The sequence below is a fragment of the Pteronotus mesoamericanus genome, unplaced genomic scaffold (assembly GCF_021234165.1).
Source record: "Pteronotus mesoamericanus isolate MK-2021 breed Mesoamerican mustached bat unplaced genomic scaffold, CSHL_Meso_final contig_69, whole genome shotgun sequence".
Lineage (NCBI taxonomy): Eukaryota > Metazoa > Chordata > Mammalia > Chiroptera > Mormoopidae > Pteronotus > Pteronotus mesoamericanus.
This window is the reverse complement of record NW_026555237.1, coordinates 847,770-919,858: the sequence shown is the minus strand read 5'-3', so window position 1 is coordinate 919,858 and position 72,089 is coordinate 847,770. Positions and strand designations below refer to the sequence as shown.

Here is a 72,089-nt window from a genome sequence, read left to right as displayed (position 1 = left end):
TTTACACTAACTTTTAATGTTTTTATGCTGTTAATTAGCATGCTTTTACTCCCACTCAAAGAATACCCTTTAATATTTCTTGTTAGGCAAGTCTAGAGGTAATTAATTCTCTTAGCTTGTGTTTGTTTTTATCCCATCTTCATTGCTGAAGAACAGCTTTGTTGGACATAGTATTTTTGGTTGACACATTTTTTTTTCAATACTTTAAAAATTTTACCCCACTTTCTCCTTGACAGAAAGGTATATGTTGAAAAATCTGTCTATAGTCTTATGAGCACTCTTTTGTATGTAACGTCTTTCTTTTCTCTTGTGTTTCTTTCAAAATTCTTTGTCTTTGACTTTTGACAATTTAATTATAATGTTTCTCAGTGTAACCCTTTTTGGGTTCAATTTATTTGGGGCCTTTGGGGTGTTTTGACCTCAAGGAATAGATGTTCATTTCCCTCCTTGGTTTGGAAAATTTTCAACCATTTTTGCTTTTACTATACTTTCTGTCCCTTTTTCTTTCTCTTCTTCTGGAATTCTGATATGAAAATATTTTCTTTTTCCCTTGTGCCTCGTAAGCCTCATAAGTTTCCATCACTCTTTTTCTTTTTTGCTTCCCTCACTAGATAACTTCTATTATTCTATCCTCCACACCGCTCATTTTTTCTGCTGCATGATAAAGTCTACTTTTGTAAATTTCTGTTGAACTCATCAGTTAAAATATTGTATTTTTCAACTCTAGGATTTCTGAATTTTGAATTTTTTTTCCCATTGCTTGGTCAAACTTCTCATTTTGTTCATGCATTATTGTCTGTGTGTTCTTGTGGTTCATTAAACTTTGTAAAGAGAATTTTCTGAATTCTTTGTCTGACAACAGATTTTTATTTCTTCATTAGAGGACAGCAGGACAGGTCAAGGGCCTGCATGGGTCACTTTGATAACCTGAATCAGACGAGAGTACAGTGAATTCCCTAGTCAGATGAAGTCAGCAATTTTGCTCTGCAGATGGTAGAAGCCATAGGTTGTGCTCTTTTTTAAACTGCCACCGTAAGCATTGCTACTGGATGTTGAATAGGCTTGATATTGTATCCGGCAATAAGGGGGCTAGGAATTAGTTTCCCTGCCTAGACACAGCTTTAAAACTAGTGAAGCACTTTGTTGCCTTAACTCAAGTTTCCTTGGCCAACCAAATCCACTGGCTTTGCTCCACAAATTATTGGCTCTGCCTGCCCTTTGCTCAGCTAGACTGCCACAGGACTGTGCAGCTTCCAGGAATTTTTGCCAGCACTTCTGTCAGGTGGGGCCAGGAGCCACAGTGGGTGGAGCTATGTCTCAGTTCCTTTGCCTGGGCATAAACGTGAGGAATCACTCGAGGAAACTCTCAATTTTCCAACAGACTCTTTGATTGGGATGTGCTAGAAGCTACTCTTCAGCCTCAGATATTAATTAATTCCCTCTGCCTATGTGTAGCAGAACTCTCTGTGCCTTGTACTGACTTTCCTCCAAGGGTGATCAGCCCTGCCTGCCCAACTCTTGGGACCAAGCATTGCTGAGCTACAATGTTTACAGGTATTCGTGCCAGCCCATCTGGTCAGATGTGGCAGGGAGATACTGTCTACAGTGGGTAAGACTGTGACTTGCTTGGGCATGGGCAATCCAGGCTCTAGAGTCAGAAAAACCCCTTGTTTGAGGATCCAAATAAGGCAGGTCTGTACCCTGTGGAGTTCTCTGGCCAGAGTGTGCCAACATGGTTCTGCAGATTAGTGAAGCTACTGATTGAGATTACTGCTTGGACACTGCAGATATGAACTCTGACTGCCAAGATCTCTGTGCGGGTTGTTGCAAGCTCTTACCCTCTTTCCTATTACAGTCAGGCTCCAGCAGTTGAGCTCTGAAGATTCCCCTGCTATCCCTGTGGGCTCCCACAAAGTGACCCACAATACTGGGGAAAGATGCTGATTGTCTCCCTTCAGTTTTCTTTTTCCACTGGAGAAACTGTAAACTCAGGGGAAATCTATGTGGTGCCACACTGGCCTGGAGGAGAAGCAATGTGGTCAATGTGTAGCAGCTTCTCTTACTCTTCTAATGCTGACTATCTTGGTTACTGTGGTGTGTGGCAGGGGAGGGGTGTTGCTTCAGCCCCATCCCCATTTTCTGGGGACAACCTATGTAACTATTTTGGTGATGTCACTTTCCATTTAATGTTTTCATAAATGTAATTGTAACAACCAAATTTAAAGCATCTAAATTGCCTTTCTTATTACTTTCATTAATATTTATTTACTCCAATTATTGTTGAATTATAGCATTTATTTAGCATACCCATCAATTAAAAAACAATAGAAATCATTAAGTGCAGTAGACAAATCTATTCAAGGCATAAATTTAGAGCAAGAGTAGAAGAAAATTCTGAAATATCAAGAGAATTTTATTTGTTGAAATAGTGGAATTGTGGAGTGTTTTAGTTTGTATAAATTTTACAATGTAGCATTTGTAATACATAATTTTAACTCTATATTATAAAATCTTATAAATACATATGAAAGTAGATACTAATATAATGAACAATGGTATGTCTATTACTTAGATTCAGCAGTTTTTAATATTTTTCACATGCTTACTTTATCCTTTTTTTATTGTAGTATCTTAAAACACATCCCTGAATTTCACAACTTTTAATGTCACCATTTTTATGTCATATCACCCATACATATTTCTTAAAAATAAGAGTTGTCTTACATAATCACAATGTATCATACCATCAAAAAAGTAATACTTTCTTAATATAATCTAGATGTCTGTCCATATCAAAATCTTCTCCAATTGACTCATAAATCTCTTTTTATATTTGGTTTGTTCAAGTCAGAATTCAAATGTTCCCCTCATTGCAATTGATAATTATATCTCTTAAATCCTTTCTTCTCTTCAGGTTTTCTTTTCAAGATTTTTGCTTGTAAAAATCATTTCAGTGGGCCTGCAGAATAACACACATTCTGGATTTTTCTGGTGCCTTATTGTGGCATCATTTAAATTGTTCTCTATCCCTTGATTTTTTTTTTTTATTAACACAAAGTAAGATCTAAACATTTGATTAGATTCTGCTTTAATTTTTGCATAAACCTTTTACAGGTGGTGTTTTGCACTTCACAATGCATCACATCAAGAAGTACATGTCTAGTTGAAAGATTTTCAATGATGGTAAGAATATAAGTTCAGATGAGATCAGTCCAATCCTCTGTTGTATAGCTCTCCATCAAACTTTACCCTAAAGGTTTATAGAATAATCAGTTATTTCAACAGAGGTTGCTAAATAATAATTTTCTACCATTATCATTTCTTCTATAATTCTTCCATAAAGAAGAATTTCACTTAATCAAATACATCGAGTTAGATGCTTTGCCAAACAATTTGTACAGAAAAGACAGAAAATTTTTTTTTCCTTCTAATTACTAGTTTCCAAAATAAGAAATTAGAGTTCTGGTCACTTCCAATGATTACCAAACAGGATTTTCTTTCTTTCTTTCTTCCTTTTCTTTTTTAAAATAGCTTGTTCACTTTTAAAAAATATTTGTTTTTTTCTCCTCTTAAAAATGATGAACTCATAAAATGTTTATAAATTCAGTGTATTTGAATCAATTGTAGTCATCCTTCCTCTTGATGCTCAAATTGTCCCATCTTGGACAGTTTTTCAAGATACATCCTCTGTCTTTTTTATATAATCCAATTAACCTTTGGTCGTTTCCTTGGTTTCTGGCATACACACACACACACATGATCTCAATACATTTTGTACATTTTTTATTTTGGGTTTGGGATCAATAATTTTCCAAGCACCAAATTGGTGGGGAATTTCTAGTAGGACACGCAAAACCTATGGGTGAACACTAGGGGTGTTTATTGCCCCTAAGTTATTAATGTTTTTAAGTTTTTTTATTGTGTAGAACTAGGAACTATGTGCTTTTTAAAACTGTGGTAAAATACAGATAACAGTTACCACCTTAGCCATTTTATAATCCTCACCTGAAGATATGTTTCTTATTGATTTTAGAAAGAGAGGGAGGGAGAGAGACAGAGAGATTGAATCAGTTGCCTCACACACACACCCCAACAAGAGATGGAACCTGTAACCTAGGGATATGCCCTAACTGGGAATTGAACCCACAACCTTTTGGTGCATGGGATGGTGCTCCAACTGAGTCATCCAGCCAGGGCACCATCATAGCTATTTTTAAGTGTACAGTTCAATAATATTAACTATATTCACACTGTTGTACCACCAACCTGTAGAACACTTTTCATAATGCAAATCTGAAATTCTATGCCCATTTATTGTTACAACTCCCCACTCTCCTGGCCCCTTAGCTCCTGGGAACTGCACTTCCACTTTCTGTATCTATGAATTTGACCATTCTATGTAACTCACATGAGTAGAATCATATAATATTTGTCTTTTTTTGTGACTGGTTTATTTCACTTGGCAAAATGTCTTCAGGTTGATCCATGTTGTAACATGTCAGAGTTTTCATTTTAAGATGAAATAATATTACTACTATATGTATATATCATATTTTCTTTATCTAATCATCCACCAATGGACACTTGGATTATTTCCACCATTTGGTTATTGTAAGTAATACTGCTATGAGCATGGTTATACAAATATCTTTTGGAGACCCAGTTTTCAATATACACAGAAGTAGAAATATGTATTATATGGTAATTCTATTATCAATTTTTTGAGGAACCACCATGTAAATGACTGTACCATTTTACAATTCTATAAATAGCTACAGTTTTCAGTTTTTGTACATCTTCAATATTTGTGGGCATAAGGTGGTATCCTACTGTGAGTTTGATTTGCATTTCCCTAATGATTAGTGACATTGAGCAATTTCTCATATGCTTGTTGGCTATTTGTATATATCTTATTGGAAAAAATTTCTTTTCAAGTCTTTGCTTATTTTCTAAATTTGGGCTGTTTGTTCTTTTGTTATTGAGTTGTAGAAATTTTTTATACAGTCTGGATATTACCTCCATATCAGTATATTATTTGCAAATATTTTTTCCCATCCCACAGTTTGGTTTTCCACTCTGTCGATTGTGTCCATTGATGCACACAAGTTTATATATTGATGAAACCCAATTTGTCTGTTTTTACTTTTGTTGACTGTGATTTTGTTATCATATCCTTAAAATCCTTGCAAATCCAATGCTGTGAAAATTATTCCCTATGTTTTGTTCCAAGAGTTTTATAATTTACTGTCTTATAATTAGGTCCTAGATCCATTTTAATTTTTTATATGGTGTAAAGTGAAGATTCAGCTTTATTCTTTTGCTTGTAGGTAACCCAATTTTCCAATAGTATATGTTAAAGAGATTGCTCTTTTGCTATTGAATAGCCTTGCCATCCCTGTCAAAAATCCTCTGACCATGTAGGTAAGGATTTATGGGCTCTCTAATCTATTCCATTGCTCTATGTATCTGTTTTAACGATAACAGTTTTACAATACATTTTAAAATCTCAAAGAGTGAGCTAATTTTATTCTTCTTACTTCAAGTTTGTTTTTTTTCTATTCAGAGTCCCTTGAGATTCAATATAAATTTCAGGATGAACTTTTCTATATCTGCAAAAAAAATGTTGAGATTTTAATATGGATTGCATTAATCAGTAGAAAACCTTGGATAATGTTATGTCTTAACAATATAAATCTTCCAATATAAAGTTTTAAAATTCATGAACATGTCATTGTTTTCCATTTATCTGAGTCAGTTTAAATTTCTTTTTGCAATGTTTTGTAGTTTTCAGCGTACAAGCCTTTCATCTCTTGGTTAAATTTATTACTAAATATTTTATTCTTTATAATGCTATTACAAATAAAATTGAATTTCTTAATTTCCTTTTTGGATTGTTCATTATTAGTGTATAGAAATGTAACAATTTTTGTGTATTCTTTTGTGTCCTACAAATTGCTGAATTTGTCAGTCCTGTGTGTGTGTGTGTGTGTGTATGTGTGGGTGTGTGGGTGTGTGTGTGTGTGCGCATGAGCGAGAGAGAGAGAGAGAGAGAGAAATCTAGGGTTTTCTACAAACAAGATCAGGTCCTCTACAAACAGACTTAATTTTATGTCTCTTTTTCCAATTTGAATGTCTTTGATTTCTTTTTCTTGATTAATTGCTCTAAGGCTTGCAGTACTATGTTGAATAGAAGTGGTAAAAATGGACATCCTTCTCTTATTTGTGATCTTGGAGGAAATGTGATTAGTTTTTTGCTATTGAGCATGATGTTAGTTGTGTGCTTTTCACATATGGACTTTATCATTTTGAGATATTCTTATTCTATGCCTATGTTAATTGAGTGCTTTACCATAAATTAAATGAAATGTTTTAAGAGCAAGATTAAGAATAAAAGATTCACTGAACAATTACTTTCTAATATCTTGTTTTATTTTTATTTTTTTATTACAGTGGCATTCAATATTATTTTATATCAGCTTCAGAAGTACAGCACAGTGGTTATATAATCATATAATTTATAAAGTGAGCCCCTTGATCATCCTATTACTTTGGCACCATACATAGTATTACAATACTATTGACTATAACCCCTATGCTCTACTGTATATTCCTAAGGCTGTTTTGCAACTGTCAATTTTTTCTTCTTAATCCCTTTATCTTTTTCACCCAGCCTCCCCCTCACCTCTCCTATCTGGTAACCTTCATTTTGTTCTTTGCATGTATGAGTCTGTTTCTGTTTTGTTTGTTTATTTTGGTTTTTAGATTCCACCTACAAGTGAAATCAGATGGTATTTGTCTCTGATTAACTTATTTCACTTAGCATGATACCCTGTAGATCAATGCACATTTTCAAAAATGCTAAGATTCCATTCCCTGTTATAACCAAGTAATATTCCATTCCCTATATATGCCGTATCTTCTTTATTGAATTATCTATTGATGGGTACTTGGGTTACTTTCATATCTTGGCTGTTGTAAATAATGCTGCAATGAACATAGGCATGCTTGTATGTTTTCGAATTAGTGTTTTGAATTTATTTAAATATACATCCAGAAGCAGAATTGCTGGGTCATACGGTAGTTCTATTTTCAATTGTTTAAGGATCCTCCATATTATTTGTCATAGCAGCTGTACTGATTTGCAATCCCACAAACAATGCACAAAGGTTTTCTTTCCTCCACATTATTGCCACACATGTTTGTTGATTTATTTAAGAAATACAATCTGACAGATGTAAAGTGATATTTCCTTGTGGTTTTAATATGCATTGTTCTGGCAATTAGTGATGTTGAATATCTTTTCATATATCTATTGGCCATCTCTATGTTCACTTTGAAGAAAAGTTCATTCAAGTCCTCTGCCCATTTTTAATTAGACTGTTTATTTGGTGGTAAGATATATTAGTTCTTATAAATTTTGGACATTAAGCCCACATTGGAATGTATCACTGATGAATGTCCTCCTCTAAAGTAGTCATTTCTTCATTTTGTTGATGATTTTATTTGCTGTCCAAAATCTTTTAATTTAATTTAGTCTCATTTGTTTCTTTTTTCCTTTGGTTACCCTTGCATGAGGAACTATATCAGAACAAATATTAGGAAGAAAAATGGAAGAGAGCTTATTGGCTATGTTTTTTCTAGGATTTTTATTTTTTGTGACTTACATTTAAACCTTTAATCCATTTTGTCTTTTTTCTTGTGTATGGTGTAAGTTGGTGGTCTAGTTTCATTTTTATGCATTTGTCTGTACAATTTTTCCAACACCATTCGTTAAATAAACTATCTTTATACCATTGTATGCTCTTGTCTCCTTTGTCATATATTAATTGGACATATTGGCACAAGTCTATTTTTGAGCTTTGTATTCTGTTCCATTGATCTATGTGTCTGTTTTTATGCCAGTACAGTGCTGTTTTGATAACTATAGCCTTGTAGTATAGTTTGATATCAGGTAGTGTGATACTTCCACTTTTGTTTTTCTTTCTCAAGATCTTTGTGGCTCTTTGGGTTCTTTTGTGCTTCAATATAAATTTAGGATTCTTTGTTCAAGTTTTATGAAAAATGTCATTGGCATTGATAAAGATTGCATTGAATCTATAGACATTTTAACAATGTTATTACTTTCTATATTTTCATTTATTTGTATCTTCTTCAATTTCTTTTTCCAAGTTCAGGTCTTTCACTTACCTGGTTAAATTTATAACTATATAACTAATTTATGAATATTTCTTTTGTATCTTGCTACTTTACTGAGTTCATTTATCAGTTCTACTAGTTTATTGGTGGAATCCTAGGGTTCTTTATATATAGTAATCATGTCATCTGCAAATAAAGACAGTTTTATTTCTCCATTTCCACTCTGGATGCCTTTTATTACTTCTTGTAGTGTGATTGCTAAAACTTCCAAAACTATCTTGAAAAGATAGTTTTAATAAAAGTAGTGAAAGTGGACAACCTTGTCTTGTCTTCTCATTTTATGTAAAACACTTTTAGCTTCTCTCTACTGAGTATGATGTTGTCATATGTGGCCTTTATTATGCTGAAGTATGTTCCCTTTATTGTCACTTTGCTGAGAGTTTTTATTATATATTGGTACTGGATTTTGGCTAATGTTTTTCTGCATCTATTGATTGTATGATACTTATCCTTCATTGTGTTTATGTGATATAACATGTTAAATGATTTGCAGATATTGAACCAATCTTGCATCTCAATAATATATTCCATTTTATCATGGTATATGATCTTTTTAATGTATTGCTGAATTCAGTTTGCTAATATTTTGTTGAGGATTTTGGCATCTATGTTAATCAGAAATATTGACCTATAATTTACTTTTTTTTTTTTTTTTTGGTAATGTCTTTGTCTACCTTTGGATAATGGTGGCCTTATCCAATGAGCTTGGGATTCTTTTCTCCTCTTGAATTTCTTTTGAAGTTTGAAGAGAGGTGTTAATTCTTTGAATTTTCAAAGAAGTCACCTACGATGCCATCCAGTCCAGACTTTTGTTTGTTGAGAGTTTTTTGATTACTGTTTTTATTTTCTTGGTTCAGATTCTCTATTTCTTCTTGTTGCAGTCTTTGAAGATTGCTTGTTTATAGGAATTTATACATTTCCTCCATATGATTCAATTTGTTGGCATATAATTGTTTATAGTATTTTTATAACCTTCGTATTTCTGTGGTGTGTGTTGTAATTTCTTTCATTTCTAATTTTATTCATTTGAGTCTTCTCTCACTCTCTCTCCCCCCACCCTTTCTCTCTCTCTGAATCAGGTTAAAAATTTATCAATCTTGTTATTTTTCAAAGAACCAGCTCTTGGTTTCTTTAATCTTTTGTATTTTTTAGAACTCTATGTCATTAATTTCCACTCTGGTCTTTATTATTGCATTCCTTTTATTCACTTTGGGCTTTTTTTTCTTTTCTTTTCTTTTTCTATTTCCTTTAGGTGTAAGGTTAGATAGTTTATTTTAAATTTTTCCTTTTCTTGGTAGGTCTGTGTAGCTATGATTTCTGTTTCAGGATCACTTTTGTTGTGTCCATAGATTTTGTGTTATTGTGTTCTCATTTTCATTTGTCTCCAGGTATTTATTGATGTCTTCTTTGATCAAATAGTTAATCCATTAATTGTTCAGTAACATATTTTTTAGCATCTATGTGCTTGTGTGTTTTTCAGTTTACTTTCTTGTAATTCATTTCTTGTTACATACCATTATAGTCAGAGAAGAAGCTTGGTATGATTTCAATCTTCTTAAATATATTGAGACTTGTTTTGTGGCCTAATTCCTGGTTTATCCTGGAAAATGTTCTACATGCACTTGTATATTCCACTGCTTTGGTAAAATGCTCTAAAAATATCAGTTAAATTCATCTGGTTTAATGTGTTATTTAAGGCCACTCTTCTCTTGATTTTCTGTCTGGAAGGTCAATCATTTGATGTCAATTGGGTATTAAAGTTTCCTAATATGACTGTATTACTATTGATCTCTTCTTCTCTGTCTATCCATGTTTGCTTTGCATATTTACATGCCCCTATGTTGGGTGTTTACAAGGGTTATAGCCTCTTGTTGGATTGATCCCTTCATCATTATGTAATGTCTTTTGTCACTTATTATAGTCTTTGTTTGAAAGTCTATTTTGTCATACATAAGTATTGTTACCTCAGCTTTTTAAAAATTTCCACTTGCAAAAATACATTTTTCCATCCCTTTAATTTCAGTCTGTGTGTGTCTTTTGATCTGAAGTAGGTCTCTTGTAGACAGCATATATATGGGTCTTGTTTTCTTATCTATTCAGCTACCATATGTCTTTTTACTGAAGAATCTATTTACCTTTAAAGTGATTATTATTTGTATTTATGTTCTTTTTTCCTCCTCCTCTTCTTTTTTTAAAATCCTCACCTGAAGATATGTTTATTGATTTGAGAGAGAGAGGAAAGGGGAGAGAGATAGAGATGGAGAAAGAGGGCGGGGGGAGGGGGAGAGAGAGAGAGAGAGAGAGAGAGAGAGAAACACCAATTGGTTGCCTCTCGCAGGTGCCCTGACTGGGGATCTAAACTGCAATCTAGTTATGCGCCCTGACTTGGGATCAAACCAGCAAACTTTGGTGTACAGGAAGATTCTTCAACCAACTGAGCCATCTGTCCAGTGCTCTCCTTCTCTTCTTAAAGGAAACATTTAAAATTTAGGGCAATATTGCTTTGGTGTTGCTGAACTCTATTAGCTTTTTTGAGGGTGGAAGCTCTTTATCTGTCCTTCAATTTTAAATTATAGTCTTGCTGAATAGGATAGTCTTGGTTGCAGATTCTTGCTTCTCATCACTTTGCATATTTTGTGCCAAGCAGTCCTCGCCTAAAATTTTCTGTTGAGAAACCAGCTAACAGTCTTATGGGAGGTCCCTTGTAGGCAGCTAACTCTCTTTCTTACTGCTTTTAAGATTCTCTCATTGTCTTTAATCTTTGCAATTTTAAGCATGATGTGTCTTGGTGAGGGTCTTTTGGGATTCATCTTCTTTGGGATTCCTCTGTGCTTCCTGCACTTGTGTGTCTTTTTACTACACCAGATTAGGGAAGCTGTCAGTCATTATTTCTTCAAATAGGTCCTCAATCTCTTTCCCTCTCTCTTCACCTTCTGGTTCCCCTATAATGCAAATGATTTAAATCTGATGTTGTTTCAAAGGTCTTTTAAACTATCTTCGTTTTATTTATTTATTTATTTATTTATTTGTTTGTTTGTTTATTTACTGTTCTGATTGGGTGTTTTCAGCCTCCTTATCTTCCAAATTGCTGGTTTGATCCTTTGCTTCATCTAATCTGCTATTGTTTCCTTCTAGTGCATTGTGTATTTGTTCTTGTATTCTTATTTATGACTGGTTCTTTTTTATGTTATATCTTCTTTTTATACTTACTATGCCTTTTTAAAAATGTTTTAATTGTTATTCTATTACAGTTGTCCCAATCCCCCCCCCTTTGCCCTCCTCCACACATCCCACCCTCTGCTCCCACAGTCAGTTCTCACAATCTTGTCCATGTCCATTCATATATGTTCTTTGCCTAGTCCCTTCCCCTTCTTTCCACCATTATCCCCCTCCCTGCTCCTCTGGTCATTTGCAGTCATTTCCATGTTTCCATGCCTGTGGTTCTATTTTGTTCATTAGTTTATTTTGTTCATTAGATTCCTCTTATAGGTGAGATCATGTGGTGTTTTTCTTTCACCAACTGGCTTATTTCACTTAGCATAATATTCTCCAGTTCCTTCCATGCTATCGCAAAAGGGGGGAGGGGTTTCTTCTTTTTTCCTGCTGCACAGTATTCCATTGCATAAATGTACCACAGCTTTTTGATCCACTCACGTACTGATGGGCACTTAGGCTGTTTCTAGCACTTGTCTTTTGTAAACAGTGCTGCTATGAACATAGGGGTGCATAGGTTCTTTTGAATTGGTGATTCAGGATTCTTAGATTATATTCCCAGCACTGAATTGCTGGGTCAAAAGACAGCTCCGCTTTTTAGTTTTTTGAGAAAATTCCATATTGTTTTCCACAGTGGCTGCACCAGTCTGCATTCCCACAAACAGTAGGATTCCCTTTTCTTCACATCCTCACTAGTACTTGTTGTTTGTTGATTTATTAATGATGATCATTATGACAGGTGTGAGGTCATATCTCATTGGGGTTTTAATTTGCATCTCTCTAATGGCTAGTGATATTGAGCATCATTTCATAAGTCTATGGGTCATCTGTATGTCCTCCTTGGAGAGTATCTATTCAGATCCTTTGCCCACTTTTTAACTTGGATTGTTTGTCTTCCTGGTGTTGAGTGATACATTGGACAAGGGTTTGATCTCCAAAATAAATAAAGAACCTACACTTACTATCTCTTTTGAAGTTCTCACTGAGTTCATTCATTCTTCCCAGAAGTTCCTTGTAACCAGCGTTTTAAATTCTATGTCTGGTATATTACTTGCCTCCATTTCATTTAGTTCTTTTTTGGGAGATTTCTCCTTTTCTTTCATTTGGGACATGTTTCTTTGTCTCTCCATTTTGGCTCCTTCTCTGCTTCTACATATTAGATCTGCTACTTCTCCCAGTCTTAGAAGGATGGCCTTATGTAATAAGTGTCTAGTGGGGCCCGGTGGCACCAATCCTCTGACTGACTTAGCTGTGTGCTCCAAGAATATCCCAAATGTTATTTATTTGTGCCCTCCAATTGTAGCTGAGCCTTGATTGCTATTGGCATATCAGTGGGTGGCAGTGACCCTCAGGTTGTCTTGCTGTAAGGATTGGCAACCAAAGCATACGAGCTGCTCTGCAAGGCCTGATCTCAGGGTGGGATTTGCTCCTGTAGGTTCAGGTGCCAGCCAAGCCCTTCCTTTGGTTGTGCTGCTTGTGGAGCTAACTGGGTGGTATTCTGTTGTGGTCTGAAGCTGGCCACCAGGTATACTGGTCAGGGACCTCTTGAAATGGATTTTGGTGCAGGTTATTATCAGACAATGCCTGCGACCAACCTGGGGCTTCCTGTTAGGAGTTATATAGTGATCCAAGGTCAGTAGCTGATTTTGCTGTGCTTGTGGGAAGGGAGGAGCCAATCTTGGTACCTAGGTTAGCTGCTATCAGAACTGAACCTTGGGCAGGTCATTAAATGATCCATGGCTCCAAAAACCTGCCATTATCTGCTGGTTACCCATAAGGCTCAGCAGCTGAAAGAGCCTTGGGCAGTATGCAAGCTGTATGAGAGAGAGTTCTCAGGAAGTCACCAAGATGGAGCAAACGGTATTCACTAGGTTAATACAGATTCAGATCTGGTACCAGTTCTGGGGCTGAGGTCACTCAGCAAGAGTCTTAGGGTACACTGAGGCCAGGTGCCACTCACTTTGGGGCCTATAGAACTTTGTGGTAGGGTGTGGTCTCAGGGAGTCATCATGGTAATGCTGATTGACATTTGGTCATGGTTGTGGGGGAGACTCAATACAAGGATGATGGTAGCCATCCTTCTAGCCCTCACTTTGAAGCCATGCAACTTAGTATCTCCTTGTATGTCTCTGCTACCCCTGAGCTTGATAAAATTCCTTGAGAGTGTTTTTTTTGTTTGTTTTTTAAGAAAGACTGAAATGTATGTTCATGATGATTATTGCTAACAGAACCTCAAGCTATGCACAAGTTGGGTAAGGAGATGTCAGGGTGGAACTAGTAGAGTTCATCAGGCTAAGCCAGATTCAAATTTGGCCAGGGGGATGGAGGACTCAACACTGCGACAATGGCGGCCATCCTTCCAGTTTTCACCCTGAAGCCACACAACTTAGTTTCTCTCTGTATGCCTCTGGCACCCCCTTTAGCTTGACTGAAATTCCTGGAGTTTTTTTTAAGAAATACTGCAATGCAGGCCTGGGTTTTTGGTGATGAGGGAGCCTTGGGCTGTGTATGAGTTGGATATGGTGGGGGTGTGAGGTAGTTGTCTGCAGGGGGCCACATTGAGTGGTATTGGGGACTGTAGTCCTGTGCAAGCTGGGGCCTGGGAGAGGCTCCATAAGACTTTGCCAGAGCGCTGGTAATGAATTTGATCAGCAGGACTCAATAATAGCTCAGAGGGCCCTCAGGGGAAATCAGGCCCAGAAGTAAATTATACTCCTTGAAGCATGCTTTGTTTCTCCCTCAAACTCTGTTAATATTACATCAGATAACCAGCTCAAGGCTGAGAAGGAAATTTACAAAATTCCTGGACCCTGACCCAAATCCCATCTGGTGCCATAATCTTTACTCATCTGGACCCAAGCAATTTGGTGTGTTCCTGCCATTGTCTTCTTTAAACATTATCTACTCTCTGTAAACGTAAGATACTGATGTAATTAGATTATCTATACCTTCCTGCTACTCACCCCCCCCCCCTTGTAACCCTCTCAATAAAAGCCATTGAGCATAGGGGCTCAGGGTATTCTCCTTGAAAGAGAATTGCCTTCCCCTTTCCTTGACAGGCAAAGAGTGTCTGGAACAACTCTCTTCGATCTGCAGCGAATTTGGAGACTTCATGGGCTGGAGTCTCCCCTCTAGTTGTCAGGGTGGAGCTAGTGGGGCTCACAAGCCTATTGTAGATTCAGATTTGGGGGTAGGCCGCAACCCATGAAAGTTATCATGATCGGCCACATGGAAAGACAGCTCAACACAGGAAAAATGGTGGCCACCCCTCTATCCCTTGCCCTGAAGCCACATAACTGTTTTTTTTTCTCCTGTATGTTTCTGTTGTCCTTCAGCCACTGTCTTTCCCTGCACCAGAGCCCAAGGTGAGTGTCTGTGAACAAGTGTTTGTATGCTGGCCCTTTAAGAGGATGCCTTAGCTTCCAGCAGCCTTTAGTCTCACCTGAATGGATAGAATCCCTCAGATTTTTGCAGCTAGGTGTTATGTGGACACATCTTCCAAACACTGCTATTGATGGCTGGGGAACCTGGCATGGGGCTGAAACCCTTCACTTCTAAGGGAGGACCTCTGAACTGAGATATCTTTCTGGATTCTCAACTACACACACGGATGTGGGACTAGTTCGTTTCATATCTGAGGGATACCTGGTCCCAGAGTTTTTCCGGTAGTGGATGAAGAAATGAGTCATCCCAGACACAGTCTGTCTGGCAGGAAAGGGGGTGACAATTCCCTCTAGTGGAGAATGTGCTGAACCCTTTCCTGAAATGTCTTTTATTGGAATCTGTAAATGCAGGGGTATACAGCGTGCATGCAAAGCTTATCAATCAATGCCTAAAAGGTTATATTCACAGAAAACAGATATGAGTCATGTATAACAATCGAAGGGACACAGAGATTTGCCTCAGGTCAGGGTCTGTTAGACATGCTGACAACAGATGATCATTAAGGCATGGCTCCTAAATTCAGGAATTCACTCCTTCTGTTTGGAGCTTAAACATCTGGTTTATATTAACAGAGCTATACAAAGCAAAGGAAGCTTCAAAGGGAACAATGCATTCTTCAGGCCTGATTTCCTGTGGGAACCCTTGGTGTTAGCATCGGATCATGCCTGCCTCCTGCATTCCCAGCATTGCGGTCAAGACTTAACTTCTTTCAAGGCCTTGCTTATGCAGGACTACAGTTTCTAATACCATACAAAGTGGTCCCCAACACATATCTCCAACCCTCTTACTAATCTCAACATGGCTTCTTCTATGAAGAAGTCCTTAGTTATAGGATTTCTGATCAGCTAGTCTTCAGAGTGTTATCAAGGTTGATTGTTCTATAATTAATTGTAAGTTTGATGTGGTCATGGGAGGAGGTGAATGCAGTGTCCATCTACTCAACTATCTTGACCAGATCCCTCCTCTAAGATTTTAGTTTAGTGTTACTTTGTAATCCTCACAAGATATCGAAATAACCATCATAACTGTTATCAAAATAATAGTGAACAAGTAATTATTAATCAATTCAATAACTATTTCTCTGCTTTTTACAAGTGAGCTGAGCTAGGCAAACAAAGCAGCTACTCCCATAGAATTTGCCTTTTAGTGAAGGAAAATAAGAAATAATCAAAGGAAAAATTATAGAGGAAAATATCAGAGAGTGATTGGTACCATGGAGTGAATTTAAATATGGCAATGTGATACAGAGTGTTTGAGGGAATATTATAGGTTGACAGTAGGGAAGACTTCCTAAAGAGTTGATAATTAAACTGAGATCTGACTGACAAGAAGGAGGTAGACATGTGAAGATTTCAGGCAGAGGGAATGACAAGGACAAAACCCCCAAGTTAGGAACATACCTGATAAAGTAATGGAATAGAGAGAAGGTCAATGTGGCTAAAGTATATATACTATGTGGCATTATAAAGTCTCAGAAATTAAAACAACATGACACCAGCATAGAAATAATCAAGTAGATTAATGAAATAAAATGAGCATTCTAGAAACCAATGTATATATCTAACAATGTAATATCTAATTAAGTTGAAATTTCAAATCAATGGGGAAAATAAGGCTTATTCAACAAATATAGTGCATGGACCACTATTACTTAAAATAATACAAATATAGAGCCCTATTTCACACATTATACAAAAAATATTCCTGTGATTTAAAAATCAATATGTAAAATCTAAGGAGTTTTAGGAGAAAATACAAACTACTATTTTTCTTATCCAGAAGTAAAATATTCAAACCCAGACGCTATAAAGTAAAATATTGACAATATGACTATATTAAACATTTAAGACTATACAGTAATATACATCTAAAAAAAGTTAAAGGACAAGTAATAGAATAGGAAAGTATTTGCAACACATCTAAGAAAGGATTAATAGTTTTTTTTAAGGAAAAAATTCTACAAACATTTAATAAAAAAATGGATAAAGAATACCAACAAGTCATTTAAAGCTTTTAAAAAAATAATAGAAATAGGCAAGAAATATACAAAAACAGGTTTAGTTTGAACAAATAATCAAGTAATTAAAATAACACATCACTGTCACCATCAGATTAGTAAGTATTAGAAATATTGGTAATATCAAGTATTGGTGACTGTGAAAGGAAGTGGGTATTCATAGGCTCTTTTTCTTCATCTTCTTAAAGCAGTTCCTTTAGCATTTCTTGCAATGCTTGTTCAGTGGAGTTATATTCTTTTAGCTGTCTTTTGTCTGGGAAACTCCTTATTTTGCCTCCCATTTTAATTGAGAGCCTCGCTGGGTAGGCTGGGTAGGTCTTGGTTGCAGGCCATTGCTTTTCACTACTTGGAATATTTCTTGCCATTCTCTTCTGGCTTCTAGTGTTTCTGTTGAGAAGTCAGCTGCTTGCCATACCTGAGTTCCCTTATATGTTACTACCTCTTTTTCCCTTACTGCCTTTAGGATTCTCTGTTTGTCTTTGATATTTGCCATTTTAATTAGGATGTGTCTTGGAGTGGCCCTCATTGAGTTCCCCTTGATTGGGACCCTGTGTGGTTCCTGCACTTGTGTGACTTTTTCTCTCCTCCAATTAGGGAAGTTTTCCATCATTACTTTTTTGAAAAGGTTCTCCATCCCTTGCTCCTCTTCTTCTCCTTCTGGTATCTCGATTATATGGATATTATTACATTTCGGCTTGTCCTGCATTTCCCTAAGCACCTCTTCATTCTTTTTTACTTTTTTTTTCATTTTCTTGCTCTTTCTGGGAGCTTTTTTCTACTTTATCCTCCAGCTCACTGATTTGATCCTCTGCTTCATCTAGCATGTTTTGATCCCTTCTACTGTGTTCTTCAATTCAGAAATTGTATTCTTCATTTCCTCTTTTCTCTTATTGATAGTTTCTATGTCCTTTTTCATGTTGATATAGTTTGCAGTAAGTTCATCATAATTTCCCTGTAGTTTTTTGTAATTCTCTCTGAGCTCACTGAGCTTCCTTAGAACCATTGTTTTGAACTCAGTATCTGATAGTTTACTTGCCTCTATTTCACTTAGTTCTCTTTCTGGGGATTCCTCCTTTCCCTTCGACTGAGGGGTGATTTTTTTGTTTTTCCATTATTTGTGAGACTCTTCTTTTTTGCTTCTGCTTCTTAAGTTGATCTGTCTTGATTTCCTGACTTTGTGGTGTGAACTTCTATGGTAGGAGAGCACTGTTTTTTCTTTCTGGATCTGCCTCTGATGATGTCAGATGTTGACCCTGTCTGACCTTAGGCAGTCTGTTTGAGACTTCCAGGAATGTACTGTCTGTGGCTGTCTCCTTCAGCTGTTAATTCCAGTGAGGTCATTTTTGTTCATGTACATGCATTCCAGTCCACTCCCCTTTGCTGCCAGGTTACATTGTTGTTGCACAAATGATTCTCGCTCTACTAACAATGGATGAACTTTTTCCAGACAGTCCTCATATATCAAATGTCTTTCCATGTCACTGCATTCCTGTCTAATTCATTCTTTATTTTTTTCTTCAACACACCAAATGCCTATACTAGCTTTATTAAAGGGCCCATGTCACAATGTCAACATTAAAACACAAAAAGTGCCATCAATTTAATAATAGCTCATTGTAAAAAAAAAAAAAGTTGGTTATTCTATTCCATGGACATGTTAGAGCTTATTTAATCAATTTAGCTTTTTTCTGAATATCATCTGGTTGGGATCATACAGGATGTAACCTTTTTAGACTGGCTTCTTTCACTTAGTAATATGCATTAAGTTTCTTCCACTTATTTTCATGGCTTGATAGCTTATTTCTCATTAGCACTGAATAATATTCCACTTTCTGGGTATATCAGAGTTTATCTATCCAATCACCTTCTGAAGGAAATTTGGTGATTTCTAAGTTTTGGCAATTATGTATAAAGCTACTATAAACATTTGTGTGCAGGTTTTTGTGCTGACATATGTTTCCTTTGGGTAGCTACAAAGGAGGGTAATACGGTAAAAGTGTGTTTAGTTTTTTAAGATACTGCTGTACTGTTTACTGAAATAGCTGGACCATTTTGTATTCCTACCAGCAGTTAATAAGAGTTCCTGTTGCTCCAAATCCTCACCATCATTTGGTGTTGTCAGTGTTCTGGATTTTGGCTATTCTTAAAGTGTGTAGTGATATCTCACTTTTGCTTTAATTTGAAATCCTCTAATAACATATGATATGGAGCTTCTTTTCATATGCTTATTTGCCTTCTGTATATTCCCTTTGGTGAAGTATCTGCTAAGGTTTTGTTTGTTTGTTTGTTTGTTTGTTTGTTTAAATCAGGTTGTTTGCTTTCTTAAGTTTTAGGAGTTTTTTGTACATTTTGGATATAGTCCTTTATCAGATATATCTCTTGCAAATATTTTCTCTCTACTGGTGAAGTTTTAATTGACATTTAATTTTCATAGGCAATATTCTGACTGTAAGAGAAAACAGTTTAGTTGATATTTTAGCAGTTTTAAATAGGGAGTTCTTGTGATCATAGGGTAAAAAGACTAATGACATCAGTCAACAACAATGAAGAAATCCTAAAGTAGCAGAGCCACAGGCCTTGTTCTTCTCAATGCTATATGGAAAATATTCTTAGGATTATCATTAAATATATTCACAATTGCTCTCAATCTAATTATATTTTCCAACAGTTTTTAAACAGGGTGATTTTTAGATGTGATTTGAAGGCATTTATGTCTGAGTATGTGAATTGGAAATATAAAATAAAAAGCTCTAGTTTTCTTCTGAAGTTTATTTTACCTTAAAAAGTAAACACAAACAGCACACTCTTCAGTTGTGTGGTTTGATCACAAAAGATTTACTTTTTCTGTTCTACTGCCTACAGTTTAATAACACTGCAGTGAAAATCTCATTATAACAAAATATTTGGAAGTTTATCTGATGTTTAAAAAATTGTGATAAAACTAATTAATATAGACCTCAAAATTCCAGAGCAACAATAACAAAAACTTTGTGTACACTTGTGTTCTATAAATAAAAGTGTATGGTGATGGAAAGCGACTTGACTTGCGGTGGTGGGCATACAATGCAATATACACAATGCAAGATTATGTATCATAGAATTGTACACTTGAAAACTACATAACTTTATTAACCAATGTCAGCCAAATAAGTTTAATTAAAAAATAAAATAGCGACTCTTAATGCTTTAGGGTTAATCCCATTAAAACCAGAAATAGCTGCCAAAACACAGATCTCTGTGTATAAATGAAAGTTTGTCTACAATTTTAGGGTGTCCATGGACTCATGGTTTCCCTTGCATAGGTACACAGCAAAAACTCTATCTTAAATGATATGTTATGGGGGTTAATTTGAAGAAGGAAAATGCTCTTACTTACCAAACATATCTGTTAACCAACCTAGCTTTTCCACTCCCTAGTGAATCTGGTCTAAAATCAATTTTCCCCTAATTCAAATTGCTAATTTTTTTTTCAGCATACTAAATAGTTAAATGAGTAAACAAATAATGTTGTTTTATAGTCACTAGCCATAACCCATTGGTAGCACCATCATTTCCTGTACTGAATGACCCTGGTTTCTAAAAATAATTCCACTGCTATTCAACTGCTTATATTTAGCATATTCTTCATTCTTATTTGGGAAGGCACATTCCCTTCTCTAGCTGAAGAAACTCAGTGTCTGAAAAGAGCTGCCTAAAAAAACTGTTCCTCTGGGCTCTTAAGAATGTACAGCATCTGAATGCTGGCAGGGAGTGCTCACACTACATGGACTGGACAGGAGAGATAGGAGCTGCTATATATGGAGAACAGATACCAGAACCAGTTCAGGAAGGCTTACTCATATGACCCATATTCAAAGTCATAATCTTGCAACTACTAACTATTTAGAAAAGGAAAAGACTGAAAGGCTAGCCTAAGCTACAAGAGACACCCTGCATATCAGTCCAGATTATTCTGATATTTTCCACTTTACTTTTAAAAAGCAAAGGAAAAATGCACTCACTGAAGCCTCAGGAAAGGATAGTCAAATTCACTGAAACATCCTGTACATACAGAGTTGGTGGTTGCCTTGTAGTAAACAGAATTTTTCATGGGTCCTCTGGTGATTAAAACAGGGTATTGAAAAGTGTTGACTAAATCAGAGCTCCTGAGCCAAAAATTAAAAGTTGCAAAATAAATAAACTTCCAGTTTTTCTACATTAGAATTATTTGCATGTTATTTATGTATTTGGAGACAGAAGAAGGAGGAACTGGAAGGATTGATTGTCTTACCCTTTCTTGTTCTTCAAAAATGTCAATAATTCCCTAGGCTGCTTTTCTTTCTTTTTTCTTTTTTTTTCTACCAAGGCACAAAGATTCACATTTAATAGAGGGGTTTTAGTTTCTTAAAAAAAAGAATGGGGATATTTATGACTCAGAAGCACTTCCATATCAGTAGAAGACCTTACCAGAGACTCCTCCCATCCCCATCCACTCATCTTTTCCTTTTTTAATAATGTTTAAAGGAGCTATGTTCTAAATAGCTAGAGGTGACAATTGAGAAAAATACTTCTCGTCATTCTGTATAAACAGTTCTTGGAAAAGTAGCTAAAAACTCATCTAGCCATTGTCAATCAGTTTGCTCTGGAAGCCATTATGTACCTTTACAATGTTATGTAAAACCAAATCTTGTTAGTCAGCCAGGCTATTTTCAAGATTTTCCCTAATTAATTCTCCTAGTAAGGAATTTTCTTCATATAGGAACTGTTTAATTCAGCACACTAACGCTTACACAGTTCTTTTCCTTATCAATGTTTAAAGTAGTCTTAAACTATAAACCTGGAACCTGATTTGCAGTGTGTCCCTGTGCATCCCCTTTGAATTTCTACAATGACTCTCCTTATTCTTCATTTTCTGTAGTCTCTTATTTATAGGATGGCCATATAATCTATCATCCAATAACAGGATGTACTTTTGAGAATTAAAAGAAGTGCTATTAATAATTATGCTTGGAAAACAGACAAAACTGGGGCTATCTTGGGGATAGTGGGACACAAAGTCACCCTGTTTATTTAAAAATGATCTGGTATGGATTGCGCCAAAGGCCAACACCAAGAAAAATTTGGTCTTGGGAATACACTTCTATTCTCACAATGCAGGTATTCATCCTTTGTTCTAATGCCATGGGGTCTTGTCTCTCATGATTACTACACTTAAAATGATTTATAAATCCATACACACTAAAATATTTGCCCACACAAGTTTAAACTGGTTAGGGTTGTTTCCATTCTCAAAAACTGAAGTCTTCAAGTTATCATGGGATGATCTGTGGCTAATTGAATGAAGTAATATTTGAAAGGCTAAGTGCCAAGAGGGGTAAAAATACAAGAGAAAGACAGCTCTCCACTCCTGAAGCCAACACTGACTCGCTCTCACTCTCAATCCTATATCCCAGTCATGAGATTAAATACAACCTGCTAAATTCTAAAGGTCAGTGATCAAACTGTGACCACACTGTTCAAAAAAGAAAATCAGGTTTCCAGAGAAAACTTTAGCCATTTTGTACCTGAGTAAATATTAGTAGCGCCTTTCATTTATGTAAGACTATCCTTTAATTATAAATAGAAATAGGATTTAAATACTTACTGAAATGAACCTGGGCATCCAACAAAGTCTTTGCTGGCGAGCAACTTTGAAATTTTACTTTGGAAAAGAGTAGGTGAATAAAGATAGATTTTGAAAAGCACATAGTGATATGGTGCCTAACCTAATGGAAAGGCCAGCTTTTACATATGACATTATGACTTATGAAACAGCAGAAGAAACTTTATAATTGGGAGACAGTGTAAGTAAAATATGATTTTCTTAAATTCAAGATACTAACAAATGTTCTATTACGGTACGATTTAGCAATGAGACTTGCACTTTCCATACTTACCGGAAAAAAAGAAAGAAGAAAGGGATTTCTTCTTTGGCTTGATAAAACCCAGTTATTCAGAATATGCTACGGACAAGCTGAAAGAGTGAGCTGCCACCTGGTGAGCTGCAGCACCCTCTGGGAGCAGAGCTCAAATTATGAAATGTGTGAGACCGAAAAGTAGTGGTTCACTACCGGGAGTTTAGAAGCTGGGATGCTCATTTGGCTGCCACTCTCCAACAGGAGAAAATAAAGTAGTCCCACCTGTGGAACATCTGCACATTGCTCATTAGCAAAATCAAGACTGTTGGTTAAATAATCTTTGAAGACCTCCGAGAAATGAGCTTGATTTTTGCTGCTTCCTTCATGGACGACCAAGCTTAAGAGGCTAAATAATGTTTTATCCTTTCTCAGACTGTTCATAAATTTTACAGTTAGCTAACTGTCCATAGATTAATATTTTTATGAAATCACAAGTGGAGTCATATTCCTGACCAATCACTGCTTTTCTTAGGGAATATTATTTCTTTAATGTCTCTTTTCCCAAAAGCTCATGACTTCTGTACATAAATTGCTACTTACACTTCAGTTTAGCCTAATGTTCTGGCCTGGTCCCAGAAGAGCAAAAGGACCCATTTATTTATTTATCAAATTTTGGCTAAGCCCGTATTATGGGTCCTGGAATAGTGTTGGACTCTGGAATTAAAAAGATGATAAAACTGTCCTTGAACTAATTTTGTTTAGGGTTGTGAAAATGTAAACTTCATAATGTTCTTGTGGCAAAGATTGCCTCCTCAAATCACATACAGAGAAGAAAATTCTGGGAAATGTAGTACAAATCAACCACGGATCAGTTGTACTTTATTTTTTGAACTGGTTTCCTATGCTGACACCAGGTCAACCCTGATAAGTTTTTAACAGTGGTATAGCCAATACCTTTAAATTCAAGAAAGTCAAGGTCTAATGGCAACTTTACCTTTGGGATATTAATACAGAAAAATTATTTAGCCTCTTAAGCTTGGTCGTCCATGAAGGAAGCAGCAAAAATCAAGCTCATTTCTCGGAGGTCTTCAAAGATTATTTAACCAACAGTCTTGATTTTGCTAATGAGCAATGTGCAGATGTTCCACAGGTGGGACTACTTTATTTTCTCCTGTTGGAGAGTGGCAGCCAAATGAGCATCCCAGCTTCTAAACTCCCGGTAGTGAACCACTACTTTTCGGTCTCACACATTTCATAATTTGAGCTCTGCTCCCAGAGGGTGCTGCAGCTCACCAGGTGGCAGCTCACTCTTTCAGCTTGTCCGTAGCATATTCTGAATGACTGGGTTTCAGTATGATATTGGTTGGTAGAGGTTCCACTCTTATGAAAATATGCCCATCATTCTCATAATGAATGTTACCCTTCTCTTTTAAATGTTCCATTTCCACCTACTTAAAAAAATGAGGATAAATGGATCTGTAAAGGATGAAAGTTTTCCTTCTCAACGCTGTTTCCCCTAAATGGGCTGCCAAGTTAACAAGAGCCAACTCCCCAGCTCGGTAGTTTAAGAGAAACTAATTGTTTCTCTAAAACTTTCCTCATCTCCATCTTACCTGGTACCGACCCCTTCCCAGGTCTTCACCTTTCTCATAGACACAAGACAAGAAAACTTATCATTCCAGAAAAAAAAAAAAAAAAAAAATATTGGTATTAGCTAATTCCCTTCCAAAAGGAAAACTTTTGGGGGCTCAGGAGCACTGCCGGGTAGCGGACTATCTCGAAGTGCCCGGGACTGAAGGGGCTCACGGGACAGTCCTGGGCAAAAGAGAAGGTTTGTTAGACAGAAAGGTGGCTCTGGGGCAGCAGAACCTAAGACAGCCGGGAAAGCAGAGTCCAGCCTCCTCCCCTGCGACGGCAGTAAGGCCGGCCGGAGCCTCGCTGCAGAAGAGGTAACGCAGGCACAGCGCTATCCTCGGCACAGTCACGGCCCCACCCTATCTCCCGACCAGGCCAGCTCCTTTGTCCCGGCCTCGGACTTCCTGCTTCTTCCCCTCCCGCCTCCTCCAGCCTGGGGCGCGGCTGACGCTGCCGGGGAGGAATGCGTTTCCGGACGGAGCGGGCTGCTGCAAAGGCCAGAGGGGAGGGCGGGGCGTGCGGATGAGGTAGGGCCGCGGGGGTCGTTTCTTGCCTGGTGGCGGCTCCGGGCCTCGAGTCCCCGCCTTCCGCCCCCGAGAAGGAGGAGCTGTCGCCCGCCGCGCCCGAGACTGGGAGGCCGCCCCTGCCCGCGGGAGAGGCCAAGCGGGAGCCGCGGAGCAGCAGGCCCGACCCTAACGCGCGCAGTCGGACGGTGCCCAGAGAAGGTAGGGGCCCGCGGTGGGGGCGAGGGTGACGAGGTCCTCGGGCTCCGGAGTGCCAGAGCTCGGCAGGGACCTTTGCGCGGAACTGAGGAACGAATGGTTGCCCGGGCGGGAGCGGAAGTGCGGCCCGCCGACGTCCTCTCGGAGCTTCCCCGCCGCCCCTGCTTCGTTGGTGCCGGCCGCCCGAGGGCGCAAAACCGGCCTGGCCACGGCCAGAGGGAACGGGAGGATTGCTGGCCTGGGCGCTGTCACTTAGGGGCTTGCGAGTTGCTTGCGGAATACCAGGATGCCACATCGGCCGCTCAGACATCCTCCACTCAGCGATCGTCGCCGGACGCGTGGCCCGGGATCCAGTGGATGGGGATCCCCAGGCCGAGCGCATTCCTCCGGCCGACAGGGCGCATGCGGTTGAGGAAGCGAGTGGAGGCCGCTTCGCGACCCGCTCGGTTGCTGGGACTTTGGACCGGCCCTGACCGCGTCTTTGCTCCGGTTTGCGGCCCGCTGCTCTTCCTTCGCGCAGCGTTGAGCTCGGTGATTAACTTCCACGATAAGGGAATTGTACATCCTTCCACCGTCCGGAGTCGTGGCAGCCCTCAGCTTGCGGCGGGGAAGTGTGGGCTGGCCCCCGCCGGCGGTGGACGCCCAGAGGGTGCGGATCATGGGTGCACGGCTTTCAGGGTCTCTGAATACGTTGGAAAGCCGCACTGCAGCGCCAGTGGCCAGCGCTGGGCACCGCTCTGGGTCTCCGCAAGATTTAATACCCGACATAGCCCTGATCCCGTTTACTACGTGTGGTTTCTTAGGTTTCATAATGTACAATCGGTGTTTTAAACAGTACCATTATTTAATGCCTAAGCAATTTTTATTATATCAAATTTTTGCTTTTGAGCCAAAACCTATAGCACTGGTTAGTGCAATGACTGGACAAATAACACTCTTTCGGCTTCTGTTTCCTCATCTCTAAAAAAGGAACAAGAATACCTACACTAATAAAAGTGACAATGAATTATTATTATAGTGACAGTTGTTATTACAATAATGTAATAGACACATATAACACGTCTTAGCTTTGTACACTTTATATGTAGTATATCATTTAATCCAGGGACCTATATAATGAGGTAGGTACTCTTATCTCCATTTTACAGATGAAGAAACTGAGGCACAGGGAGCATAAGTAATTTGCATGTGGTCATCCTGCTAGTAAGTGGAGAAACCATAGGGTCTAGCTCCAGAGCCCATGTTTGAGTCACAGGTTACCTTCAATAACTACAGTGTGGTTATGAAAATCAAATGTAAAACACTTGTAGTAGATGCCCAGAAGTTTACTCCCTTTTATTCCTTCTTTGTGTATCAAAAAGATTTTTAAAACTTTCAGAATGTAATTGATAAACTCATTGATAAGTTTTCTTTGAGTCTGCATTTCACATAGATATTTAGGTGCATAGAATCGCTGAATTGTTTTTGACAGTTTTGATGGCAGAGAAATACATGCTAAATGAATTTTGATTGGGCATCTTTCTTAAACTACATACAACCATTATTGTTACTTTGTTCAGTCGACCACTTTTAGGAATGATTAAGGAATTTTAGTAGGAAGTTACCTAGTTTACATATGTGGACTAGAGGGAACAAGGCTCATCTAAAAGTCCCACTATAATGTTCATATTTTCAAATAATTTTGGTTCATCAATATTAAATGAGTGACTGAAAATGATGAATTGTTAAAGAGAAACAGATGCAACAGCAGTATTTTTGTTGCAGGCATTTGAGGAGAAAGCCATTTTACTTATCCTAAAATTCAGTATGAAATGGAAGGTGTTATTAGAGTGCTAGTTTAAAAGATGGGATATGGCTAATACTTTACTTTTGTAAATAGCAGACAAACTCTTAAGTCATATATGTTGACTTCACAGATCTGAAGTTTTAAGTTTTTATAATGTTGATTTTTTTTCTTTAATGTTGATTCTTTCTAAAAGAATCTTAAGTTCTATACTGATTGTTTTCTATTCTCTCTCAACTGTCTTTGCATGAAAAGTATAGAATCAACAATATTGAAAATCACTGAATTTAGTAATTTTAACAAGCTTTCTTCTCAATTTTTTGGTCACTAATTAAAATCTGCCCCAATTTACCATCACTGAATGGATATGTATTTCTATATTGGTGTCAATAAATTCCTAACTCTAGGAGTGACTCTGGGGGTGGACATCTGGTTACTTTATAATAATATGATTATTAATCAAAAGTTTAACAAGGCTGGTTTTCATGAAATGCCTGCCACTTAATGTCTTTATTGTTTGGTTTCTTGCCAAATAAATTGTGACAGCATGGGGGAGTAGTATTAAGTATTCCGTCCAAAGAAAAGGGTTTTGGGTTTTTTGGTTTTTTTTTTAATATTTGGTCTTAACTCCACTGCTACAGTGATTAAATGAAACATCTAACTGCTAAAAATTTCAGCGCTTTGAGATCTGGAAATTTAAATTTCTGAATGTGTAACAAGTTGAACTTATCTGAGAAGATTCACATGGGCTGTTGGGAAGTTAGGATGTGTCAGGTTGTGGGTAAAATCCTAGAGGATTATTATAATGTGCAAATATATAAATATATCTTGTTGCATTAGTAGATCCATTCTGATTTTGGTTATGTATTACGGAATTTTTGTCTTCGGTGGTGTTGAAGAGGTGGGAGTCGGGATAAGGAAGATGTGTCGACTGGGGTAAAGGTAGGGAAGAGTACAGTAGTCTAAAGCATCCTGAAATAGTAGCAGTATCTGTAGGTGTAGAAAACTGAAAAAAAAAAAAATTACAGTATGTGCAACCCTGGGTTCTGTAAAACCCAGAACATTAGCAGCTATAGACTATTTCAGTAGGTAAGTGAAAAAAAGTGGTATCTCTTTCAGGAGCTGTGTGCAAAAGGAGCCACACAATACTTGGTTAATTTCTCATCTTTTTAAAGATGGCTAATTCTAAGACTTTTACAAAGTTAAGTTCTATTAATAAAATAATACAGGTGGGTTTTTAGATGTCACCTACCTTTAAAATTTATTTTTTGTTTGTGGCTTTAGAAGATAAGGTTAACTATATATAGCAATATGACAGAGCATGTGTTGATCATCTCATCATGAAATATCTGTGTGAGTGAAAAAGGAACTGCTTCAAATAACCATACACACACACACTTATTTATTTCTTACTGTAGAACCAGTGCCATTATACAGTTTCCAAAATGTAGATTCTTGAACCCCAGGGATGTGTAAAATGACTCACTTGGAGTGTAGGAAGAACATTTTTATTACGATTTATGATATACTACATTGCTGTAGACATACATGTATTTTAATTAATAAGTTAATATGCATATATTTTGGGTGAATAGATACTCAAAATTTTTTAAATAATAAAGATAAGTGACCAAAAAGCTTTTGGACATTAGTATGTATAGGAGATGATTTAGGTGGGGGTACAAGAACTACTGTATATAGGAGGGAGATTTGATAAAACTTGGCATCTGAGTTAAGAGGTGAGAGAAATCCAAGTGACACAGGGTTCTGGTTGGATGGTGCCCTTCACTGGGGTAGGCAGTATGACCACAAGGGTATGGTGCTGGTTGACTAGGGGAGGGGAAATGATGAATTTATAATGCTTAGGGTTGTTTTTTTTTTTAAGGTGAATATGGGACATACAGAGGTAGAGATGCCTAGAGTGCAGAATGGGAGCTCAAAAAAAGAAAAAGAAGTCTGGTTGGGGTAATTAGATTTGGGAATTCTTAGTCTGTAAGTGATAGGTGAAGCAATAGATAGGCTGCAGATGAAAATACCAAAGAGGGTGAATGAAAAGGGGCCAAGGAGAACCTGGGAACACTTAGCAGTCAAGGTCTGAGTAGATGCAAAGGTGTCTAGAAAAGCACTTCCGATCCCCAGTTTCTAATTCCTTTGTGTGACAGTTTAGAGTGACTTGGGTATTTGTGGATTTTGCCTTTCATTGTTATGTATGAGGTAAAGACATACGTAGTAGTCTTTTGAGACAAGTAGAGAAGCAGTTGGATGCAGTAAAGGTTTCTTGATTGGGAGGTGGGACACCTGGGTTTCAGTGCAATGTTCTAAGGCTTTGCTTTCTGCATATATGCCAGAAAGTAGTGGTCTCTACTTTCCCTCATTCTGTGATTTGAATGGAGGCTGCTGCTTGGCCTGAGCAATGAAGAATGCAGCTCTTCTCTTTCTCCCAGAAACAGCCGTTTTCGTGCATCATCACCAGAGAGTGGGGAAAATTTGCCAAATGCTGACCAGCCAAATCTATCACTGTTAGTTCTTTGTTAGGATGTCATTCTTTTGTACATTATGTTTTAATCTATCTGTATATTGAATGCCATTTACCTGAAATGGTGCGCTTGAGTTGGTGTAGTGCAAGTTCACATGAACTTTGCTGTTGAATATATTGTGGAGCTTGGAGGAGCTGTATTCAATCTGGGGGAACAGCAAGTACCAAAAAATATTTTACACAATGTCCCATGCAAGTAATATTCTCTAATAGGCTTTGAGAAAAAAGATCAGCACTGGAATAAGTGGTTTTGGAAGGCTTAGTAGAGGAGCTTGTAATGGTATAAGCAAAGGTATGGGTGGCATATGGGTCACATATTCAAAAGACAGTTTAGTTATAAGGCAGAATCCAGTCTGATTTAGCAAATACTGTTTGACTGCCCTAAAATTGAAGACGTGGATTCTTGCCTTCCAGGTGTAGCCTGGTGAGGTCCACAGGAAAAAACACAACTAGTTACAATAGAAATTTTATAATATAATTTAAAACAACACTTTATTATGGTGCATCACTAAAGGTTTGTCGTATATTGTGCTGGGCACTACGAAGATATTTTGGGACCACAAAGAAATGAGTAGTTAATTCTGCTTAAATTGTGGTTGGTGAAGAGATGAAGAGCCAATGAACGCCAAAACAAACAAACAAAGAAGCCAGAAAGGTAGAATAGTTTTTAATTTTTTTGTAGGGAATGTCGTTTCAGTGGAGTGATGAGGAAAAGTATTTGCATGAAGTTGTTGAGAATGTACTATTTGAAGTATACATGTCACATGTCAGTGTTTATGTTTATTGAATGAGTTTGTAAATAATTTAGCTTTCATATTCTGTGCAATTAGGAATAGTAACTTATTAGCTCTCCAATATTTTGTAGTTTATGTATGACTTATTTCATATGATTTTAGTGCTTCCTTAAAAGGGGTGGTGGCGGGTCATCTATGCTTATTTGAGGAGGAGGAGGAGGTTGTAGTTTGAAAAAGTACATTTAATGTTATGTTGTATTAGGAAAACACAACAAAGAACACAGTAGGGGATGGATTTGAGCTTATTAAAGAAACATGGGTTTTAAAAGACTGAGAATCATTTATTAAGTAGTCACTCAGATTCTTATGTTTAGAAGCCTATGACCAGTGAACAAGTTGGAAACTCAGAAAAAAATTCAGTGATCAGGTGAAGTGTGATGTGTATTTCACTACACAGATGTTTGTTGCTAAGAGTTTTCACGTTCATGGTCATATTTTATCCTTATAACAATTCTGAGGTAGATATTATTCCCAGCTTAGTGCTGAGTAAAATGAGAAAATGATTTCCCCCTGTGTCTGTGTTTTGTTAAGTTTTAAAACATTTGTTATACATTTGAATCATACCCAGCACTGCTTGTTCTACTCCCCTGAAGGGCAGAGAGATGTGACAAATGATAGAGTCAACACTTACTAAAATTTTGATCAAGTAAGAATTTTGGACTGGTCTACCTAAAGGGTAGATGAAATTATGCAATTTGGGAACATAGTTTACAATTCTCCTTAATTGAAATTATGTGGAAGAAATCTTGCTTTCAAGTGCTTACAGATCCCACTAATCAGGAAGGATAATTTTTCTTTTTCTTTTTTTTTTGCTAGCTCCATTCACAATTATTTTTGTAAACTTGCCTCAGAGTAAAATTTTCCAATCAAAATGGTTACTAACCTTTTCTTTTCCCCTCAAGGGAAAGGCAGCATTTATAGACGCAGCAAGTGTGAAGAAGGAACAGCTCACTAGGCTGGTTTGAAGAGTATCAGTTCCTTGGTAATGTGACTTTTGAGTGAAAGAGGGACTGGGAAGAATTGCGTTTAGGCAACTTTTCATGCTCATGTGGGATCAACCCTTCATAAAATGGCTTATAGCTTTTTTTCAAATGTTTATTTTTCTTCTTGTATTTCCACAGTCTGTCCTTCTGCAGCCTTGGAGTTTATTTTGCGCCCCTTCACCAATTTTTTTAATTTAATTTTTTTTCCTTAGATAAGACGCCTTTTTCTGGGACTGGTGGCTGTTATACCAGTTGTCTACTTATTAAATCACCATTTATAGTATCAAAATTTATCTAATTGGTTTGTATTATTTTGAATTTCCTGTCACTCTTCTTAAACTGCTCTTCCTGTCATGTTGATTGTGTTCCTTGTGTTTATAAATTCTAACAGGATTTCAACGTCAATTTCCTTCTCTTTACAACTTTTCCCCCCCTAGTTTTGTGGTCTTACTGGTTTTGAACACTGTAAGATCTACTTGAGATTTTCTAGATTCCTTGATGAGCATATAAATTCATAAAGATTTTCTCCTATTTTCAGAGAAGATTCCTCACTTTCTTTCACTTTTTGTCCTGTTGAAATTTTTCCTAGTTAAGTTACATGCCCTTCATCCCCCTACTTTCAGTTTACTTGTCTTGGGGGCTTTTTATTTGCCAGTATGCAGTATGTCCATTCTTTATCTTTCCTTTGCACTTGTGGACTGGGTGGTGGGTGGTGATGGTTGATCTTCCATGTGTTCATATTCCTGGAGGAGGTGGGTATTTTGTCTTCAGTCTGTTACTTTATAATTTTCTTAAAGTATGTGTAGTCCTGTTATGAGCTGTTCTCAGGTTTTCACATTGTTTTGGGAAACTATATCTTTAGAGCTGCCAAACCCTTGTTGTTGTAGCTCATTAGTCTCAGGCAGATCTTACCGCTGGGTAAGAAGGGAGGAGTTTGCTCAAAAAGCCTTTTTTCTTGTGGGTAGTAATAGGGAATTTTACTAAGTTTTCTAGTTCAGGGCACTGTTCTATTTATCTTCAGTGGGGGCAGAAGTACTTAAAATGAGAGTGTTAGTTGCATCTTTGCCTTGAAATATTTAGCCTCTTCTCTTTCGTGTTCGCTATTTTTTCCTTTCATCTTTCATCCTTTCTGGTAGGTTTTTGTTAATTATTAATTTTAAGTTATCGTTTGGGCTGTAAACACCACACCACATACCATTTCCTGCCAGACAAAGGGGAAAAACAAGTTTGAGTTTTAATTGTCCTTCCTATAAGGGGAAACATGCTCTTGCCCTGGATGAATTCACCTCCAGTTCTCATCCTCACATTTGATGGTGTGGATAGAGATCAGTGAGAATTTTCAGGGATTACATTTATGCTCTCCCATCCAATTGCTTTCTGTGTGGGGTGAAGTGGGATGAAAGCAGACCCATCAGACCATCAGATGACTGCAATGTGGAACAGACACCGGGCCCGAACCACCCAGCTACAATGCTCCTAGACTCCTGTCTCAGAAATTACACGATATAATACATGTTGTTTTAAGCTGTTAAGTTCTGGAAGAGTTTATTATGTAACAGAATTTGTTATGTAACAGAAGATAAATAGAACTGAGCATTTTCCACAAAGTAAGAGAAATGAACAATTGCACCTGAAAATGATAGCTGAGCCACAGATTACTGCCAGGAGTGCCACTGGCTACCTTTGCTCTTGCTAAGGGAGTTCCTGTTATACTCTAGCTCAGAATTGGATGCAGAAGGGTCAGTAGCAACAGAGCTTCCCAAACAACTTTTCTCCTTAGAAACCTACTTATATTGAAAGCATGGGCATTTGAATCAAGCCTGGGTTCATATCCCACCTCTGTTACATACAGGGTGGTGCAAAAGTGGGTTTACAGTTGTGATTATGCGAAACACAGAGTTTATTCTTGTATTATTTTTATATTTTTTCCAATACAAACAACTGTAAATCTACTTTACCCATCCCTGTATGTCTGGCACATGGTGGACATGCAATAAATATTTGTTGACTTGAATTTAATTAGTAGTATTGAATAAAAATGTGCCCTTGTCAAAGACTTTAAAGGCAGAAATCTTTCATAGATGACTCCTTTTTGTACTAGTTGGTTTTTGAGCACCTTATTTGAAAACTTTAAACAAATGTAACTCACCACATTTTTCTAAAATAATTTCCCCTGCAGTGTAATTGTTTAATTTCCACAAATGTAGTACATATAAAGTTTTTAAAGATTTTTATCTGTAAATGTTAAAGAAAATGCCAAATGAGTTATTAGTGACATTATTAAACATATTAGTAAATAATAAGTGTGTATTTAAAGTTTGAACAGTACATAAAATGATACCGAACCTTGATGAATAAAGATGAGTTTACAGTACAGATTAAAACAATTAGTTACAATTTTTGATAGTAGGATCAAGTGCATATACTTGTGGCTATTAATCACTGAAATTAGATTACTTGGGGGAGATGTTTTAAGATTATTTATTGTTAATGGAATGTATTCTGACTCCTTAGATAAAATTGAATATAGGAAAATACAACATTTGGGTGAAGTGCTCTTGTATGAATGAGACGTAAAACCTGTAGGTGTACTCATGAGATTTAATCATTAAAATGACTTTTTTTGGCCTCCATTTGGTCTAAAAGCCTAACAAATAAATTCATAAAACATTATAAGTCCTTTTCATTTCTGTGGCCTGAGTCAGTTTTGACATTAGAAGGATGTTCTTTTAAAATAGTGACCAAGTAGGTCTTCAAAAAATTACAGTTTAATGAAGCACAAGGTCAGGTCACCACAGCTTTTGGATTCAGATGGTCTGGTTTCAATTTCACTGGTGGAACTATGGAGAAATTATTTAACCTTTGGTTTGGTTCCTCATCTGTAAAACAAAGGTAATGGCACTGCAACCTCACTGGGAGGAAATACTTAGCTGTTATTTAGTGTTAGTATTATAGTCATTTGAAGGTGCTGAAATAAAAGGGATGTTACTTTTTGTTACAAAACTCAGCATGTTGTGTTATTCTCATCTGTGCCTGGTGTATGCCTAGTCTGGCCCTCTAATGAACAGATAGGTCTTCCTATTTTAGTAGTCCCTGAGTGCAATCAAATAGTGCTCAGCATTCTGATTCAAATTCCTACTAGTAAGATTTTTTTTTAGGGCAGTTTTCTTATTATTTTTAGCCTCTTCTATGTTTGCTTCCCCATGAGAGAAGAAGCCTCAAATCATTTTTTTAATTTTTTTTTTTGTATTAGGTATGCTATCACCACCCTGATCTTTTTTAAAGGTGGTCTGTGATATTAACATTTAGAAATACCTGTATTTTGTCTAACTTAGTTATATGAAACACTAAGGTTTTGCTGCTTTTATTATTTTTACATACAAGTTATTAGGAATCTAATTGTCAGAAAACACATTAAATAGAATAATCCTACCTAGATGTGCATCCTAAAATAAGTATTTATATTTGTTAATATAATAATATCTAATTAATATGATTAGCATCTGATTAAACCTTGTTCCTATGTACTATAATAAGGCTGTGATGTATCAGAATAAGTACTATATGAGTGGCAATAATAATCAGTGTTATTGCTTGCAGTTGTGTTGTTTCTAATCCGTATACTTACTCTGTCTTCCATACTTCATATCTTATGTCTCCCTTAAGATAGATCAATCCAAAATTCTCTGGTTATAACTATGATTGAAAAGAAGACAAACATTCAAACAAAATACTTCTTTATTCAGTTAAGTTGTAGAGCTCCAACTATAATGTGTGTCTATAGTGATAACAAGTAGTACGTACGCAGTGCTTACAATATGCCAGAAATTATTTTCAGTTTATCAACTTAAACTTCACATAACCCTTATAACGTAAGGATTGTTGTCTACAGAGGAAGCTGAGGCACAAATTAAATATCTTGCCAGTATCACCTACCTAGTTAGCGTCTGATCAGAGATTTTAATTCAGGCATCTAGCTCCACAGTGTACACCAGCAATATTCAACCTTTTCCATCTCATGGCACACATAAACTAATTACTGAAATTCTGAGGCACACCAAAAAGAATATCTTTTGTAGATCTGTCAAAAAAAAGGTATAATTTTGGTTCATTCATACAGACAACTGTTGTTATTTCGCTGTTGCCACTTTTTTATTTGACAATCTAAGGTAAAAGAGGTCATTGCCCGTAAGTAGTCAGTTATTGCATGTTTTATAAATTCTTGTGACATACTCGTTGAAAATCTCTGGTCTACAGTCTTAACTCTGTGCCATGAATTGTCACACAATGGTGGGCACAATACATAGTTTGCTCTTGGTTGGTTGGTTGTTTTGACACCTCAGAAGATCTCCTGTTACCTTTCTCTATAGTTTCTTCATTTATTTAATGTTAAGATACTGGTTCTAGATAAAGGGGACATGAAGAAATAAATGGCTTCTAGATGACAATTCATAAGGCAAGTCAACTCTACACATCTATAATACATGGGTAAGAATTACATATGTCTTAAATACTAAATCTTTTAAGCAAAGATTGTTTCTATTTAATATATGTATATATGTCTATATGTGAATCACCTGGTTTAAGCTAGCTCCCCAGTTCTTATCATTAGGGGGACTTAAGAGTTCATGCAGGTGATATTTCTCATACTCTTGTCTAGCAGTTTTATTGACCCAGTCAACTCTAGTGACCTCTGAGTACTGTACTAGAAACCTCTTCTGTTCTCCCATCCTCTTGGCCTCCTCTCTGATTCCAGCCTCTGCTGCTGCAAATACTTCTGTGAGTCACTGCTGGCTGGCTGCATCTTGCCTCATGTGCCTCCATTCTTCCATCCCCTGGAGCCTCTCTAGCAAGTTCCCTTGCCTGCCGCCTTCCACAGCAGCCTTCTGGGCAAATGCACTGTACTTCTTGGAAGTGTCTGGGAAGTAATGTCCCTTGGGACTGATTTACCAGTGGGGACTGGAGTTGATAAATACGCTTCCACACATTGACCCTCCTGTGGAAAGACTTTTTATACACTTCTCAAAACTTCCTAGCAAGATCAAGCCCCCAGGCACCCAGTACAGTAAATTAGGTATCTTGGAGTTTGCTTTTTCTCTTTTCTTTGTTCACTCTCTTCACTCACTACCTGTTTCCTTGGGGTCATCTTCTGAATATACTGCTTGCCTGGACCCCTGCTCTTGTCTCAGGCTTTGCTTTGTGGAAGAACCCTGGCTCAAACAAGTACCCATCACTTTAGCCTCGCTTAAACCTTACCAAAACTGCCTGTCTGTAACAATTTAAACCCTCTGACTTACTTCCCTGCTGATTCCCCCGTGTCAACACATGAGCCCTTTTCTCTCTCCTGCCTACCCAACGTGGTCTCTATTCCTTTCACTTTGTTATCTTCGTTGTTAACTTTTGTCAGCTCCACTTCTAGGTGCATTTCCACCTCTCTGCACCTGCTCTATAAACCAATGGGTTAATTCAGTGATTGCAAATGGGCATCTGAGAACCCACGGGAGGTAGTCTCAGTGGTTTGAGCATTTCTACAAAATTTTTAAAAATAATTTTATTCCTTTGTGCTAATAATTTGTAATAGTAATCAATCAACATCTGGATTATACGAGTAATTATTATTCTAGTATTCACTTGTACGTGTAAATTAGTTTTGATTCATAGTGCACGAGGTCTGTCCAGAAAGTATCTAGCCATGCATATGAAAAATTGAGACATTTATTGAAGAAGATACAAGAAACACTGGACATAGGACAGTGATGCCTCAGTCCCTTTCAAAGTAGGCACCTTGGGACCTCACACAGTTTTTCCAGTCACCATCAGCTGCCCTGTCATATATGCCTGAACTTCATCGACGGTATGAAATCTCTTCCCTTTCTAAGATGATTTTAGTTTTGGGAAAAGCCTGAAGTTGCAGGGCACCAAGTCAGGGCTGTAGAGAGGCTGAGTCACCTGGGTGATCTGATGTTTCACCAAAAAACTCTGCACAAGATGTGATGTATGATCAGGTGTGTTGTGATGAAGCTGCCAATCACCTGTTGCCCATAGCTGTACCCATTTTTCACATATTGCATCTCTCAACCACTGAAGAACATTGAGGTAGTACTCCTAATTAATTGTCTGACCTGGAGGGGTGTACTGGTGGGTAGACAACATCTTCCCAATCAAAAATCACAGTTAACATGGTTTTGATCTTGCAATTCACAGTCCATGTTTCTAAAATGAAGTTATCAGTTTGTCCCTTCACTTCATTCTTCTTTGTCTTTATTTAAAAGGGATGATTCCTTTTTTTGTCTTACCCTTATCTAATAACCATAGATCCTGTTGTTGCTCCATTCTAGTCACTCATTTGTTTTCTTGTCCATTGCTACTGTCTGAATTTAGACGTTAATCACCTCTTCTTACTTGAATCTTGGCACTAAATTTTGTACTTGTCTTATGGCTCCTCTTGTGCCATTCATCCTCTACCTCATCCTTTACATCACTAATTTTTGGCATGTATATGTTGTCACTATCCTGCCTCAATTTTTTCAGTTTCCCTGCTATATATGGAATAGAATCTAAATTCTTGTAGCCTCTTATAGAGGCTCTGAAGGCTCTCTGTCACCCATCTCCTCCTGTTTGTTCCTCTCAGTTTCTGTTATTTCCCATTTAGAAACAGTTAAGAACTTTAAGGTTTTATTTGGCCTTTATGTATTTTAAGATTTTAACATAATTGATACTTACTGTAGAAAATTACAGGGATAAAACAATCATTCATCTCACCAACAAATAACATATAAATATGTTTTTTCTAGCTTTTTTCCTCTGCAGACAGAAAGAATGAGACAATTCCAATGCAGGGGGGGGGGGTGCAGGTGGGTGGTCACCCAAACATTATGTTTAGAAATAAGATTAAAAGGAAGTAATTGTAATTCTTCTCAGGATTCCATGGCTTTGCATGTGCAAACCTTTTGCCTGGAATGTTTTTCTCCACTTGCCAACCCATTTCCTGTATGTCTGTAATTCTTGGTGAAACATTGCTGTCCCCGTGAAGCCTCTTAACTTGCCCAGGCAAATTGTGGGTCCTCAGTGTGCTTTATTCTTATCTTCATTACAGAAACTATCGTATCATGTTGTAGTTATTTGAATTTTTGTCTTTGAACTGAAAATTCTTGAGATAGTGACCTTTGTATCTCCAGAAAGGACATAAAACCTGACATATTGTCTGAGAAAGAACTTGGAGAGAAAACAGAGGTCCAGGGGAATAAAGTATTTGAAGAAAGAATGATGAAATGTATTAAATGTTGTCTTGTGTAAATTTTGTGGGCAGTTTTGCTTTATCTCCCCAAGTGCAGTCAAGAATTTTTATTGTAGGCAGTCAAGAATTTTTTAATGAATGAATGCAGAGAATAAGGTAAGGCCTAGAAAAACTGCAAGAGCAGTTTTACATACATGATAGCATGTGGGCACCAATTGAAGTAGGTTGAGGAGGGAGTAGGGGGTCATGAAATGGAGACCAATGTAGACAACCATTTCTAGACCTTTGATTATGAAGTGGAGACAAAAGATAGTATTAGGACAATACCTGAAGGCATCTCTCCCTGTTGGCCCCTTATATAAACTATCCTATGTGGAATGTTATTGGTAGGAAACTCTTTAGGGCACCTTTTCACAGTGTAGGAATCCCTGGGAGTACAGTACAGGCCTCAGATCCCAAGATGGTGGGTTTTAGGCCTGGGATGGACACCCAGGTTAATCTGATGCAAATGTTCCCTATCACACTTGGAGAAGTGCTGCCTTAGGAAGTTTGAAACACACATGCAGAAGTAACTGGTATCTTTAAAGACCGTCAGGATTGGATAGGGCGGCTCTTGAGTCTACTCTGTCACTTCCAGTTCACTACCCAGCTCTGTTCTGCTCACTTCTGGTGGCTACTTCTAACTGTGCTCTCTTCTAAACCTTGTTCTCATAGCTCTTCCTTACTCTTAATTGTTATCTTCTATCATCTTTTGTGGCTTCTGTTTCCCTAACGGAATGCCTAGCTTTTTCCATCATCATCAGCCAGAGTCCATGCCTCTGTTCTCACTAGTGTGCTGACCAATCCTGGGAGAGCAGACATCTGTCCTTGAGCTGTTCTGCTGTTGCCCTGGCTGTCTCAGCTGTTCTTCACCGCTGAAGCCCTGATTGGCCCGCTTCTGGGTTTGGAGCCCTTCCAGAGGCCTGAGGGTTTCAGAAGGCTGATCTTTGCCTTGTTAAGGTTTATAGGACAGTGGCGTTGAAAGTAATATTTTAAAACTACATAACCTAAAAGTGTTAGAAAACATGTTCTGTTACCTAAGAACTTTATCATAGTGGTGATTCTCTGAATTGTGTAATACTTCAAGAGATTTCTCAAGGTAGTCTAGAGGTCCTTGAAATAGCCTGAGATGTCTCCCTATGAAACGCGTATCAGTCCAGATATGGCCGCTGTGCAGAAACTGCCCTTGAGCTCCATTTGTCACAGCCTTGCATTTCCTCTGTAATCTTAATGTTCCAGGTCCTTTCTGTCACAGCTCTGGAATTGATAACAGTATTTTAGGTGCTTAGAATTATGGTCTGCATGGATTTATTACACATTACACCTTTTAGACAGGCCTTAAAGGGTGAACTGTTCAGCATCTCCCACTCTGTGACAGCTTTTTTGGTCTTTTTGGACATAGTCACAGTGGTACATAAGCAACACTGTAAGCTCCTGGCATTACAGAACTTGGTTGGTCTGAGCAGAGTTGCAAAGTGGTTGATTCTGCACACTGTTATTATTGCTTTTCTTTGGAAGCTAGCAGAGAAAAGGTGAGCACAGCCTTTGACACAGAGGAAATGAAGTATCCAGGTGCTCTGACACAATGGAAGCACTGTCTGGAAGCTGTAGGAATGACATCCTGGAATGGAAGCTTTGAAGATGAGGGTTTTTAAAAGACATGCTTTTGCTAAATGAAGGAAATTTACCAAGTAAAAAATTCCACACAGTTACCCTCCCATGATTGTTTTTAAAACCCATTGTCTCAACTTCCAGCCAAGGTGGAGGCGTAGGTAGATATACTTTGCCTCCTTGCACAACCAAAAGAAGGACAACAACAAATTTAAAAACAAAAACCAACAAGAACTGCCAGAAAATCAAACTGTATAGAAGTCTGACAACCAAGGAGTCAAAAAGAAACATTCATCCAGACTGGTAGGAGGGGCGGAAATGGACAGCTGGGGTGGAGGGACACAGGACAAGGCGGTGGCTGGAGGACTGGTCTGGTGAGATGGCAGATGTGGTCCCACATTTGCATGCGGATAAACCAGCAGGAACAATGGGAGCAAGATGGGGAGGGAGGCAGGCAGGCCACACAACCCAGGGTCCCAGTGTGGGAAAACAAAGCCTCAAAACCTCTGGCTGTAAAAATCTGTGGGGGTTGTGGGAGTGGGAGAAACTCCTAGCGTCACAGGAGTGTTCGTTGGAGGGACCCACAGGGTCCCAGAACACACACAAACCCAGCCACCAGGGAATCAGCACCAAAAGGACCCAATTTGCTTGTGGGTAGCTGGGGAAGTGACCGAAGGCCTGCCCAGAGCTGAGCAAGGGGCATTGTTCCCTCTCTGACCCCTCCCCCACAGACAGTGCCACAACACAGCATGTGAGTTGCCCCACCCTGCCAATACCCAAGGCTCTGCCCCTTAACAGCATAACAGGTGCTCCAAGACAAAGAAATATTAGTCGAAATGAAAGAACAGATCTAAACTCCAAAAAAAGAATTAAGTGACAAAGAGATAGCCAACCAACCAGATGCAGAGTTCAAAACACTGGTAATCTGGATGCTCACACAGAAATGGTTGAGTATGATCACAAAATAGAGGAAAAAGTGAAGGCCATGCAGAGTGAGATAAAGAAAAATGCACCAGGAAGCAACAGTGAAGGTTAGGAAACTGGGACCCAAATCAATGATTTGGAGCAGAAGGAAGAGATAAACATTCAACCAGAACAGAATGAAGAAACAATTCAAAAAAATGAGGAGAGGCTTAGGAACCTCCAAGACAACTTTAAACATTCCAACATCCAAATCATAGTGCCAGAAGAAGAGGAAGAGCAAGAAATTGAACACTTATTTGAACAAATAATGAAGGAGAACTTCCCCAGTCTGGTGAAGGAAATAGACTTCCAGGAAGTCCAGGAAGCTCAGAGAGTCCCAAAGAAGTTGGACCCAAGGAAGTGCACACCAAGGCACATCATAATTACATCACTCAAGATTAAAGATAAGGAGAGAATCTTAAAAGCAGCAAGAGAAAAGGAGACAGTTACCTCTAAAGGAGTTCCCATAAGACTATCAACTGATTCTCAAAAGAAACCTTGCAGGCAAGAAAGGGCTGGAAGGAAATATTCAAAGTCATGAAAGGGAAGGACCTACATCCAAGATTACTCTATCCAGCAAAGCCATCATTTAGAATGGAAGGGCAAGATAAAGTGCTTCCCAGAGAAAGTCAAGTTAAAGGAGTTCATCGTCACCAAGCCCTTATTATATGAAATGTTAAAGGGGCTTATCTAAGAAAAAGATCAAAATTATGTACAGTAAAATGACAACAAACTCACAACTATCAACAATTGAACCTAAAAAAAAAACAAAAACAAACTAAGCAAACAAGTAGAATAGCAACAGAATCACAGAAATGGAGATCACATGGAGGGTTATTAGCCGGGAGGGGTTAGGGTGAGAATGGCAGAAAAGGTACAGGGTTTAAGAAGCATAAATGATAGGTACAAAATAGATAGGGTGCGGTTAAGATTAGTATAGGAAATGGAGAAGCCAAAGAACTTAGATGTACGACCCATGGACATGAACTAAGGTCCAGGGGGATGCTAGTGTGAGAAGGGTGCAAAGCAGAGGGGAATAAAGGGGAGGAAAAAAAAAATAGGACAAGTGTAATAGCATAATCAATGAAATACATATATTCATAAAGACACATTGTTTGTATTATGCTTATAATTTTTTGCCATCTCCAGATCTTTGTGGTTACTTTGTGTACTGTTATTTGCAAAGCTGTCATGTTCATGTGTACCTTCCATCCAAAATTACTCTGTAAACTTTCTGATGTTACCTCATTTTATTATTGCTACAACTCTAATAGTTTCATTAAGTTGATGCAGTTAGCCATTCCCTATTTTTCAATAAAGGATGTTTGTACTTTTACCTATTGTAAATATGCAGTGGTGGGCAAAAGTAGGTTTACCGTTGTGAGAATGTGAAAGTTTATTCTTGTATTATTTATTAATCATTGTGTTATTTTCCATATGAACAACGATAAACCTACTTTTGTCTTACCCCAAGTTCTGTAGTGAATGTACCACCTTTTATATTTTTAATTATTTCCTCAAGATGAATTCCCAGTAGCTAGATTACTAAGTCACAAGGTAGAAACATTTTTTTAATGGTCTTTGATGTAGGTTAAATTATTTCCCCCCAAATTATACTAATTTATAGATCCATATCTGGTTTCTCTCAGCCTTTTGGAGTTAGTTTTGCTAGGTTAAAAAAAAAGGTTTTTTTGTTTTTTGTTTTTTTGGTTTTTTTGCTTGCTAGTTTACTTATGTTGCTTTAATTTACTTTTATTTGATAAATAGTAAAGCTCTCCTTTTCATTCTATATTTGTTTTTGTTTTATATTTGGGAGGGACAGACATTTATGCATAATTATTACACAGGCTGCTAGTCCAAGAGCAGTAAATATTTAAGGGGTAGAGCCAGTGACCTGTGGCTGTAGTCACCTTTAACCAACTCTGGAAAGTTACAGAGTGGTTTAGTGAAAACTTTGATTGACAGAAGATAGCTGTGTATATCTAATGGTTTGGGGTATTCTGCTTAATATACAGAATATTACTTAATTTTTCTTTAGAGATCCTGGAAGACACTCAAGCCTCTTTTAGATCATCTTATACCCCCCCCCCCCACCTCCACCCTTTTTTGGTCTAGTTTGTGGATCTAGAAATTGTAGGAAATTAAACTGAATATTTTACTAATCCCATGCATAAGAGTTGATTTTCTTAAAAAAGAGAAATAATTATGAGAGATCACACTCAAAAATTGAGTCAGGGCCTTGTACAGAATATTGGTTGTAGCCTGGGAGAAATAAAACTTGAAAAATTGTAAGTAAGGGGATGGTGCAGTTAGGATTTTGATGAGTTCACTCTGACATTCTGTATTGATGCAACTGAAGTATCTGCATATGTCTATTTGGTCCCCCAGGAGCCACAGGAGATAACAGATTTCATGGAACAAAGATTATTACTAGCTTTTATGATGTTAGGGGATACTTGACACTATTATTCTTTTTGGAAGCACTGTTAGTTAAATGTTAAAATATATTTGATTTGGAAAACAGGAACAGGTTCTGGAAATCTGGTATGAAACTTATTTTAGTTAATGGTGGTGAAAGATGTACTTGAGGAAGAAAGGTAGGTGATAGGGTGTGGAGGAAGGTTGGAGAAAAAATGGTTTGAGGGGTACTATGCTTGTAAAATCAACAGAAGATAAAATGGGTAGGAATGTTTTATATATTTTGTTGTTTTTTAATACAATGTTGTATATTTTATATTTCAGATGAATTTACAGCCGATTTTCTGGATTGGACTGATGAGTTCAATTTGTTATGTGTTTGGCCAAGCTGGTAAGAGGAAAAGTCCTGTTTGTCTTTTGATTTCATTGTCTTGTATCATTTTTGCCCAGTTTGATTCCAAGAAAGCCTGCATCCGATTATGCTGATCCATCTGAAATCTCTGCAATTATCTCTCTCAGAGTAAAGGACAAGTTTCTTACAATGGCCTTCAAGGCTCCTCTACCACCCAGAATAATGATAGAAGGTCGGCCAGTGAAATGCTAAAGTGATATGATAGAGTAAGCATAGAAAAAACAAAGGCATATATTTAGAAGGAAGTAAAAAGATACAGTGGTGAATTATGAACTATCCATTACAATCTAAAAAAATGAAACCAGGAACAATTGACTTTCTAGATATTCCTGCTCTTGCAAAAAGCTTTGCAAAATGTTGACATTGTTGTAAGAGGAATGAAAAATCAAGCCAAACTGTATTTAACCCTTATAAACCATAATGCAACCAAATGCACATTTAGAAATGTGCATTAAATGTGTTTTTAAAGCCACAAATGAAGTAATGGAATATACAGTTCTATTCTCTAAATCTTAAAAAATACACTGTGTAGAACAATTATTTGATCTCCGGATAAGAAGGACTTACAAAACATAAAAATGAAGAAAGACACTATAAAGAAAATATTGATAAATTTGAATTGCATAAAACCAACAAAACAGAAATCCCTAAATATCTATATGTCAAAGCACCATCAACAATAAGAAACTAAAGGTTTGATTTCATTATCATATGTAGAGACCCAGTAAAAACAGATGAATATAATAGAAAACTTCACAAAAGACAAAAGAGAAAATTTACAAAAGATATGATCAGTAAAAATAGGAAAAAATGAAACCTTATACAACTTAAAATTGAGTTGATATTTTAATATATACTTGTTAAATGAGAAATTGTATTAAAAAATTAGTACTGTTGAAGATATGATGACATACTAAATAGGGTACAATATAAGGAAATAAGCAATTATTAAAAGCCATATTTTTGAAGAATTTATAATAAAACACTTAGGATAAAGTATAAGTAGTATACAAAATGTATATCAATTTCATTTAAGTAATATCTGTATATTTGTTTCCTTGCTAATTTTTTGATCTGTGTAAAAAAAGACTTAAATACATAAATTGTTAATAGTAGTTATTATGAGCAGATTACAGGTGATTTTTAGTTTTTTCTTTGTTTTTATGTATTCTTCAAATTTTCTGTAATGAGCATAATCAGAGAAGACACATTGAAGACAGTCCATATCAGTGCTTTCCACATTAGAGGCATGCTGATGCTTAGGTAGATTCCAGTAAGACATACTTTGAACGCAGAGTCTAAAAAAATCAGGGGATTGTGGATTGGATGAATATGGACTTTTCAAGTATTTAACATAAAAATGATAGGGAAACAGCTCAAGATGCTTATGAGGTATGGTTGTGGTAGTATGAGTTTAATGAAAAGAAATAATATTTTGCCCAGTTGTAAGAAAACTCCTGACAATTATGACCTTCCGTTATGATAGTCCCTGAAACTATGCCTTTGCAAAAAGGATAAATGTATATATAGATTAAGGGTACCTAGTCTTTGCTATAGAAAACAAGAAAGATAACTTTTTTTATGGCCCTGTGTCAAGGTGATCCAGAATCACCTCTCTTAGGGTCCTCTTTGGGGCAGGTCTGGATCATAGTATTCATATATATCATTCATATATATTGCATTGTATATCCTTGTGACCCCGATTTTTTATTTTTTGTCTTGAAATATTGAGTAAAGTAGTCTATTCTTTTCCTTCCCGACAGACGAAAATAGATGTTTAAAAGCAAATGCCAAATCATGCGGAGAATGTATACAAGCGGGGCCAAACTGTGGATGGTGTACAAATTCAGTAAGTAAGATTGCACAGGTTCTTTGCAGTTATTCTAGTCATTTAGTATTACATAAGACTGCATCCTGGGGAAGAGTTCGATATGAATTTTCACTTAAGTCAGTGTTTATTGAATAAGCATCAGCTGTGTGGACAGTATTGTGTGATGGTCTGGAGTTGTGTAGTTGAACAGTAGCCTCTGGGCATATGTAGCTTAAGCACTTGAAGTATGGATGGTCTAAGTTGAGAATTGCTGTAAGCCTCAAGTAAATACCAAAGCTCGAAGACTTAATCACTAAAATTAATAATGTTGAAATTCTAATAATTAGATGTTATTAAAATTTATTTCCCATTTTAATTTTTTAATGTAATTATAAGACAATATAAAAATACATATATGCACACACATATAAATATATATACATACATAGCTCAAGTTTGTGGAGTATTTCCATTATACAGCTTTCCCCAAAACTCTAGCCATTTAATTTTGATTGTCTTAGATTTTTCCACTTTTTTTGGTAGGAGATACCTAAATTAAACTTACTAATTTTATTTGAGTTAAACCAATATGGAATTGATTTGCACCCTAATAAAAACTCATTGAAGCTAGGGTTTAAATTTTATTCGCTTTTGTCATCTTTATACATTGCTTAACATGGTACCTTCCACAAAGCTTACTGAATGTTGAATGAATGAATGAGTTAGAATAGGAGTAAAGGGAAGTCATTTTGAAGATATATAATTTATTCACAATGTGAATAATACCAGAAGGTTAAAACCTTATTATTTGTTTTTACTCAGACATTTGACCCCTCTCTCCCGGCCCGCCCCGCCCCCCCCTTACAACACATTTCAAGGAACCTGCTTGACATAACTGGTTAAATATGGTTTGACCATACGAAAAACAAAAGTGAGAGGTTTTTCTATTGTTATTTCAAAATTTTTCTAATGGTAATTTCTGTTCTCCTAAAAAATGGTATTCTGAATTTATATGGAACCACAAAAGGCCCTGCATAGCAACAGTGATCTGAGAAGGAAGAACAAAGAGGAATCACTCTATCTAATATCAAACTATAAGGCCATAGTAATCAAAACAACCTGGTACTGGCATAAAAATCAGACACATTGATCAGTCGAGCAGAATAGAGAGCCTAGAAATGAATCCACACCTTCATAATCGATTAATATTTGACAGAGGAAGCAAGAACATAAATGGGCTAAAGATAGTTTATTCAGTAAATGGTGTTGGGAAAGTTGGACAGATGTATGCAGAGAAATGAAACTAGGCAATCTTTATACACTGCACACAGAATAAATTCAAAATAGATTAAAGACTTAAATATTAAACCTGAAACCATAAAGATCATAGAAGAAAGGCAGTAAAATCTAGGACATTTCTCATAGCGATATTTTATGTGATATATCTCCCCAGGCAAGGGAAGCAAAAAATAAACAAATGGGAATACATCAAACTAAAATGTTTTTGCATAGTACAGGAAATCAACAAAATAAAAAGTCCACAGAGTGGGAGAACAGATTTACCAATGCATCTGATAAGGGGTTAATCCAAAATTTACGAAGGCCTTAGAAAACTCAACACCAAAAAAACAAACAGTGCAATTAAAAAATGGGCAAAGGACACTTCTCCAAAGAGGACATACAAGATGGCCAATAGACATATGAAAAGATGGTCAATGTCTGTAATCATCAGAGAAATGAAAATTAAAACCACAATGAGATACCATCTCACACCTGTCAGAATGGCCATCATCAATAAATCAACAAACAAAATGTGCTGGTGAGGATGTGGAGAAAGGGGAACCTTTTTGCACTGTTGGTGGGAATTCAGATCAGTGCAGCCACTGTGGAAAGCAGTGTGGAGATTCCTCAAAAAATTAAAAATGAATCTGCTTTTTGACCCAGTGATCCTACTTCTGGGAAAATATGTGAAGGAACCCAAAACAATAATTTGAAAGAACATAAGCGCCCCTGTGTTCACTGCAGCATTATTTAGTCACCAAGACACAGAAGTAGTCCAAGTGTCCACCAAATAGATGAGTGGTTAAAACAATTATGGGGCATTTACTTACACGATGGAATACTACTCAGCCATAAAAAGGAAGAAAATTTTACCCACTGTGACAGCATGGATGGACCTGGACAGCATTATGCTGAGTGAAATAAGCCAGTCAGAGAAAGACAAATACCATATGATTTCACTTAAATGTGGAGTCTGATGAACAAACTGAACTAAGAAGGCAGTGTGTCTTTGAACCATCCAATCTATGATGTTCCTTTCCAGTTGTTTCTCTAATGACAGAAATTTAGAGTTATGTTTCCCTTTAAAAATAACTGATCAAAACCACTGTGCATTTTTTATATTTAAGGATTGTCATTTACTGTATATAGCACCATAAAATTCTTAGATATTGAAATACCATATAAAAGTGAACATAAGTGACCCCAAATGAAAAGCATTCCTTCATTTTCCCAATGTTAAGGTTAAAAAAAATTTTGGCCAACTAAATATAAAATTTTTAGGGATATATGTTAAATGTCTGTTATTTTTTTCCCTTTATTTATTTATTTATTTTTAAAATTCATTTGTCTCTGCCTCCCCCCACCACTTTCCCTTGCCCCCTCCCTCCTTCTTTAGTTATATGTACACATTCTAAAATGATACATGTATGTTATATATGTGTATATATAGTCTTTGTTTTTTTGCTCCCACTCACATTTTATGAAAAACTTTTATTCAGAATCTATACATGTATATATAAAAGCAATAATTTTGTTTTTAGTAAGGTACTTCTTTGGTCATCTGATAAAATTTTAATTTCCATATAAGTTGTTTGAGGTATAATACATTTTGAAATCATGTCCCTACTGGAAATTGTACCCCAAGCCACAAGTACTACATATTATTAGGACCTTTTTTATCTTTTAAATTTGCCCTATGGAAATATATTTATAACTCTTATGATCACTTACTGTATTGTTTTTAAAATACATTTTAAAAGTCTTGTTTATAGTAATAGCTAATACTTGAAATTTTTTTCAAACCCCCAGGAATACTAAATCTGTGCTAAATTTCTTGTCCCCTTTTTAAAAGTAACATCATTAATTGAGATGCTTTTAGGATAGTATCTTTTCTGTAAACATGAGTTTTACAAGATACTGTGATGGAGAATGCTACATAATATGAGAAACTTCTAAGGGAAATGTTAGGGAAAAAAATACTGATAATTGAGTATATTATACATTATTTACGGCTGTTGGTCATGCTGAATAAGTGATTTCACTGAAGAAATTTCTTTAATTAGATACTCTGAATTTGAAGGTAGGACAGTTAAAATGTACACTTAGATTAGTCCTAAGTATTATTAAAATAATAAAGTAACTAGTAATGTACTTGTAAAACAGATATTACTTTCAAGGAAAATATTTTATTAATCTATGAAAGCACTTATGTTTTGGATGAAGGAAACATTTTATTTAAAAACCAGACATTACCCTGGCTGGTGCAGCTCAGTACCGGCCCGTGAAGCAAAGAGTCGCTGGTTTGATACCCAGTCAGGGCATATGCCTGGGTTGTCGGCCAGGTCCCCAGCTGGGGACATGCAGGGGGCAACCACACATTGATGTTTCTTTCTCTCTCCTTTTCCCTCCCTTCCCCTCTCTAAAAATAAATAAAATATTTTTAAAAAATAAAAACCAGAAATTAAGTACATTAAATGTGTCACTTGATTTTTGCAATTTTATTGTGTATTTACAGTTATGTAAAAGATTTGACTGTTACACTTTTTATTTATACTTATTTTTTTATGTTTAGACATTTTTACAAGAAGGAATGCCTACTTCTGCACGGTGTGATGATTTAGAAGCCTTAAAAAAGAAGGGCTGTCATCCAGATGACATAGAAAATCCAAGAGGTTCCAAAGATATAAAGAAAAATAAAAATGTAACCAACCGTAGCAAAGGAGCAGCAGGGAAGCTCCAGCCAGAAGACATCACGCAAATCCAGCCACAGCAGTTGGTTTTGCAGTTAAGATCAGGTACAGAAATTAGTTTTGTCAGTACCTTTGTTTCTGCTTGAGCTTTCTGACAACTTTATACAAGTCTCTCACAAGTTTCTCTTGAGGATTTATTTCATTCATGCACTGGCTCTCAAATAGAAATGTAGAATATGTTAAATATTAGAATTTTTTTTCAGATTTGTAAGGCACATGTTCTTGGAATAAAAATAATCTTGTCTAATGTTCAAGGTAAAATCTGTAAAAGATTAAGAAAATATTATATTTAATGCGTTTTAAAAATAAAAGTGTCCATCTCTGGCATAATTACATAATATAAAGACAATATTTTAACATATTTTTTCTTTGCATTTGTTTAGCATTTCAAAAATATTAAGGTTTTATAAGAATTTGTAGCAATCTTCACATCTAAAAAACAGCAAAAAAAAGAAAACAAGCCCTCTTCCTGCTCTTTCCGGTTTCCATTCTCTTTCTCTCAAAAGCATGGTGCACATTCCTTGTGTTTGTGACTTCCACTCCCATTCACTCTTCACCCTGGTGCAGTCAGGCTCCTGCTTCACACCTGTCCTGGCAGAGCTCTTTTGTCACCTGACCTGCTGAGCCTAGTGGATCCTTGTCGGAGACCATTTTTTCTTCTAGCCTTTCTGTACCAAGTGGCACCTTTGAGCTTCATGAAATGCTCTTTCTCTTGGCTTCTGTGGTATCACTCCTGGCTTTTCTTCTCATCACTTTGACATTGCTGTCTAATCTTTTTTTATGTCTTTTTTTTTTTTTTTTCCTTTTCTCTTTGCAATCTACTTAATTATTGACTTTCTCTCATGGCTTGAAAACCATTTGTATGTTGTCACACAGAGCTTTCTCTTTATCCTTCACGTCCATTTTATGAACTGCCTACTAGAAATCTGTATAGAGATAATCTACAAGTTAAGAATTTGATGAATTTTCACCCAAATCTTCTATTTCTCATATATTTCATAAGTGAATTAAACCTAACACCTCTTACTCATCTCTTCTCTTCCTCATTGTTTCTATTTAGATCTTCATTGTTTTCTTAGGTTTTTGCTATAGTTTCTTAACAAATCTCTTTGTCTCTGTAAGTCATTTTTAAAACTTTTTACCAGGTTTTATAAAGTAAAACCAGAACTTGTTGTTTGCATGTAGTAGGACACTATTAAACAGAGAACATAAGCTACTTTTAATCAATAAAAATATTTTCTGGGTGGAGGTTGGAAAGAAAGAACAGTCGTGATTTAGAACTTTAAAAAGTCAGGTGTACCCTATAAAAAGCCCTACTCATCCACTCCAGTCTTATTTATGTTGTTACATCTACTTGTTTTCCTCTGTGTTCTTAATTGGACCATTTTTTACTGTTTTATCCACTGTGGATGTTGTCTTTTTCATCTTGCATTCCGAGTACCTGATATTTTCTGTATTTGTGAATAAAATCGAATATACACCCATTGCAATACTTATGGAAATCAACAAGTTTTGTAAAAATTATGTGTATTTTGTTGTGTAGAATGCGCACTTTTTTGCCCAGATTTTTGAGAGGAAAATAGGGATGCACATTATACATGGGTATAATAACAGGCATAATAATCCTGTGTGTAATATGCGCAAAAATGTGGGTGTGTATTATACATGGGAGCACATTATACATGGCAAAATACGGTATGGCAGTAATACATTTCATTTTATGGTTTTACCTGGTAAATACAATTTATCTGTTTTTTTTCCATTGCTTTTTATTGCTGACAAGCAAATTTCATTTTCTTGTATCTGTTTAATTAGGGGAGCCACAGACATTTGCATTAAAATTCAAGAGAGCTGAAGACTATCCCATTGATCTCTACTACTTAATGGACCTCTCTTACTCTATGAAAGATGATTTGGAGAATGTAAAAAGTCTTGGAACAGATCTGATGAATGAAATGAAGAGGATTACATCAGACTTCAGGATAGGTGGGAATATTGAGAAAATTTGTAATTTTCATATGTATAAATCTTGGTAGTTTAATTCTTCACCATCTACTTGTGAGATAAAGAGGCCAGGTTTTAGCTTTTTCTTTCAGAGAGGACTGGTAATTCTTGTCACATACCTAATAGTCTTTCTGTATCCTTTTTCATCGGTTAGGTATGCTACTGTGTTACTTCACACAGATTACTGTTGTCCCTTGTATCCACAGGGGATTGGTTCCAGGACCCTCTGCAGATACCAAAATCCACAGGTGCTCAGGTCCCTATGTAGAATGATGTATGTATATAGGCAAGAGCAGGGTCTGCCTACAAATCACTTTATTCACATGGATTCACTGTAGTGCTTGGCAAATTCAAATTTTGCTTTTTGGAAAGTTCTGAGATTTTTAAAAAATATTTTTGACCTGCAGTTGATTGAATCTGAGGATACAAAACCCACAGATGCGGAGGGCTTGACAGTCTGCCAGATAGATATTGAAATACATGCTTGTGTTTATAGGATTTTATAAACATATTGAATATTCAGATTTTATTTCATTACTAATCAATATCACTGCATTGGTCAGTACAGCCCAATCCTATTTCATACCTGGATTTTTCATGTTTTAATGATCTCCTTTCCAAACCTTATTGTTTCTCATTAAGGAAAAAGGTTGACTCACATGTGGTAACATTCTTGATTTGTTTTTAATGTAAGCTTACTCATTCATCCATCCACCTCTCTCTCTTTATGCCTTTTTTTCCTGCACAGGGTTTGGTTCATTTGTGGAGAAGACTGTGATGCCTTATATTAGCACAACACCAGCCAAGCTCAGGAACCCTTGCACAGGCGATCAGAACTGCACCAGCCCATTTAGTTACAAAAACGTGCTCAGTCTTACTGATAAAGGGGAAGTATTTAACGAACTTGTTGGTAAACAGCGCATATCTGGAAATTTGGATTCCCCAGAAGGTGGCTTTGATGCAATCATGCAAGTTGCAGTTTGTGGGGTAAATGCATTCATTTTCTATAAAGGGATATTACTTGTATGAATTTTAAGTGTGATTCTACTATCATTAGGAAAATATTACCTTTATTACCATATTATATTCTGTTATTCCAGAGAGATGTGGAATTTAGTCCTTTAAATTCCCTCCAGCTACAAGTGCTTTATAAGATCATGTGCAATCACTATGTCTCTATTTGAACCAGGCACTTAGTTCATTTATACAGGGTTTTAACAATCCAGAATGCTTACCATTTGCAACAGTGGTACACTTCAGCTGTACTTTAGCTGGTGTTTGAGGTTTTTAGAAGAGGCCCAGGTGTCCTGATGTTCTGGCTTTGTGCAGAGATGGAACTGAGGTCATCTAAGGTATCACAGGAACAGTAACATGCTCAGATAGAGAGTGGCTTCAAACATTTCCTTTGGTCATTTTCTTCTGCTCATCATCTTTAAATATCCCTTGCCCTGTGTTTTGGTAATTTAGAAAAAAAGAACTTATTAAGCCCTAATTTATAAGCTGAGAATGTGTGTTTTGAGAAGACATATAATATTTGTAATTTTAATGATAAGATTTTCAGTAGTAGCAACCTCATGTCTATTGGACTAGTGGTTAGAATTTTATGACCCACATACCAGCTGAAGATTTTGGGATGACCTTATACTGCTGTAGCTGTAGCTGAAGCTGAAACTAGGAAACATTGTGAGAAAGATAAAATTTGTCTTTTTCATTTACAGTTTACATGTGCAGCTTAGTGGTTAGGCAGTCATAAACTTTACAGAGTGGTCAAACGTGGCTTTAAATTTTCCCATCACCACTAATCTTAGGCAATTTACTTAGCATTCTAGAGGACTATTTCCTTCTCCTTAAGAAGGAATAATAATAGTTGTATGTCATGGGGCTATTGTGAAGTTTAAATTTTGTACTCCATATATAGTGCCACTAAGCACTCAGCAGATAGTAACTACTGTATTACTGTTTCTTTTGACTTCTCTCTGGGTAGTTGCAGTTTAAGGATAGTCTGCTTTTAAAAAGGAAGAGTAATATTCTAGGTGGTGCCTCCTGACACCCCTTTTCTTTCCAGCCATTCGTTTTTGATCCTGTTAGCAGCTCACTGTTGAAAGCATTCTGGGCTACCTGTAGCTGTGCCTCCACCTGTGGGATTAAAGCAGCCTATTGTGCCCATGGCCACTGCCGTCTGTCTTACTCTTATGCTGATTAAGAGTAACTGTTCCACCTACTTCTCCAGATCTGAGTTGCCAGCATTAATAAACTTAATTTCTGCTTCAAGGAATTTATAGTCTTATGAGGATATAAACAGATGTATTGAGTAAATTTAAACAAATATAATTACAAAATTATCAAGAGAGAAGAGGATTTTATTGCTACATTAAATTTTTTGTTGAATAAGGTAGAGAATAAATGAACAAATAAGCATTAACAATGTGTTAGAATTATGGATTTAAGTAGGGCAGGTCTTTGGAGAAGATCATTTTTCCTGTCATTAAAGAGAGAAGGCCTGTGCCCTGGCTGGTGTGGCTCAGTGGATTGAGCACTGACCTGTGAACCAAAGGGTCGCTGCTTCAATTCTGTCAGGGCACATGCCTCGGTTGTGGGCCAGGTCCCCACTAGAGGGTATGCAAGAGGCAACCACGCATTGATGTTTCTCTCCTTCTCTCTCTCCTTTCCCCTCAGTCTAAAAATAAATAAAATCTTTTTTTTTAAGGTTTTATTTATTTATTTTTAGAGAGGGGGAGGAAGGGAGGAAGAGAGGGAGAGAAGCATCGATGTGTGAGTTGCCTCTCGCACACCTACAACTGGGGACCTGGCCCGCAACCCAGGCATGTGCCCTGACCGGGAATCAAACCGGCAACCTTTCAGTTTGCGGGATGATGCCTAAACCACTGAGCCACTCTGGTCAGGGGGAAATAAATAAAATCTTAAAAAAAAAAAAAAAAAAAAAAGGAAGGTCTACTATGGAGGGTTGATAAGGGAGTTCTTGCTGCAGAAAACAGCAGGGGTGAGGATGGAAGGGAATGGACAGCAGCAGGAGGGTAAAGTAAGGCAGGGGCTGAGACATTTTTATTTACACGTGAAATACCTACTGTGTGCTTAGCACTGTTGGGAGCTGCTGCAGATATGAATATGAGTAGCATGAGATGTGGTCCCTGCCATGCATGGAGTGAGTTAGCTTACTGTTTAGTGGGGAGACAGACATTGATTTTAAAAGATACAGTTTCTAAAAAAAAGAGCTAAGAGAAATAGACAAGCAGGCAAGATGCAGTTTGCAGTGGGGCAGAGGAGCTTTATTCAGTGGGCTATATGTGTTTTATCAGCAAGAGTAGAATTAGCATTGTGAAAAGAGAAGGTAAAGAGAAGATACAGAGTAAGGTTAAAAGTATTGTGATAGCCTATATGAATTACTATGAGTAGTACTTTAAAATTATATTCCTTTTCTTTTCAAGTCATTGATTGGCTGGAGGAATGTTACACGGTTGCTGGTGTTTTCTACGGATGCTGGGTTTCACTTTGCTGGAGATGGGAAACTTGGTGGCATTGTTTTACCGAATGATGGACAGTGTCACCTGGAAAATAATGTATACACAATGAGCCATTATTATGTAAGTGCTTAATTTCTCACACATTGAATGGATTCTTAATAAATTTTAATGTTTAATACTAGAGTATTGTGGGTGACAGGCTTGTGGGTTTTTCAGGGTTTGAGGTTTTGTTATTTTGGTAAGTATGGGTCCTGACCTAATGTGCAGGAAAGGTAGTATTGCTCTTTCTAAAGATGTGGCTTTGTGCTTGCTTCCTGTCACTTAGACAAGGGCCTCAGTAGGATGAAAGGAGCTACTTAGACAGTTACTCTGCCTCAGCCATACATACCTCTCCTTTCACTTGCATGAATAATTTGTTATCAAGTTTGATATTATTTCTAAACAATTCATTTATGCAGTTTTACAAATAAGCACCCTTCCTCTACTGAAAATAAAGACTGGCAAATTATTTCAGTTCTGGAAGAAATTGAAACCTTGGTGAGCCTTGGTCTTTTTCATAAGTGATAGATAATACAAACTTTAATTACTGGCAATACTTTAATTTCATTGTTCTGACATTTAATATACATGGAGAACCTTGCTTTATAAAACCTTTTTATTATGGAAATTTTTATTTATATGCAAAGAGGAAAGATGATTAGAAAGCCACATGTAACGGCCACCCAGTTCAGCAATTATTTGTGTTATTTCAGGCATTCTTGTGTAAGTAATCTGGTCATATATGTAAATTACTATGATTGTCTTAAAAAACTGCAAAAGACGTTGATTGGATGTAATTACATACTATAATTTTATTAAATTTTTAGGATTATCCTTCTATTGCTCACCTTGTCCAGAAATTAAGTGAAAATAACATTCAGACAATTTTTGCAGTTACTGAAGAATTTCAACCTGTTTACAAGGTAAAATATATGTGCAAGATAAAAAGACAATTTTCAGACCCTTTTTCTTTAGTCATTAGAAGCAAAATCTTATGTCTGAGTTTAAGTGTGGAAAAATGTCAGCTAGACAGATTGGATTTTACAAAAGTATTGTATATTAATTTTTAGTACATGTTATAAAACTAGGTTTTTTTTCAGTTCTGACTTTTTATATTATTTAGAAAATGTATAGGGGGCTGGTATTTAAAAAGAAATAGTAGGTGCTTTGGGTTGAATGAGTATATTTGTATTTTATGTGTTTATCTTTTAATTGCAGGAACTGAAAAATTTGATCCCAAAGTCAGCAGTAGGAACATTATCTGCAAATTCTAGCAATGTAATTCAATTGATCATTGATGCATACAATGTGAGTACATTTTAAATAAGATCTATTTGGACAGTACCTTGTTGAGAATACTTTGTTCAAAGAAAGTAAAATTCCATTCATACACAGTTGAGGGGTTCCCAAAATGCTTTAGGATGACCCTACTCAAAAAAAGAGATTTTTTACAAGAATTTTCAAGATTCTAGTTCTATATCTTCCCTGTAGTTGTTCCCCATTTTAGCAGCATAAATTCCCATCCTACAGGCAATTTATAGTGCAGCCTTTTGTATTTGTCCTGAGCAGCCTGAGATTCTTAAAAAGCACTGGCTGAAACCTTTTTACTTGATTTTGTTTTGTTTTGTTTGTTTTTGCCAGAGCTAATATAGTTTCTAAGCAGATTTGTCCCAAGTTAGCTGAGGTCGTAGGGCCATATTGCCTATGGGGAAAGATGATACTGATTCTCAGTTCTTAGGACTCTTCATAATTAATATCAGGCTTCTATGCCATAAGGATATTATTATTTTAACTCAGTAATTAAAACAAGGCTCTTTTCAATCATGTACATTTTGAAGAATTAATTTCTTTGAATTTATTGGGGTGACACTGGTTGATCCTTATTAATTAGAGCCTGCTTCTCTAGGTTCTGTGTTTCATTGACACTCAGGATTTGGCTTCAAATATTTTATTTAAACAATAGTGTTCTCTTAGTAGTTTAGTGTACTCATTTGTTTTGTGCATTCAACTTATTTTATAGTAGCATTGTGTTGCCTTTCCTGTGTATAATTAGTCCTTGTTGTAGTCCCTTTCCTCAGAAGTAATTTTAGAAAACAGCAAATTGCCAGAAGGAGTAACAATAAATTACAAATCTTACTGCAAGAATGGGGTGAACGGAACAGGGGAAAATGGAAGAAAATGCTCCAATATTTCCATTGGAGATGAGGTAGGTTGTATAAACATTTTCTGAAGAAAAGAAAAAAGTTCCTGTTTATATAAGCAATCTAGTTTATAATGTGAGAATAAAAGAAATTAGTAGTTTTTTGAAATATGTTTAGTAGATTTAAATTGCTGCGTTAGTTGTTAACTTAAAACTTAATCTTGTTTTCTCCTTTTAGGTTCAATTTGAAATTAGCATAACTTCAAATAAATGTCCAAATAAGAATTCTGAAACCATTAAAATTAAGCCTCTGGGCTTCACTGAAGAAGTAGAGATTATTCTTCAGTTCATCTGTGAATGTGAGTGCCAAAGTGAAGGCATCCCTGGCAGCCCAAAGTGTCACGAAGGGAATGGAACATTTGAGTGTGGTGCATGCAGGTGAGCTGGAGGTTGTTGGAGAAGGACACAGAAAGGCATTGATTGGTTTGGAAAGTTATAGGCAGGCTATGTTGCAGAACATCCAGTGAAAATCCTTATAGATGAGGCAAATAAATGCTTTGTTCCAACCAGTATGATCTTGTGTGCGATGTTGACAGAAAGTTCTTGCCTTTTTTCCTTAAGATTGCTCTTTAAAATAAAAGCATTTATTCTCATTCAAGATGTGTCTTTAACAAACTGTTAACGTAGCATTTGGTTTTTTCTCTCATATAATAGTAATCTGAGTTTTCTAGAGAGAAATATGCTTATAGTAATATGTTTATAAAAACTATTTTGGAAAAATAAGTTGAACTTACAATGCTGATTTTATCTGGGAAATGAAATTAGGAAGTAGTAAAGGATGTTCACCTTATACTACATATACTTCTGTATGTTGGAATAATATTTTTTTAATAAATACATTTTCCAAAATAAATAAACAGTATTTCAGAACTTAGAATCAAATGGACTTTAATCAAATTATTTTAAATTTTATTTTTACACCGTGGTTATTTTTTAATTAAAAATTACAATTGAAAATACTCTAAATACAGCTTTCCCCTTAAAACTAATTAGGAGGGGGACGTATTTTAATTAAATGTCAGTCCAAAAGGACTAGGCTTTTAAGGGTTTTAATCATGAAAAATAAATGACTGTATTTCATCATCAATTATTAACTTCTAAAGAGCTCTTAAGATGTTTATTTTTCATGTACATATCTAGAGTCATATAGATGCATTTTTGATAACATGTCATTTAACTAAACAGATTATCTTGAAAATGTTTTACCTTTCTTCCCTTTATATATTTAGCAGATACTACAGAATCAGTGTATTCAGTGTCTATAAGCATCAGATATTTTTAAAATACACAGGGTATCTGAAAAGTTTGGACACATAGGATACATTTATTTGTTTGTTTGTTTTAAGGTTTCACTTACTTATTTTTAGAGGGAAGGGAGGGAGAGAAACAGCGATGTGAGAAACATCGATCGGTCACTTCTCACGAGGACCGGACCTACAATCCAGGAATGTGCCCTGACCAGCAATCGAACCGGCGATCTTGATGCTCATCCCACTGAGCCACACCAGTCAGGGCAGGATACATTTATTATTTTTAAACAGTATGTTACTTCTGTTTTCAAATGATATGCTCAGTGTTTTTCTTCAGCTTCCATGCACTTTTGGGGTGTGTTTATTGTGCTTTTTCAGATTAACAGTTGGACCATTGCATTAAACTTAGAGACACTTCACCTATAATAGCAAATGCAATAGGGTATCATTTGAAAACATAACATACTCTTTAAAAATAAATTTATCCTGTTTGTAAAAGTCTTATTTACCAGTTTAGTGCTAGATTATATTTTCATCTTAATTAAAACAGTTACTTCCCTTAAGAAAGATTTTTTTCCTAGTCTTGCATCTATTTGTATGAACTTGAATGGTTGGTGTTGTGCATATATACACTTTTGTGTACAGGAACACCCTATGTAATGTAATTGTAGTTTATAGTCATTGTTCATGGTTTTGTTTCCTCTCCATGCTTTGTAGAAGCAAAACTGGTTATTTTGTGGTTATTTTATGACTCTTTTTAGGTGCAATGAGGGGCGTGTTGGCAGACACTGTGAATGCAGCACAGATGAAGTGAACAGTGAAGACATGGATGCTTACTGCAGGAAAGAAAACAGCTCCGAGATCTGCAGCAACAACGGGGAGTGTGTCTGTGGGCAGTGTGTTTGTAGGAAGAGGGATAATACAAATGAAATTTATTCTGGCAAATTCTGCGAGTGTGACAATTTCAACTGTGATAGGTCCAACGGCTTAATTTGTGGAGGTGAGAAAGGGGTCAGAAAATGGTTATAAAATGTGCTTCCCATCTAATACAATAAAAATGTTTGGTGTTTGCTTGGTGATAGAGAAAGGAAAGCATTGAGGGTCCGTTCAACTTCTAGATGCACTTCTGCATTATTGCTTATTTTTACTTCTAAATTAATGCTCTGATTTTCATGTGTTTAACCATTGTATGAGAAACAATATTTTTAATTACAGGAAATGGTGTTTGCAAGTGCCGTGTGTGTGAGTGCAACCCCAACTACACAGGCAGTGCATGCGACTGCTCTCTGGACACAACGTCGTGCATGGCCACAAACGGTCAGATCTGCAATGGCCGGGGCATATGTGAGTGTGGCACCTGCAAGTGCACAGATCCCAAGTTTCAAGGGCCAACTTGTGAGATGTGTCAGACCTGCCTTGGTGTCTGTGCTGAACATAAGTAAGTATTCCCAAATTGCTTAAAATAGTTGATATTTACTGTCTGTTGCCCTAACTATGTATTATCACTAAATCCACAATAGTACCTACAGTAATTTACACTATAAACTGTATACCACACAGAAGCCCAGTCTTTAAATCTTAAAATATTCTTTCTCAATACCTCATGGTATTGAAACATGCCATATAAGAGTTGTACTGTTACTTTGATCTGAATTTATTATATAATTAAATCTATGTGGTAACCTTTGTTAAATTAGCACTACCAATTGCTTAATTATTACCTTTTGACTAAGCAAAATTGAAGGTTTTGTCCCTTGAAGAACTGTTATTGTATCACATTGTTTTGGTTTTATGTTATGTATTTAATATATGATAGGGCTAGTTTTATTTTTACTAGTCTTATTTCTGCTTCAAGACTTTATTTTGAACTGTAATAAATTATAATTTCACTTGGGAAACTAATATCTTTATGTTTAGTTTCTCATTGATAAATATTGTATGCTTTTCCATTTATTCAAATATTTCATTGCTTCTGGTTTAATTTGGTCAAATTTTGAGTCTAGCCCAAAAAATAATCTTTAAGCAATTTTAAATAATAAATTTTAAATGTAATAACTTGTGTTTTAACAGAGAATGTGTTCAGTGCAGAGCCTTCAATAAAGGAGAAAAGAAAGACATATGTGCTCAAGAATGTTCACATTTTAACATTACCAAGGTTGAAAGTCGGGACAAATTACCCCAACCAGGCCAGGTCGATCCCCTGTCCCACTGCAAGGAGAAGGATGTTGACGATTGCTGGTTCTATTTCACATATTCAGTGAATGGGAACAACGAGGCCATTGTACATGTTGTAGAGACTCCAGGTAGAAATCTGATCGTTTTAGAATGCTTTTCTTTTTCTGTTATGTCTTGGTTCTACTCTTCAAGCCTACAGGCAGTTTCTCTAATATACAGGAATGGCCTTCAGCTTGATTATTTTAGTTTCAAGTTGGGGCAATTTTTAGTCTCAGAGTTTAAAATAGTACTTAAGTAACTGTATAAGAAATGAGCAAAAGAGAAAGCAAGTTTGAAATTTTATGAGTGGAGAGTTTGAAGATTAAGTACAGTAGTACACACAAAGCACTGGACACAATGCCTGACACTTAGTAAGAGTTATATCATTATTGATCAATATTTAAGTTGGAGCTTGAAGTAGGCTGGGGCACTGGAGAAGATAATTTGTTAAGTAAGGGATATTATAAAATGTGAGATTGGTCATCTCAGAAGATGTAACATTTTTATTTTGGTGTTTCTATGTACTTTTCATATATTTGGTTTTTCATGGGAGTGGAAGTTTTCATTTCTCTTGGATAAGTGTTAAGAATGGATTTGGTAATGGAAAAAAAATACAATGAAGGTTAAGTCAAGAATAAACCAGAATGGATTTGGGGGCATATGGGATTCATATGTTTATAAGGAAGAGCCAAACTGGCTTCTAAAGTCTATACTGTTTTGCCTCTTCAGATTGGTGTTTTGTAATAGTGCCTTCCAGTCTTTTCCTCCTTGTCTTCATTTTCTTAGCAAGATTTTTTAAAGACCAGAAGCTTTCATTTTAATTGAACTACAATTTACAAAGTTTTTCTTTTATATATCTTGCTTTTGTTATTGTGAGAACTCTTTGTCTCACTCAAATTCATAAGGATTTTTCTCCTGTGTTTTCTTCTAGAAGTTTTATAGTTTTGGTTTTCCATTTAGATCTTTATCCCATTTGAGTTAATCTTAGTATATGGAGTGAGGTTCAGGTTCTTTTGTATATGAAGGTACACTAGTTCTAGCTTCATTTGTAGAAAAGACTGACCTTTCTTAACCTTTGTTGAAGTGAGATAACATATGTGTGGGCTTATTTCTGACTCTGTATTCTATTCCATTAATCTATGCAACTGTCTTAGCTAGTACCACACTGTCTCAATTACTGCAACTTTTTATTATTCTTGAAGTCTGATAATGTGAGTTCAACTTTGTTCTTTTCCAAAAGTGTTTTTTGAAATACATGCCTAGTTTTCTGCTTTCCTTGTAAATTTTTTGGGTTAACTTGCTGATAACTGAAAATCCTGCCAGGATTTTGATTTGTGATTGCATTAATCAAATTAGAGGAGAATTGATATTTTAACGATACTGTGTCTTCTAATTCATGAACATAGAATGATTTCTTTCAGCAATGTTTAGTAATTTTTAGCATGCATATGTTGAATTTATTGGATTTATTTTGTTGGATTTATACATAACTATTTCATGACTTTTGAAGCTATTGCAGAGGATACTATTCTAAAATTCAATTTCCAACATGTAGAAATTTATTATTTCTTTTTTATTTAATGATTATTTATTATTAATCATGTAACCTGTGGCCTTGTAAACTCACTTGTTAGTTCTAGTGTCTTTTTTACAGATTTTTTGGGATAGTCTACATTCACTTATCTTTTTATAAGAGACTATCCAGTTCACTGTAGTTTTAGCTGTATTCTGCACACATTAATTCTTTGTGTGCTCAGTCTTTTTTCTTTTTTTTTTTTATACTTTTTACAGAGTGCCCCACTGGCCCAGACATCATTCCAATTGTAGCTGGTGTGGTGGCTGGAATTGTTCTGATTGGCCTTGCATTGCTGCTGATTTGGAAGCTTTTAATGATAATTCATGACCGAAGGGAATTTGCCAAATTTGAAAAGGAAAAAATGAATGCCAAATGGGACACGGTAAGCTGCAAAATATCTAAGAAGTAAGGCTGGTCATAGAGTAAATGTAAAGTCTCTGAGACTTGTTTATCAACTCTAAAACTGATTATTAATGTTCTCATTAATTGTTGCATTTAGTGAAAAACAAAACAGCTTAAATATATCCATGAAAACAAAATACTGTAAAAATGTAACTTCTGGTTACTGTGGTCAGTATTTTTATTTTCTTACTAATTTTGATCTTAAATCAGCTCTTCTGCCTTTTCATCTCATGTAAAGTAGAATCTTATTCGATGGAAAGTCTCTCTCTCTCTCTCCAACAAAGAACTGTAAATGGAAAGCAGTCAGACTCAAAAGGCTACATACTGTATGATTTCATTTATATGACATCTTGGAAAAGGCAGAACTGTAGGGACAACAATCAGATCTGTGGTTTTCAGGAACTGGAGTTGGGTAAAGGTCATAAAGGATCTTTTTGGGGATGACTTTGATTGTGGATATGTTTATAAATTTGAGAATTCATGGAACTGTACTTAAAAAGGATATATAAAAGCAAATAACCTTGCTTTACATTAAAAAAAAAAATTTGTGTGTGTGTTACTGGCTGAAAGTTTGTGTTAGTGTTCAGGGCTTTGAAATCTGGGTCAGAGGTGGAGTGGCCAGAAGTTGGCCTTCGTGTAGTCATCTTCTATTCCAGGAATGTGTGACAATTTTCAGTGTTTTTAAATTATAAATGAACTTGAGTCGTTTGCATTTTAGTTTAGTTTGCTTGGGTTTTTTAAAAGTAATGAATTTCAGAATTATAAAAATAATAAAATTAGTGAAATAGTAGAAATTCTTTTTATAGTGTTTAAACACTATACATGTCCATTTTTTTCTGATGAAATCATTAGAAACTATTTCTTTTACTTTAGCAAGAAAATCCGATTTACAAGAGTCCTATTAATAATTTCAAGAATCCAAACTATGGACGTAAAGCTGGTCTCTAAGTGCCGTTCGTATTTTCTTTCATTTTCTGTCTTTGCATGTGAACTTTCATCCTTTTTGACTGCACTGTGTGTCCTTTATCACTATTGCTATTTTTTTTAAAGTCTGGCTTTATAATAGCCTTTCTTTTTGTGTGTTAAGAGTTAGTGTTTAGAAGGGCCTTAAAATAATGGCCTAGAAGCAGCAGCTGTGTTGTAGTGAAAAAAGAATGTGCTTTGTGGTCAGACTATGGTGAAATCCCAGCTCTTCCACTAAATAGAATAGCGTTGAACCATTCAGTTTCCAGAGCTTGAGTTTTTCATATCTTTAACAACGAGTAACTGAGAAGGTCTATTGTGTGGTGTGGTTGTTTTTGACTGATACAATATCAGCATGTCAGTTATAACCCTCACTATATAGACCAATGATTTAGATGGTACGACCCTTATAGAACAAATTTCCATGTGTAAGTTTTAGGGTGAAATAGTGAAAAATGAATGTGAATCTGAATTGCAAAATAGAACAAAATAAATGTAACTTGGCATAACATTTGTTGGTTCCAGGACTATTTTGAGATTTTTTATTCTTGATTGCAATTTGAAATTCTTTTAAAAACCAGAAGAACTTTTATTTGTATATATACATATATTTCATGTCAGTTATTGAATGATTCTCATATTCAAATCTAATATTGAGCTTTTTAAAAAAACTAACCAAGACTTTAAAGAGAAAAGTCCTATTATAGTTTTAAATAAAAACTTAGTTGAAAATTTCATAGTTGTAATAAATAAGGCTTGCTTGTCCTCTTCTGTAAGCTAGGACAAGTTATTTTGGTGAATCTGTATTTTGCCTGGATGATAAATTTATCATTGTCTCTTATCAGTAGTGGACAGGAGTCTTCCTTATGTCTGAATTTTCATGAAATGCTTCTAGAATATTTTAGTATAAGCCCCTAAAACTCTGTGATAAAAAGGTTGTGATTAGAACAGTTTCTCCTTCCTGATGATACAGAATTCTTCTTTCCTTTCCCAACATACATGAGAAAACTGAGGCACAAGAAGGATTAGGTAACTTGGCCCAAGTTCACATCTGGCCAGTGGAAGAGCTGAGATTCAAACCCAGGCAGCTGGGCCCCATTTCCCTTTTATCCAGTACCTTGTTCTGGCAGCAGTCACATATTCTTCAGGAGACTGTTACCTGCTTAGAAGAGGTAGATCACTCTTTATAGAGAATTACAGCTTTTCGACATTTATTGTAACTTAGAGTAATACTGCTATGTTGGACAAACATTGTAACAGGGAAATCATTTCATTACATAAAAAATAAAACTGTAGTTTTGCTTATAAAATAACAATTAATAAGATTTTAATACAAGAATGTTAATATTTTTAGATATATAGGAAATAGCAGTAATATTAGAAACCATTACTGGTCTCATTGTTCTTTCATTTCTAAGCAGATTATAAGGCTTGAAATGGCAAAGTTAAATTTCACAGCAGAAAAATATAGTCAGATTCATAAATGGACAAGTTGGTCCATCTTTATATTAGTCTGAGACTTGCCACATTCTTTTTCTTTACATAGTACTTTCCAGAAAGCCATTTTGAGAAGGAAACTGATTTGTTTGGATTTTCTTTCTTGACTTCATTCTCTCTCTCTCTCCCTTCCTTGGAACTTTCCTCCCTCTCTTTCTTTCTCTCTTTTTTGTGGTACATCAAAAGCAGTCAGATACTGACAATTTAATGATTACTTCTCATAGAAGAAAAAACAATTTCATGATTACCTCTCATAGAAGAAAAAATTCTATGTCCTACCAAAAGGTAAAATTTTTACCTTTGCTAAATTATACTTTGTTAAGTATAATAACAATAAGTATGTTAAATTATACTTTGAAGGAAATTATCAATAATACTGAAACTCAGTGTTTGTATTGCTAACTTAATTTTTGGCTGAAATGTTACTTTTTCAGCCAAAATAAGCATTTTGGATAATTAAAGAAGCAAAAGTAAAAATGTCTTTATTCATTAGCAAAATCCAGACAAACTAGTAGGTACAGATTATTCTGAGTTGGTTTGTCAAGAAAAATTAAAGTAGAATAAAATATAGGAGTTAATGAATGAACATCAAGAAATTAAAATAAATTATGGCTTATAAAGCACTCTTCTGATATGGGACCTAAATTTGCCAATCTATTATATTACTAACATATTTTGGATAATGGGCAGCCACTGTAATTATTTCAGCACATAAGGGTTTCATGTAGGGGCATTAGGAAAATCAGATTATCAACTTTATAATTGTTAAAGTGTATTAAAAAATTGTTTAGTCTGTTCTCCCCTGCTGTTATATAAAAATAAATGGATTCTGAATTTCTCACAGTCATGCATTGTATATCTAATATATTTTGTAGAGGTAATTCTGTAGCTACCCCTGTTAGCCATTCCAGAGTGAGCACAAAGATGAAATTTTATTGAGTACATTTCTGAATATAATCCTATGCTCTCGATTTAAATAGGCTTTGCTTTTTGTTGGAAATAGAGGTGGGTTGCATTCTGAATGGTGAAAACTAATCTGGATTATTTTTATCTCCATTTAAAATGATGCTTATGCAGATAGTTTCATTGTACCTCTAACCTTGCATGTTGAATTTTTGTTTGAATGGACTTTGAAATAATAAATGTAAATGTTTGAGTATATGAAAAGGGAAACTTTCCTCCAAAGGTGAGTTCTGCCATATAAATTATAGTTTGGGCTCCTCAATGATGTGTTTTTTTTCTTCCTTTGTTTTTTGTTTTCTGGGGTTTTTTTAACCCCCTTTATAATTCTTAAGTATTAAATATTAGATTTGCCTAATGCACTATTTTGAATAAACTTAAGTAAATGGTAACTTATTTTCCCAATATATTTGAAAGAATGGGCAGTATTATATGCAGAAGAGAGATGCAACAAGTGTAACTTACTTGTACTCTATAACTTGTTAATAATGTAGCTGTTAGGATCCAGTTTCCTGTCTTCATTGTGAAATGTCTGCTGCAATGTGTTTGTGATAATGTATTAGCTTCAGTTGGGATTAGAGCTCAGAATTTGATATATTATATGATTTTTATCATCCAGATTATTTGTCCCTGAGGGATCCTTAGTTCCTCCGTGTTTCTGGGAAAAAAAAAAAAATGACCAGTCAGGCCGTATTTTGTGCTTATGGGGGGATATGGGTTGGAGCTAAGTCATATCATCATGTTTTAATTGGTATTCAGACTAACTGCTGTAATCATAGTGGTTTATTTGGTGTCTCTCATGACCCAGCTCTTGTATGTCCCCTCAGTGATTTCCTGTCTACAGGATAAAATTCCATCTGTTTAGCATGGCATATAGTACCTTTCCTGATTTGGGACTGTCTTCTTTCTTGCCTCTTTTCCTTTCCCCACTCCTCAAAACATACACTCCATGTGCACCCTTAAAAACTTCTGAGCTATAGATATTCCTACGTGTGCTATTCCTTTTCCTGCACCTTGACTTTGCGTATGATCTTTGTTTTGCATGTTTCTATTTACCTTTCAATATTTTTATCTATACTCAGTTTCACTATGACAATATTTCTAATCTTCTCAAAATCAGTTCCTTTTTTCTTAAACTATTTTTATTAAGTATGTAATTCTATTTTGTATTGTACTATATTAAAGTGACTTGACTTATTTTCATATTTGTCATCCACCAGACTGTATCCTTCCAGAGTGCAGAAATTGTGGCAGTGAAAGCCAGGTCCAAATATATTCTCTAGTGAAGTGTGAATAAAATTTAACAGCAAAAATTATTGTTTATATGCTTTCTATACATTTTTTAAAAATTAACTGCCCATAGTTCTATAGTGAGATGTAACACTAAACACATTTTTTAAAATCTTAATTTTTATCTATAAGCTCAATGTTTTAATTTTTATTTAATATTTTATCTGATTTGTACTCACTGTAATTTTCTTTGATAGAGAATTATTGAGCTATATTTCACACTTGGCTTCCAAGCCTACTTTCATTTTATAAGAACAGGAAGAAAAGGAATGCTATTGCAGATATCTGAATGTATCAGTTAGCATGAGACTTTTTTCCCCCCAGAAAGTGGTGGTATGAGGTCGTATGTTATTTTCTCCTTTTTAATTTTTAAAAATTTTTCTTTACCTGAGCTGCCCATCATGCAGTTTTTCTATTTTATTTTTATTTTTAAAAAATATTTGTTTTAGTTATTTTCCTGCTTAAAATGTCACTCAGTATTCTTTTGGATCTTATAAAAGAGCTCTTGTGTTTATGACTTGAGTCATTTACTGGACTTCATTTCAGTACCATTTATAAAATATAGTATTGCAATAAAAATAAAACATTTACCAGTACTACATTGAATAATAATTATTTTATGAAGAATGATAATTATATTTGTTAACATTATAAGCAAATTTGGTGATGAAGTGACTAGGTGGAGGTTCAGGGCCCTCAGTGGCACTGAAAACCTTACCCCAGAACTCTCTACCTTAGCGACTTTTGTGGAAGAACCTCAGAAGAACACCTTCCCCCTTCACAGAAATGAAAGCCAAGGGTTCCCATTAATTAACAGGCACCTTCTGTGCAAAATAGAGAGTTAAGAATTAGGCAGTTGATGGCAAAAAAGTTAATTCTTTCTTAAGACAGGTATTCAAAGCTAGTTAAACCAGAAACCAGAACAGAATACTGTACCATGAAGGACATTCTTGAATGAACTCTGCAGTGGAGAACGGACTCAGGAATGAGCAATGCTAGATAACAGGGCAGCTTTAGACCTGTTGAGTAAAGATTCCCTTTTTCATATTAGTGTAAACTTTTATTAATACTTTTTTAAAAAATGGTATCTGGACCAATAAAATGAAAACAACTTCGAAAAATTACCATAGCTTTCAATATTGTTTTATAAAATAATACATCATTTTAGTAGAGTAACTGACCATCTTTCTCATTTTTTTTTCAGGGTGAAAATCCTATTTATAAGAGTGCTGTGACAACTGTTGTCAATCCGAAGTATGAGGGAAAATGAGCACTACCTGTACAAATTTTACAACACTGAATGCAAAGTAGTGATTTTCAGATAGTCACAGAATAAAGTAGCTTTAGGGCAATATCACCATAGGTTTTACTCATGTGCGGGTTTTGAAAATGTACTATATGTATAATCTTAAATTTTTTTTTATTATTTTGAAAATAATGTTAAAATGCCAGGGACTGACACAAGACTTGAGACAGGATGCTTATTCTTGTCAGCTAAGGTCACGTTGTGCCTTTTTGTCCTTTTCCTCCTAGACTAGATGAATCAAGTGTTTATTGGATTAAGTGATATTTCTAGGAAGAATGAAAGGACAATAGTTAAAGTAGTGAGAATTATGAACATTTCTCAAGTATTAATCAAGTATTCAAACTGATTTTTAGCTTTACCAATATGTCAGTTTTCAGTTATAAAAAAGTCCAAGGGAAACGTCTTATTAGCTAGCTTAGAATTGTTTTAAATTTATTTTGCTACTTGACTGTTGGACGTGACTGATGACATAACTGAAAGATGAGTGTGTTAGTAGTTAGTTGTGTAAAATTGTTTTTGAAATATTTGATCTATGGAAGCCATGGGAAAATATCAGAGTTAGCAAGGGGAAACAGCTTCTGAAAACCTGTGTGCCATTTTAAGAGTTACTTAATCTTGCAGTTTTTATGCCTTCTCTTTATAAATTCAAGCCTTGGGTAAAAGTATTGGGAAATTTTATGCAGAAGTCCTTAATTTAGCATTATTTGCATAAGGCCTTAATTTACATAGTATATTCTGAATTAGAGACCTTTGGATGAGTTTATTTTGTTTAAAGCGTATTGCTTTTTATCACCACTTGTAATCATTTAATGTATTTACAACTTGGGGGTAAGACTTTTCTTTAATCAGTACTTTTACTTTGATATTGTAGCTGTAAATTTGCGTAATGAACATGTGAAGTTGTACTGTGGCTTACGCAACTACTGTCACTATGCCAGCCTTACTTTCAGTCAGTGCTCTGTAACAGACCACTGTGTATTCACTCCATGGTTTGAGTTGCCCATTTTGTTTCATACCAGTCACATTCTTATTTTAAGTGCCTTTTAATTTTAACAGTTCACTTTTTACAATGCTGTTTACTGAATTTATTTATTAAATAAAAATGCCTAAAATAACTTAAATTGGATATTTTCACTCTGTATTGGTATATTTTGTCGGTTTGTTTACATGACGATTTTATAGCTTAAAGAGGTTGGTATAAAACACTACTGGTTGGTGGGTGGGTTATTTCACTTAAGGAGCAAAAGCATAGTTTTAAAAAAAAAAAAGAAAAAGGTGTGTTAGGGACATAAGGTATATGGTAGATTTTCAGACTATCTTTGTGTTCTCTAAATAATATTGGATAAATCTTTATCTGTTCCTCCTCCTCCATCTATACTACACTATAGGAAATAGAGTCCATCCCTATATTAAGCAGAATACCTCTTTTTTCTGGTTTTTCCTTTTTGTAAAATGTTTTTTAGTTTTTTCAATTACAGTTGATGTACAATATTATGTTACTTCCAGGTGTACAACCACATGATTAGACATTTATATAACTTACAAAGTGATTGCCTCAAGAAATTTAGTACTGATCTGATACCATATATAGTTATTACAGTATTATTGACTATATTCCCAATGCTGTACTTTACATCCCCATGACTATTCTGAAACTACTAATTTGTACTTTAATCCCTTTACCTTTTCAAGCAGTTCCTCTATACCCTCTCCCACCTGGCAACCCCCAGAATGCTCTAGCTATCCATGAGTCTGAGTCTGTTTCTATTCTGCTTGTTCCTTGTGTGTGTATGTGTGTTTTGCTTTTTAAATGCCACGTATAAGTGAAATCATCTGCCATTTGCCTGTCTGACTTGCTTCACTCAACACATGATGCTCTGGGTTCATCCATGTTGTTGCAGATTGCATAATTTCATTCCTTTTTATGGCTAAATCATATTGCATTGTATAGATGCATCATGTCTTTATCCATTTATGTGTAGATGGACACTTAGGTTGCTTTCATGTCTTGGCTATTGTAAATAATGCTGCAGTAAACACATGGAGATATAGACATACACACACACACAGATGTGTGTGCCTCTTTAGTAAAAGGCGAAAGATTTATACGATCTGAAGAGAAACCAGAGTATATGTGTGCCTCTTTAGTATTTTAGGTTTCTTCAGACAGTTACCCAGATATGAAATTGCTGGGTCCTTCTGTTTCTTGTTATAGTCTTTGTTTTAAACTCTTATTTTCTCTGGTGTAAGTATTCCTGCCCCAGCAGTTTTTTATTACTGTTGTTGTCTTTCTCCATCCCTTTACTTTCATTCTGTGGGTGTCTTTTGATATGAAGTGAGTTTCTTCAGACAACACATGTAAGGGTCTTATTATCCATTCAGCCACTATTTATTTTTTGATTGGAGCACTTAATTCCTTTGCCTGTAAAGAAATTGTTGATGGATATGCATTTATTTCCATTTTATTACTCATATTGTATATCTGTTTTTCTTTTTAAAGAAGGCCCTTTAATATTTCTTATAAAACTGGTTTGGTGGTGATGCCCTCCTTTAGCTTTTTCTTGTCTAGGAAGCTCTTTGTTTCACTTTCAATTTTAAATGTCTTGGTAGTGGGTCCTTGGTTTTCATTACTTGGAATATTTCATGCTAGTCCTTTCTGGCCTGAATAGTTTCTATTCAGAAATTAGCTGACAGTTTTATTGGAGCTTCTTTGTAGGTAACTGTCTCTCCTGTTGCTTTGAAGATTCTCTCTTTGAAATCATCCGGAATAACCAATAGAACACTAGCTGAGAGAAGCCTTATAACCACAGACAGAGAGAAGACGCCATTTTACCACAACAAGACTGGTAGGGAGTGTGGAGGAGGTGTGAGAGGGCTGGTTGGACTCCCACAGGCAGCAGCTGGAGCTCTGGAGGGGTACTTCAGCAACCGGGGTGGGGATTCCCCCTGAGAAGTGTAGGGTCTAAACCCCAAGCTGGGCTCTCTAGCCTACTCTATGAGAGCCAGAAAGGAACCCAGATGACATCTAGCTGTGAAAAATAGCAGAGTTTTTGTCTGCCTCAGAGAGGCAACTGGAGGTGCAGAAAGCCTCTAAAAGGGCCAAGGCACAAACTGTCATTTGCAGAGTAGAATAGGCTCTTGAGGAGACCCTGGGATTGGTGGCTCTGGGGAGAGAACTGAAGAAAC

At 36.1% G+C, this 72,089-nt stretch overlaps 1 protein-coding gene across 3 annotated transcripts; it reads left to right on the top strand.

The window, feature by feature from the left end:
- Positions 1-24,860: 24,860 nt before the first annotated feature.
- ITGB1 (integrin subunit beta 1) lies at positions 24,861-70,018 on the top strand. Of its 3 annotated transcripts, XM_054582288.1 has the most exons (18): positions 24,861-25,106; positions 43,792-43,858; positions 45,643-45,728; positions 49,543-49,765; positions 51,536-51,706; positions 52,473-52,711; positions 55,171-55,326; positions 56,073-56,168; positions 56,464-56,553; positions 57,311-57,451; positions 57,624-57,823; positions 59,457-59,695; positions 59,911-60,133; positions 60,766-60,998; positions 62,701-62,867; positions 63,761-63,840; positions 66,328-66,352; positions 68,802-68,842. In XM_054582288.1, the coding sequence occupies exons 2-16, from the start codon at positions 43,792-43,794 to the stop codon at positions 63,833-63,835; spliced, it is 2,406 nt and encodes an 801-aa protein (XP_054438263.1). In that variant the 5' UTR covers positions 24,861-25,106; the 3' UTR covers positions 63,836-63,840; positions 66,328-66,352; positions 68,802-68,842. The 3 variants fall into 3 exon arrangements, with proteins under 3 accessions (XP_054438263.1, XP_054438262.1, XP_054438264.1); XM_054582287.1 differs by lacking the exon at positions 66,328-66,352 and having other exon boundaries at positions 68,802-68,864; XM_054582289.1 differs by lacking the exons at positions 63,761-63,840; positions 66,328-66,352 and having other exon boundaries at positions 24,862-25,106; positions 68,802-70,018.
- Positions 70,019-72,089: the final 2,071 nt, after the last annotated feature.

Bases quoted from the DNA above. Each gene is read 5' to 3' on its own strand.
- ITGB1 (XM_054582287.1), top strand. From the start codon at position 43,792: ATGAATTTACAGCCGATTTTCTGGATTGGACTGATGAGTTCAATTTGT. The intron at 51,707-52,472 runs GTGGGAATATTG...TTTCCTGCACAG, and splicing joins TACATCAGACTTCAGGATAG to GGTTTGGTTCATTTGTGGAG. The intron at 55,327-56,072 runs GTAAGTGCTTAA...TTAAATTTTTAG, and splicing joins ACACAATGAGCCATTATTAT to GATTATCCTTCTATTGCTCA.